This window comes from Pithys albifrons, chromosome 5 (assembly GCF_047495875.1).
Source record: "Pithys albifrons albifrons isolate INPA30051 chromosome 5, PitAlb_v1, whole genome shotgun sequence".
Lineage (NCBI taxonomy): Eukaryota > Metazoa > Chordata > Aves > Passeriformes > Thamnophilidae > Pithys > Pithys albifrons.
In genome coordinates this window covers 68,394,496-68,456,118 of record NC_092462.1, presented here as the reverse complement: position 1 = coordinate 68,456,118, position 61,623 = coordinate 68,394,496, and the positions used below count along the sequence as shown (strand labels likewise).

General features: G+C 42.6%; 2 protein-coding genes across 3 annotated transcripts; one reads left to right on the top strand and one right to left on the bottom strand.

The window, feature by feature from the left end:
- Positions 1–3,673: 3,673 nt before the first annotated feature.
- On the bottom strand, positions 3,674–11,443 carry TMEM129 (transmembrane protein 129, E3 ubiquitin ligase). The gene is made up of 4 exons (XM_071556972.1): positions 11,091–11,443; positions 9,228–9,702; positions 6,829–6,988; positions 3,674–4,306 (listed from the first exon to the last, which is right to left on the bottom strand). Exons 1-4 carry the CDS (start codon positions 11,293–11,295, stop codon positions 4,058–4,060), a joined length of 1,089 nt encoding a protein of 362 aa, XP_071413073.1. The 5' UTR covers positions 11,296–11,443; the 3' UTR covers positions 3,674–4,057.
- A 2,418-nt stretch (positions 11,444–13,861) lies between these two features.
- On the top strand, positions 13,862–33,507 carry TACC3 (transforming acidic coiled-coil containing protein 3). Of its 2 annotated transcripts, XM_071556969.1 has the most exons (16): positions 13,862–13,930; positions 17,646–17,826; positions 17,960–18,105; positions 20,386–21,465; positions 22,576–22,675; positions 23,132–23,327; positions 24,300–24,352; positions 25,216–25,349; positions 26,001–26,112; positions 26,799–26,921; positions 29,076–29,152; positions 29,246–29,289; positions 30,290–30,450; positions 31,681–31,787; positions 31,980–32,100; positions 33,332–33,507. In XM_071556969.1, exons 2-16 carry the CDS (start codon positions 17,647–17,649, stop codon positions 33,395–33,397), a joined length of 2,700 nt encoding a protein of 899 aa, XP_071413070.1. In that variant the 5' UTR covers positions 13,862–13,930; position 17,646; the 3' UTR covers positions 33,398–33,507. The 2 variants fall into 2 exon arrangements, with proteins under 2 accessions (XP_071413070.1, XP_071413071.1); XM_071556970.1 differs by lacking the exons at positions 13,862–13,930; positions 17,646–17,826; positions 17,960–18,105 and adding an exon at positions 19,371–19,436.
- The last annotated feature ends 28,116 nt before the right edge of the window (positions 33,508–61,623 follow it).

The window sequence follows — 61,623 nt, the reverse complement described above, 5'->3', positions numbered from 1 at the left end:
CAATAGTTATGAAAGGTATTTGGAGGGTTCTTTTCTTGAGACTCTTACACAGATTTCATACACACCTTTGTTCATTTTTGCAACATCCTGCATTCAGGTTGTAGTAGCAAAATTCATCCAATAAAGCCTTACCATGTACACCCTCAGGAGAATTTAATCTCTCTCTGTATTCATGTGTTCTCAGACAAAACACTGTATACAAATAAGTCAGACTGATTTCCACCCATATAAAGTTTTATCTGGTACACATTATTTTAAAATTAAAACCAGAAGTCTCCTGTAAAATCAATCGTATTTTTATTCAGATCTTCAGAGAGTTCTAAGATTAACTGCATGTATTCATTAAGCCTTTACCTTAAAGGCTATCCAAGTAATACTGTCCATTTTAAAACAGGTGAGCTGTCTAGGAAAAAAACCAACAAAACAAAAACCACACATAAGAAACCCTGCAGTATGTCTTTGGAAGAAAACGTCCTGTAATGTATGTAAGAGCTTGAATATTTAGATCTCGACTCCTTAAATGGCTCAAAGTCAACAAACATTTCTTAAGAAATGGCACTCAGAACTTTAGTCTTGAGGTTTATTCTGACTGGAATGGTAGTTAGCTGCAGTCTAACAGGTTGGAAGGGGGTCTAACACTTGAAAAGTCTAAGAGTTGGAAAAGCATGTTAAAGATCATCTAGTTCCAAACCCTTGCCAACGACAGGGACACCTTCCACTAGACCAGTTGCTCAGAGCCTCATCCAGTCTGGCCCTGAACACTTCCAGGGGTGGGGCATCCACAGTTTCCCTGGGCAGCTTAGTCCAGTTTCTGTACACCAAAAATAGCCATATGGAAGAGATCATGCAATAACCTGGTATTTTGGTTTCAAGTTATGCCAAGCCTCATGGCAAAAAAACCTTCATTCATAAATGGATTCAAATTACATCCTGCTTGAAAAAACCTGTCTTTTTTAGGTTAGCATGTTATGTTAATCTAAAAGAATCAACAGATACCACATTTTCCAAATATTTTCTGGAATGCTAAAATTACAGAAATAACACACTGCAGAAATAAGTAATATGGACACAGCCCATGTTTTGAGAAACACCTACTGAGCTGCAGCACACAGGGACATTTGGGCCATACATGTATACAGAGATATGATGTATTTATACTGACACTGTGCACCCACAGATACCTTGTCTTTAGTTTAGTGATATCACATTTATATAACATACTTTGGATTACTCACATTGCCCACCCACAAGTCAGTGATGTGGAAAAGCTTACACACTGCTGAAAAGGCAACACTAAGTCACTAATAATGATTTAGACACAATAATAAAACTCTTCAGTAAATATTTTAGCCCATCATATTACTTGTTATTTTGTTTGCTTGTTTGTTTTACAATGATGTAAAAAGACCAATTCTAAACCCTACACCCATCTTTAAGAAACTTATCAAGATTGTGTGGGAGGCAGTGTTGTTTTCTTTACTGCAAATGGAGAGAATTTTCTCTAGAAACAGGCCTATATGTGCATATGGTTCTTTGGATGATGACCTGAAGCTATGACAAAAACAAATGCCTATTTTTGTACCCTATTATTTCCTTGTGGTTTTTTTCACATCTCGTATGACTGTGCAGGGAAAGGCCACAGTTTCTCCTTCTGCTGCCTCTAAGAAGGATATGGCATATTGATTTTTAACAAGTTGTTGTTTCTCTAACACAGCCTTTAAACTTACAAACTCTGTAGGCATGCCACACTACTCTCAGAATTTAAACTTGCGAAATAATGGTTATTGTAAGGAATTTAAGCCAGGCACTATTATTAACATAAATCATAATTTTATTTTGGTAATTATTACTAAGTTTCCTAAGAGGCACTTCTGTGAATAAAGCATTAAAAGATGCAAGGGTAACATAGATTTATGACTGTCACTTCATTGTACTGTTATATTGGCAAAAGAGGTAAGATGAATAAAACCAAAGTTCCACTGAAATGAAAACTCCAGTCAATTCAGAAAAGATATCTTTAAGGAACAGCTTCTCTCCACAAGCAAATATGAGTCTAAAGTTCTTATTACATGAGATACTATTGTCAACTGACCTGTCTTTCTTCTATGAAACCATCTGCAACTACATGTATCTAAGTTTCTCAAGGCCTTTACAATTTTAACTTCACACATCTTTACAGTAAGTATTTTCATTCCAAACAGGCAAAGAGCTGTAGGTATTGAATGACTGTCAGTGGCAAGATCTCAGGTCCAAAATCCTACTCTCTTTTCTGCAACTATTTCAAGGACCGCATCCCTTGTATCTATGCCACATTATGTAAACTTTCCAGAACTAAATATTGCAAAATGCTTATTTGTAAAAGCTGCTGTTTAGTAATAGGTGTATTGTCATGTGACACCATTCGGCCCTGTAAGAATCTTCCAAAGGTTAAAAAGTCCTGCAGAGACCATTTTAAACTTGCAAATAACTTTCCCAGAGAACTATTGGAAAATATTTTATAAATTCAATCACTGATCAGCTCCTTGATTTTTTATTAATTTCCAAACTTGTCAACAAACCTCTCTGAAACTCCAGAACTCAAATAAATCGTATTCAGATGAAGAGGGACATGCCACTTTAGGTCTCTTTGGGAAAGAGAAATAAATCCATACTACCTGTCTCAGTGTCAAGTTTTCACTCTATACAATCCAAAATAACAGGTAATGAGAAACAGAAAAAACAGCATTATTAGTAAGTAGATGATTGCATAGCAGATGTTGTATCTATAGCAACTGAGATATGCTGAAGCAATTAATGTCCTTAAACCCAACCTGTCTGGACTTTCATAATGCATATTATTTAAAAAAATCCAAAGGTAAAACCAACATCAACAGTTTAACACAAATGTTAAGTGACGATGTCTGATCTGTTTTCAATTCCTTATCCCTCTCTACATTATGGCTTGCAGCCACATTCGTAACTATTTCCTGGCTGACTTAAAGTGTAGTTCGGTGCAATTCACTACCTGTAGCTCAGCTGATACTCATGAAATGTTTCATTGTTGTGCTTCCAGTATTTGTACCATTTTTAACATCCTGCCACCTATTCCTGCTGAGAGCAGTTGCCTCTAAGGGTAATCAAGAGGTTTTCGTGGAATCACTGGCATGTCATCTCTGCTACTGATTTACTGGTAAGAACCTTCTGATTATGCCTGTGGGAGATATTAGGGCTTTTATTCTCCTGGACAAAGCATTAAAGTATTCCTTTCTCTCTTTAATCTACATGTGATTTTAATTTACAAGTTAAAGCTCAGATGTTTGTTGCACTCCCTTCAAATGTATTAAAAAAAAAACAAAAACCCCTAAGTTATGTAGCTCGTTGAAACCCACAGATTTAAGGATGGCATAGCATTAGCAGTGTAGGTAAATGGGTTATGTTTCAGAATCCTTCTGTTGTTTGAAAGACATCTATCAAAAACTAAGCTAGAGACAAATTAATGGAATAGAAGTTCCCTCTTGGAGCTGTAAATCTTCAGGAATTAAATTCCTCAGCCTACTGAAACCCTTTGTGAGTGAAGGGGACCAGCAGAAGGAACACAACTGGTACACTTGTTCTGTGAACAACTGGAAAGATTAGTAAGAACTTTACAAATAGATTAAAGAGTAACAAAAGTAACAATGAAGTCTAACCAAAGTAATTTTCTCAGTTAGCCCTTTATTGAAGAATCAAAACCCAAGTTAAATTTAAAAATGTAAAGAATTTAACCTATGTTAAAACCTGAAAAGAGAATATACTGCAAATATAGAAGGATAATCTTCCAAGACATAAGAAAGGAAAATACGGGTTCAAAAAAATTAAAATCCAGAAACTCACATCAGGTGAGTAAAAACCAAAGATACAGGTAAAATTGGAAAGGAACTGAAAAGATTTACATCTGTTTTCAATACTGTAAAAGAAACCTTTGGAATCTGCAGCCTTGTAGAACACAAAGTCTCAGAAACAACTCTAGGAGGCTTTTAACCAAACCTACTGTGAAATACATTCAAATTAAAAAAGTTAAAACGTACCCAAGTACTATTCATCGTATTAGGCAAACATCTAAAATGCAAAATTTAGCTCGGCAAGTCGGACAAGGCACTTGGCTCGAGAGCCAGGTCTCTGGGTGCTGCTGGTCTTGTCGGCTGGCAAACCACTTGCCCATGCAGGTGAGGCACCACATGGGGCGACAGTAGCACTGCTGGCACTCCCCTTCATTTGGCTCCTGGCAGTTCTTGATGAGCTTGATGTTAGCAATAGTCTGCATACACCCTATGCACGGCTCCAGCTCCTGAAAGGAGGAGAAAAGCATCCAAATTGTGAACTGAACTGCACAGAATGCTCTCTGTGATTCTCTTGAAAGGCTTTAAGAAAACTATATGTGGCAGAATAATCAAGGCAGAACTGCCCGACCAGAAGATATTAAACACTTTCTAATGGATGAGTGCAAAGTTTCTCTTTAAACAGAAAGCAGAACTGCTGCACAAGACTAATGATTAACCAAAAATGACTGAAAATAAACATTCTTTCTCTCTTTGAAGAGCTCCACCTGTTTCCCTATACAGCAAGGTAAGCCAGCACCCAGCTTCATCAGTTAGACAAGATATTTTTCAAAAAATATACCAATATAAAGTTAGGAAAACAAAAAAGCAAACAGTTCTTACCACTTATTACAGCAAATTGCTGTTCCTATCTTCCATCTTTACAAGTAAGATACATTAAAGTGGAAACCAGGGCTGTACTGACCACAAGAACACTCTTGAAGGACTAGACTTAAGCTGTCTTGGATAATACTGTAATAATTAATATTTCCCCACAGTTAATTATGCCACATGAACTTGTGGTTGCATATAGGGACATCATCTTGCTATGAAGTGTTTTGCAATTAATAAACAATAATTAGCATTTCCCATGTGTCTTCCAGCTGTCAAAGAACTTGACAAAGTTCAAATGACAGCACATTCAACAGGCACAGGGACCTGTTCATCCTGCTACTGGTGTAACAAAAAGCAGCTCTGCTCTGTGGTCTCTACTTCCCAACTCCAGTGTCTCTTTCCCTGTCAGCTCAAGTGCTCAGCCACACTGGCAGCTTGGCTGTGGAGCAGATCCAGATGAACAGAAGCCAACTTGCTTTGCCTCTTTCCACTCCAATAGCTTCCCACGATAGGTTTACCACAAAGTCTTGTGTGAACATGGGGATCAGGAGGGTGCAGGAAACAGGAGAACTGCTTCTTCCAGAAGGTGCATCAGCTTTAACTTGTGAAATTAGGGCTTATCTTAGTTTTTAGGCAGGAGAAAGGTCTAGCATAGAAAGATTAACTGTTGTCATTTGTTATGACATCACTCAATGTCAAACCAAAGATCAGCTGATACTTAACTGTGTCAGCAATTAATTTTAATTAAAATTAAAAACAATTGAAATTTTATCTTCTCTTTGTTTTGAACATTGTGTTTCACTACACACTAGCACTGCAATCAGAACATACAACAACATGATGTGTAGACATATCTGATCCAGTTTTATTTTAGCTAGTTCATAGAAACACACAGTGAATACACCACGACACTACCAAAGATACCAACTACTCCATTAGCTGAAATATCAGACACAGACTCCCTGCAGGGTCACTAGAACTGGTTTTGTTATTTCCCTCTGGTATACTGGACAGTGGTACAGTCACACTTCAGATTGCTCCACAAGTGCAATAATGACCAGGTCTCTGACAGTATTACTTGAAGGTAAGACTCCATGGTGTTATTCATAAGTAAAGCAAGCCCCAATTAAGACTTATTAGTTTATTTCAGCAGAAGATCCAGCAAAGCCTGGCTGTCTAGAAAAGCAAGATGTAACGAAGCAAACTGCCTAAAGAATAGCAACAACAGCTGAGACTCTGGCTCCTCACAAACTTTCTGGAAGTGCAGCGTCATCATTTCCAAATATTTTCAAGTAATATATTTGTGGAAATCATTACAGGGGACTCTATTTCACTGTATTATAATTTCTCATGTCTCAAAAATGCTCACGATACAATTCTCCTCATTGAAGAACAGAAGCAGCAGCCAGAGGTACATTCATGACATGTTTACTGAGACAGCAGGTGAGCCCTTGTGAAGGATGCACCAACCCTGACCGAGCAAACAGAATTTTGGCTCTGGCATCACTGACAAAGAGGCCTGACTGGAGTCAGCCCAGCTGTGCAGACCTTAAGGAACTGTGCTAGGCTGTATCTTTTCAGGAAGTTAAGGAATCTAGGCCATGTCTTATCAGGAGGTAACGAGATGAAAGTGTAAGTCCTAGGGCTGCACGCCCACACCAAAGGGCAGTTTGACCACCCCTCACTCTAAGTATGTGACTGCTGCTCCCTGAGCCCACTAAGCTCTCCTGTAGGCCAGCAGGCTGCCTCAGGTAGGTAAGACACCTCTCAAGGTTACCTCTCCAGGCTGAGATCCCTTACCCTCTACCTATTATCCACAGTAAAGTAAGCAACTGCTTATAGCAGGTCTAAAGCATATTGTATACCTTAATTATTAGAAGTGTGTTTGATGGCTGTTTAATTAGCATTTATTATTAATTACTGTTTAATTACCATGTGATCACTGCTTAATAATCCTCAGTTAATAATCACTTATCATAATTCATCATTTAAGCCATATTTTTAAGAAAACCTGTTTATTAACTGCACAACAATGAATTCTGTTAATAATTAATCTGAAACAGCCCTAAGTAAACATTTATCAATTTACACAGTAATCACGGGATCACCTGTATGGGAAGTATAATTATTACAGCCGCATCAGGATAGAAAGTCTCACCTGAGTGCTTGGAACCTGATATGTCTGGTTAATTTCCACCAGAGACGTAAAGGTTTCTAAAAATAAATCACTAAGGCTTTGATGGATCACAACATTAGCTGCATTGCTGATAGGAGCACGGAGCTTTTCTCGGAGCTCCCCATACTCTGTGGAGTTCAACCTGAAGAAGAAAAGATGGAACAAAGCATTACTGTGATTATCTGCTCAAGTACCTTGATAGTACACTGCAGAGATTGTACATCAGAGAAGTGAATCCACAGAAAAGCTATTTAGGCTGGTTCATGAGCCAAAATAAATAATCAGTGAGCATTTTGTTTTCTTTTGCTCTTTAGTTATTGGTTTTTTACACAGCTTAGCCAACAGTACATTCTGTCCTCCTTCATATCCGTGGTCAGACTGCCAGCAGGATATGCCAGGGATCACCTAAAACATCACACACAAAATAAAGGAAGGCTTTTGAAGTGATCAGTATGAACAAAAGCAATACAAGTACGTAAATCATGCATTAACTGTAAAGTACTGCATGCACAACTTCTGTCTGTCTTTTTAATGCCTGTTTACTTAGATCATAACTAAAATCCTGTTTATAAACTCCTGAGGACAGAAATTAGTTATATCATGCAGCATGTCTCACAAGGTGATATAGTTAGTACATATAAGTAGCAGAAGAATGTCAATTTATGAGGTTCTGTGATTTTATGATATGATTTTAGACAAATTTTGCAAAGGTTACAAACCACTGCTGATTCAAGGCTGTAACAAGATGCATTTCACACCAGCTGTTTCTGCTAAAGTAAACTGAAGTGATGCCCACAGACCTCAAGTTGCACAGGTCCTGCAATGACACATCCCTGTTGTTACCCCTTTTTACTGGAACAGTTCAGAACTGTAGTGTCAGAACTCCCCAGCTTGGTGCTTCCACTCATTAAACAGGTTTCACGGAACATTGCCCTCGTTCTTTCTACCACTCACTGAGTTTCCAGAGCCAAGCACAATGCAACGCTGGCTTAGCTTTAGCTCCCAGAGGTCTCCATTGTTTAACAACTAAAGGATAATAAACAGATTATTTATCTGTTTGTTAGCAGATGCTACCCATGCAAATAACAGAGACCTTTCCATCCAGAGGAAAAATTCACACTGAACACGCAGAGAAACATATCCCACCTGCACAAAAGCATTCTTCTTCCAGAAATATCCCAATGTATCTGATTCTGGATATATACAATGATCCTGTATGATTCTGCTACATTCTAGCAGAGATTTACTATTTCTGACATTTTATCAGAAGAGCTTTTAAACACCGTTCTTGATGCTATGCTGTTTAGCCACAAAATAAAGTTGGGGGTTTGGCTTTCCTAAATGGAATTGTCAAAGTCATGATTTTCTCAGCTGGGGATGTCGTTTTATCACTCTGGAACTGAACTACTTGCAGAAGAAAGTCATAGGTTGTTTAATACTCATTTGGTCACCACTTCCATAGGTCTATAAAAGTCTCTTAGGATTGTCATACCTCCCTTAACTAACCTTTTGTTCTGAGCTCTGTTCACCTGAATCGCCAACACAATGACCTCGTGCTTGCCCCACTGTGCACCTGCCAAGTCTGCTTTTAATTACCCTGTAAATGAATGCTGCTGACATACAAATTTACAGCAACAAGACTCAAATGCCTTTTCAAAAATAAAGTTTTAGGAGCACTAACATGGCTTTGTGTACTCCTTTCAATGACACAACAAAAGAGACTTTAGCACCCTTCTGCTCAGTGTTACGTGTTTCTGCAGAACTTGTGCTTTTGCCCAGCTACCCAGACAGACTGCTGAAAAAACCTAGCATGGGCCCTTGCAAAACAAGCCCTAACAGTTCATGTTTGCTATGATTTACGGCTACAAGAACATATAAATCATAAATAGACCAAAATTACTTCCTTGCTTTAAAGGCAGAGGCTCACAGTAGCTCAGTGAGAACTCTTCTGAGCAGTGACAGAATTATGAGCTTTAAGCAGAAGGAAAAAAACAAAGTCATGGGTGAACAACAGCCAGTTTTAGGCAAATAACTATTTCTCATCACCCAAAACTGTGAAGACCAAGGATTCTCCCTTTCATTCCTGTTCTCTATTTTTGACCTCAATTTCTCCAGTTACATCCTCTAAGAATGGATCAAACAGGGCAGTTTATCTGTTTAACCACTGTGCATCCAATGCTGCTGGTGTGTGAATCTTTCTAAACAACCCTTCTTTGCTGTGCTGTGTGGCAGAACTGCACAAAGAGCACCTCTGAACATCAGACAGGGAGCAAAAATGAAGGGACAAGACATGGAAGTCTTCAGGTAGGACACAAAAGCACCCCATCGGCACCATGAAATGGCATATAGGTGACATAACAGGGCTAACACAGTTGTTTTACCGGATATCAAATGCCTTCACGTAGGGATTGATACTGGCAACCCGGATGGTGAGGAACTGCACAGGCACGTTTGAGTCTGGAGTGAGTTCATGCTGTCTGGAGTCTGTCACTGTCAAATGAATGTCCTGCTGCTGGGCCACGTGTAAACAGTAGGTGGTCACTTTAATCACCCATGTGTCTGTAACAATCACCCTCGCTCCTGGGGCTCCAGTGGCAAATTTGTCGATTCTCCTGAATTCTGTATTGATGGAGGAAGCTACTGCCCTCCAGCCTGACTGTGGGAGAGCATGGACAGCGAGAGTTCGGGCTAATGGGTGATTATTCCAACCTTTCCGTGACCAGTAATAAGCCAGGGCACTGGTGACTGCTGGAAGGAGAACTGCAAAGAAGAAGAAAGTTTTCCATTCTTTTGAAGCCAGGTAGAAAAAGCAAAGGTGTTTTTCAGGTGCAGCAAAGCACATACCAAGGTAATAACCTGCAAGGAAAAAAACACTTTTAGAAACCAATCAACATATAAACACACACATAGCACAAAATAGGCTGAGTTGGGTCCAGTATCTAACCAGTGCTCACCTTCAAGAGAGCTACTGTACTTCTGGATGAGTTCAAATTCAAGTCTCTGGTCTTAAGCAATGTGAGGTGCCTACATCTCTCTGATTTTTAGCACAATTACATAGCCAAATGAAGCTGATCTGAATTTGCAGGTTAATAATTACTTGTAGGATGCCCCTTTAACTAGAATCATATAGCTAAAGGAAGGTGATTGAATTTGTTGAATAAAACTACCTGAAAGATGCCACTTTTACCAGACTGATCTACATAGATGATCTGAGTTTGTTGAATAAAATTACCTGCAAGACGCCACTTTTGCCAGAATTATACCTAAATGAAGGCGATTTGAATTTGTTGGTTGAATAAAATTACCTGCGAGATGCCACTTTTGCCAGAATGATGTACCTGAATGAAGGCGATCTGAATTTGTTAATAAAATTACCTGAGAGATGCCACTTTTATCAGAATTATATACACAAAAGAGGGCTATTTCAATTTGTTGGTTCAATTACATGCGAGTCATCACTTTTACCAGAATTCCTAAAGGAAGGTGATCTGAATGTGTTGGTTGAGTTACCTGTGAGTTGCCACTTTTACCAGAATCATATACCTGAATGAAGGTGATCTGAATTTGCTGAATAAAATTACCTGCGAGATGCCACTTTTATCAGAATCATATACTTAAAGGAAGATGATCTGAGTTTATCGGTTGAGTTACCTGTGAGATGCCACTTTTACCAGAATCACATACCTAAAGGAACATGAAAGGATGTTGTGGCCAGGTGGGGATTGGTCTCTTCTCTCAGGCAACCAACAGTAAGACAAGAGGGCTCGGGCTTAAGCTCTGCCAGGGGAGGTTTAGGTTGGGTATCAGGAAGAAGTTCTTTACAGAGAGAGTGATCAGACATTGGAATGGCCTGCCCAGGGAGGTGAGGTGGTGGATTCTCCGACCCTGGAGGTTTTTAAGGTGAGATTGGATGTGGCACTTGATCTAGCAAAGTGGGGTTGGATTAAGGGTTGGACTTGATGATCTCAGAGGTCTCTTCCAACCCAACTGATTCTATGATCCTATGGCTGGCATTTGTTGAATAAAAATTACTTGCAAGATGACACTTTTGCCAGCATTATATACCTAAAGGAAGATGCTTTGAATTCGTTGCCCGAACAGAACAACCTGCAAGGCGCCACTTAAATTTTAGCAGAACTACGTGGCTGAAGGAAGCAGAGTGTGAACTCTGTGGTTCAATAATAAACAATTCCTCGGTGTTCGGGTTTGCTGCCGAGCCCGGGGGTGGCACAGGGAGGACTCACCGAGGGGCAGGAGGGAGTGAGCGAGGATGGTGCCGGTGCTGCGCCGCAGGTGGTACTGCACGAACGCCGCGTCCTCGCTGCCCAGCCAGGCCGAGAGCAGGCTCTGCACCGTCAGCCCCGCCGAGCGCACCTCGTCGGGCGGGAACACGAAGCACACGGCGAACACCACGTAGGCCAGCGTGAAGGTCACCGCGGGGCTCTCCATGGGTGGGGGGCTTGGGGCCGGGAGCGGGATGATCCCGCCGCGCCCCCGGGTGCTCCAGGGGGGAGCGGTAATTCCCACCGCTCCAGCAGCACTTCCCGCCGCAACCCCGGATGCGCGGGGTGAGCGCTGCCGGGGCGGGGACCGGCAGTGCGAGGGAGGCGGTCCCTCCGCTCCTCCATCCGCCCCGTCCACTCCCTCCATCCGCTCCTTGTCCCCGCTTCATGCACTGCGTCCGCTCATCCATCCGCTCTTTCCACTTCCCTCCATCCGCTCCTTGCCCCCGCTTCATGCACTGCGTCCGCTCATCCATCCGCTCTTTCCACTTCCCTCCATCCGCTCCTTGCCCCCGCTTCATCCACTGCGTCAGCTCATCCATCCGCTCTTTCCACTTCCCTCCATCCGCTCCTTGCCCGCCCTCCATCCACCCCCTCCGCTCATCCATCAGCTCCTTCCCCTTCCTCCATCCACTCCCTTCGCTCATCCATCCGCTCCTTCCCTCCATCCACTCCCTCCGCTCATCCATCCGCTTCTTCCCCTCCCTCCACTCCCTCTCCTCATACATCCACTCCCTCCGTTCATCCATCTGCTGCTTCCCATCCCTCCATCCACTCCTTCCCCTCCCTCCATCCACTCCTTCCCCTCCTTCCATCCACTCCCTCCCTTCATCCATCCACTCCTTCCCCTCCCTCCATCCACTCCCTCCGTTCATCCATCTCCTTCTTCTCCTCCCTCCATCCACTTCCTCCCCTCCATCCCTCCGCGCCTGCCTGGTTGCCATCCCCGAGCCGCGGCCCCGCTCCAGGCGGGATGCAGACATCGGGAGGGATGCGGATGTTCCTCTCACCCCGCGCCCTGGGACACGCAGCCCCTCCCCGTGGCCTCGGGCTTTGAACGAGGTCATGCTCCACGGGCCTGGCAAAAGGAACCGATTCCAGTTCTGTACAAACCAGAAAGAGTTCTCTGTTCGACGAGAGCAGCATCCAAAGCGGGGGAATGGCTGGTTTTTCTTGAGGGTCCAAAAAAACTTATCTTTGTTTTTCCTTGTCTTCTTTATTGTAATATTTTCTAATATTTTTCTAATATTTTCTAATATGCTATAATTTTTCTAGTATTTTCTAATAATATCTATTTTTTCTAATATTTTCTTAAAATATCTAATTTTTCTAATATTTTGTAATTTTTGTAATATTTTTCTTGTGTTTTCTAATATTTCAAGACAGGGATGTAACATCCTAAAATGCCTTAAAGGGAGGCACATTTTAAGATATCTGTGTACATCCCCCCGACACAGTAAAAGGATCCCCTTACTGGGATAGGTGGTTACTGTTGAAGCACAAATAATAACTAATTGGGACAAGATTCGCGGTTTCTCACGGAATGTAACAACCCCCTGCACGCACCCTGGAATAATAATAATAATAAATTTCCATATTTGTCTTTTTTTAGAGAAAGGGAAGATTGTGGAACTGGAAAGGCAGGTCAGGGAAGGCAGCACGGGATGTTATACACTACTACTGATGGGGAACCAAACCCGTAGGAAATGCCACCCCCGGAATGTGACACTTTACGTTCACAGATGGTTGATGTGTTACTGTTGGGATGGAGCTCGGGAATTCATAGTGGTTTAATGACTCTTGAAGGTGGTTACATCAGTAAAATCACTCTTGGATTCTGTGCATCTTTATTCATTCTGAAAGACATCCTTGTTAGCAAGTGTATTGTTCGAACAACCATCCCCTCGTTGCCGTCTGATGACTCAACTGCAAGGACTGCTTTAATTCACCGAATGACCACGAAGCTCGATAATAAAAAGCAGGCTAAGAAGCAACAAGTTTTCCTCCTGTGATCCCAGGCGAGAGGTGATTACAGGCAAACAACTGGGGGCCTAGAACCGCAGAACGGCTTGGGCTGGGAGAGACCTGAAACATCATCCAGTTCCAGCCTCCTCTGCCATGGGCCGGACACTGTGCGCTAGACTGGGTGTGGCGGTGCATCTCCCTGGTTTCATTAATCCTGTTCCCGGGGCTGATTTCCCGCTCGGGTTTATCCGCCGAGGCTGATCCTCCTCTCGGGTTTATCCCCCGGGCTGATCCTCCCCTCGGGTTTATCCCCCGAGGTCGATCCCCCGCTCCGGTTTATCCCCCGGGCTGATCCCCCGCTCGGGTTTATCCCCCGGGTTGATGCCCCGCTCGGGTTTATCCGCCGGGGCTGATCCTCCCCTCGGGTTTTTCCCCCGAGGTCGATCCCCCGCTCGGGTTTATCCCCCGGCCTGATCCTCCCCTCGGGTTTATCCCCCGGGTCGATGCCCCGCTCGGGTTTATCCCCCGGGCTGATCCCCCGCTCGGGTTTATCCCCCGGGTCGATGCCCCGCTCGGGTTTATCCCCCGCGCTGCAGTGCCCGCCTTTCCCCACGCGAGGGCGCGCTCCGCAGGGTGCGCAACGGCCACGCGCCGCGCGCTCCCCGCCCCGCCCCCTTGTCCGCCGGGTGCTTGTTCTGATTGGCGGGCGCGCTCCGAACGCCGCTCCCTCATTGGCCGGCCGCGGCTTCCGTTCTGTTTGAAATCGCGCGGCCGCGGCGGGGCGGGCGCTGCCGAGCGGGGAGCGGCGGCCGGAGCGGCCCGGGGACCGCCGGCAGGTACGGGGGGCTCGGGGACCCCTTTGTGAGCTGGGACTGCCGTGAGGGTGGGATTGGGGACCCTTCAGTGAGCTGGGACTGCCGTGAGGGTGGGATTGGGGACCCTTCAGTGAGCTGGGACTGCCGTGAGGGTGGGATTGGGGACCCTTCAGTGAGCTGGGACTGCCGTGAGGGTGGGATTGGGGACCCTTCAGTGAGCTGGGACTGCTGTGAGGGTGGAAGTGGGGACCCCTCTGTGAGCTGGAACTGCTGTGAGAGTGGGATCGGAGATCCCTCTGTGAGCTGGGACTGCTGTGGAAGTGGGATTAGGGCCCTGTTTATGGGCTTGAGGGCGGGAGGGGTGGCTTGGGTACCTTTCTGTGAGTTTAGGGTGGGGTTGCGGGGGGAACAGACTGAGGATTCTTCTTCAAGCTTGTGGGGTTGGGGAGGGAGGCTTTGGGGGGTGCGGGGCTGGGGGCCCCCTCTGAACTTGGGGGGGTGCGTGGGCTGGTGGAGGGCGGGGCTGAGGGGAGCTCGGGATCTCTTTGAGCTGGGGTGGGACTGGGGGGGAGCGACTTGAGGACCCCTCTGTAAGTTTGGTGTACTGTGGGGTTTGTAGGGATGCTCAGGGACGCCTTTGTGAGCTCTCTGAATTTGATGTGCGGTGGGACCAGGGGCACCTCCAGTGGAGGGGTCTTGGGGGCTTCTTTGTGAGCTTTCATACTAAGATATTTGGGGGAATTTCTGTCAGTTTAGGGATGAAACTGACAACTTGCAGGTAACGGGAGGAGGGTGTCGAGTGTGGGGCTCAGGTGCCCCCTCCGTGAATTCAGTGAAGAGATGAAGATCTTGGGAGCATCTCTCTCAGTTTTGAGGATGGTACGAGGCTGATCCGGGCCTGGGGTGACTCAGGAGTAAAGGGGGGCTAGGGGAGGGTTATGGCGTTTTTTTGTTTGAGTTTCTTCTTCACTTAAAGCACGGCTCGGTGCAGTGTGGGCAGGGATGGTGCTGCCCCGAAAGTCGGAACAGCCTTCCCCAGCCAAGCGGCTCCTCCCCTGCAGTCAGGGGAAGGTCATCGTGAGAGAGTCCGTTCACCGGAAGAGTGATATTTGTTCTGAATTGAGATGTTTGCACTAAAAACATGTATATGTAGCAGTCAGCTCTGTGTCAGTTTGTACGGAAATATTCACAGCACGTACTAAGTTACTTTGCCCCCACGAGTGAGTGCTCTGCATTTCTGCTGCTGGAGGAGTTCAGAAGGATAGTGAGGTAGAAAAATTCAATCCTTGCCCTGCATGTTCAGTGGCTTTTTCAGGCATTTGAGACCATGTTGCTGTTTTGAATATTCTGCCCAGTATTTGTTAAACAACAGGTTATTGCCAGGAAGCCCTCATTTTATAAATGATAGGTACATGAGGTTTAATTGTCTGGTGACACTGAATTTTATGCTCGTTCTCAAATACAGAATGACTGCTTGTACATGGATAAATATTCTTCTAAAACTAGGAGTAGTTTCATTTTGGTTAACTTTAGTAGACACATGGAATTGTTTGTGTTGAAAGGGACCTTGAAGATCACTCAGTCCCTGCCAGGAGCAGGGACACCTTCCACCAGATCACGTTGCTCAAAGCCCTATCCAACCTGGCCTTGAACTTTGTTTTGCTTTAGTGGAAATCTTGCTGCCTCTCACAATGCTTGCTTTGGAAACTGTCTGTGTGTATTTGAATAAAACCTCCCTTCCCCTTTCACTTTATCACAGCTACTAGTTAATGAACTTGTGAAGTATAATTCACATCAAATCTTTATTGTAAGGTTTTAAAATAAATGGTGAATTACTTTTAATGATTTAATCCTGGAAAGAAATTTGATTTTTAGACTTAATATCTAAAACTCTCTGTACATGGGGTGTATGTATGTGGTGTCAATTTACTGGGTATTTTAATGATCTGAAATTGGTTTAGCAAAGGTGTACAAGTAGCTCAGTGAGAAAACTGCAGAATTCTCCAAGTAAACCTCCCCTGCTTATGCAGCTTGTTTTAGAAGGTGTTGACAACTTTATCATGTCCTAGGCTTGTTTCTTAAGTAATTGCAGTAAAAAACTTGAGTGTAAAGATACACTTGATCTGTTGTCTTGCTTTTTAGTTTGGAATGAAGGAAAGCAATGAAGTCATTTCAAGTTCTACAAGTGGTTAATGTAAAAATACTTTATTCATAACATAACTTGAGCTGAAGCATTAATATGATGAATAAAGAAGGAATGAAGGAATAGCTTATACAGGCATGCTTTGCATGCCATTGCTTCTGTAGCCATTGTTTGCATTCCATTGCTGATTAAAAGTTCTGTTGTCAGGCTTGCAGACAAAGTAGCTGGGTATGGAGCAAACTTCCCCAAAAGGATTAAGGAGTGGGGAAATGTGTGTGTAGGCTGAAGTACAGAAATTTGAATATATCAGGGCAATGAGATTGAAAATGTCAGAGTATTCTGGTTACCTCTTCATGACAGTGAAAACAATCATTTGTAGTCTTCCTCAGCTGATTTTCTGGATTCATCTTGAATGCATGATGGAAAAAGAAGCTAAGGTTTGGTCAAATCAAGCATGTGAGGTCACTTGGAATGGTTATCCATTGCAGAAAGCCAACATTGTCCTCCACTTGGTGCTACTGATTATCTTGCATAACTGCTACAAGATAACACATCAGTTCTTATGAAATAAATTGCTTTTATAGCTGTCTTTCAGATAACTAACTGCACTTCTCAGATGTCATCCTTCATGGACAATGATTATGCTTAGATCTTCCTTACCGTGCTTTCTCTCTTTATTTTAAAAAAAACCTAGCTGTAGTATCACTGAGCATTAGTGTTAAACCTTTAAGAACAGCAGAGGCTCCAATGGGAATGAAAGGTAGACAGAGTTCAAGTACCTATAACTTGCCTGGCATATTTGAAATTTATTCTTTCTGTATTTTTAATTTTTCATCATTAATCTTAGTTGCAGCACAAACCATAGTTTCAAGTCATTCACACTAGTAAGATTTAGATCAGCTTATACGACTTGCTAAAGCTTGTGAGTGTCTAATGTAAGAACAATATTTAAGAAATACCTTTTCAATGACAGTTTTTTTTCTAGATTTGCAAACCACTAATGTCTATGCTGCAAAAGTGCTATGTGTTTTACAAAAGCAGTATGTGCTCAGACAGTGCAGGAAAAAGCTAAATAATTTAATTCAGGACTCTGATTCTAAACACCCCCCAACTAACCAAATTTGTTTTTGCTGTGGCATAATGTAGTCATGAGACTATGTGAGTAAAATAGGGAAGTGGTTGTCATCTGCCCCTTGCAGCAGTGGTAGTTTTGCTTAGCTGGATACCCTGGTACAAGAGACGTGGCTGTGTCATTGCTGGCTCGAATGGTTGGGAATGAGGAAAAGCTGCAGATGACAGAGCTCCCTTTAAAGGATGGGCAGCTTAGTTAGTAAGAGTATAATGTGAACTGTGGAAGGCATAATACCAACAAATAACTTCTCAGACTACTACCAAAAGCAGAGGGGCTGTGCAGTGCTGCACTGAGATACTTTGAGTCTTCTGAGATACTTTTCCATACTACCAGAATTCCTTTGAAGCTGTTGGTCTTTGCTGGCTGCTGCCAGGCTGCCAACTTCTTGATTATCTGAAAGTGCATCTGGCTGGCCACACCCACTCATTCATGCCGTGGTGCTGTGTTTGTTGATGTTCTAGAATGAGTCTGCAGATTTTAAGTGCAGAAAATGGAGAAAACGGAGGAAACATCAAGGATGATCTAACAGCAGACGACTGCGGCTTTTTCTTGGCGCCGCCAGAACCTACAGGGAGACCTTCCATTCTGCGCCCGTCCCAGAAAGAAAACTTGCCACCAAAAACTGTAGCAAAAGCGATGAAGGTAAACTTTTGCCTTTGTATTACTTATGTTCCCTCTGTGGTCTCTGCTACTGAAAGCATTTGCTGTTTGGAGCTTGAAAAACATTGTGCTCATGATTTTCCTTCTACCTCTTCCCCCCCGCCCTTTCTTAAAGGTAACCTTTCAAACTCCTCAAAGAGATCCTCAGACTCGAAAAATCCTAAGTCCTACTATGACAGGCAAACTTGAGACTGCTTTTACACTTGATGATTGTCGTGAAGACTTGCTGGATGATCTTTTAAGTGCACCCTCCGATGCTGAGTGAGTAATGAATTCACTGCTGGTTGTACTAGCCATGTGGGACGTGCTTAAGCTGACTTTTCACTATTATAAACCTGCATAGTTAAAATGTAATTTTGTATTTTATAACAAGATGTAAACTACATAAAGGGACCAAAATTAATGCTGACTGATGCATGAGCTTTTTCAAAGATAAACTTTGCTTAGAAGTATTGACAGTGATTTCAGTTGTACTATTGAATACTGAACTCGAACTCCTCTGTAACTGATTTCATAGAGATGATTATGATATGGATAAACAGCTTAAGAGAAAAGATAGATTGAGTAGAGAATACAAAACTTGCTTATAGTAAGGTTTTCATATGAGAATATAACTATTCTGAAGCTAATCCTTAAACCTAAGCCTTGAAATACCTACTGTTGTGTCCTGGGGAGAAAAATATAAAAAATAAAAATCTGAAGGGTTAGCTTGAATTGAGAGCTGGAGTCAGTGAGTATTAATATTAAAGAAACTTTAGCAACACAAAGTGAATATAACATCAATCACAAGTATAAACAAGTTTATTTGCCTTTATAGTCTAGCAGCCTGGGTCTCAAAGTGGCTCAAGGAGACTGTCTAGAGAAAAGCATAAAATCTACAGTGTTTCAATTTATGGGTGTCTTTTAAGAAGCCTCAGTGTATCTTTTGTTACTGACTTTTTTTCTGCCTCTATTTAAACATGTGTAAACATCTGACAGCTGTAATTTCCAGGAGCAACGAGTCTTAGGTCTTAGTTTTTCCTTCTGCAAGGAAATACACCCTTTTGTTTTTAACTACCCAATACTTTCATTTGACCCCTATTTTTGTTATTTGTAAGAGGAGAAAGGTGGGAACACTTAAATGTTCTTTAAATGTGTAACTTTGCTTCAACTGCCTATTTCCATGTGTGGTCTAGTTTAGAATAGTACTTCTAAGCTTACCACCACAATTAAATTACTTAATATCATTTATGTCCCAAACTCATTGCTTGCACAAATAAACAAAGATTTAGTACTTAAAAAGTTCAAGTGAGTAAAAAGGGTCAGCACTAAAATGGCTTTAGTTAGAGCATAATTGTGCCAACACGTTGCTTGTACTGTAGGTGCCCTTTCTAATTTTAAAATGCAAGTATTTGTTTGTAGCAAATAATCTGAAGGGCTCAGTGTTGCTTAAGGGTGTCACTCTTAACAGTCACAAGTGATTGACGTTCCAGCAAGGTGTCTCGCTCTTGACTGGCATTTATTAGGTTAAACACTGAAGGAGAGTGGGAGGGACCTGAGTAGTTGGAGCAGCTTGGGGCTGAGCTATTGCACGGAAGAGGCGCTCCAGCCGGGTGAGAAGGACTTCTTCAACTCTTATCTCCCGCCTTTGCTTTCGAGTTTATCAAAGTGGAGTTTTTAGTGAGTGGCTTTTAATCGTGTTCTGTTCTACAGCATATAAGGATGGCACATAGAAATAATAACTTTATGGAGAGACAAAACAATGGGAGGAAATCCTGTTTCAGGAAGTAATGACTTAACTCTCTGTAGTCTGAGAATAAGCTTCAGAAGTTGTGTAGAGTTTAGGGAAATAAAGTGGAGAGCAATAATTTGTAGAATTCTTAGCAATAGTGAGTACACAAATCTTTAACCTGTTTCTTTTCTTAGAGAATCTTATTCTCTTACTGAGGAAGTGTATTCTTGTATATCACTCTGCTCTTCAGAAGTGTTGTACAGAGCTTAGAGTGCCTGAAGTCCAGGTTCTGTTTTGGTATGTAGGCCCTCATAGATCGAATGCTGGTGCACATTTTCATGGGGGAAAATACTTGACAGAATGACCAGACAAAGTAATGACTGGAATGGGAGAACCTGAATCATGACTTGGTTTGGTCCCAGACTTGAGTCTGTCATGACTCAGAGGTTAATCTGCATGGAGATATACTAGGAGCTGTGTTTGAGCTGCTTACTGTCAATAACTCCTCCTAAGCAATGGGTGTTTCACTGCCTGGTGAAATGGAAATGTCCATGTGTTGTGGTCAGTAGGGTGGTCTCCAGGGATGGCTGGCATAAGGTAACAACGCTGTGTAAAACAGGTACCTTAAGGATGCTGAGTAACTTCTAGGATTGATCTCCCTATAGTTCCTTGTACCTGAGCTCATAAATTCTGACTGTTCAAGTGGCAACTGAATTTTTGCTATTACAATATTCTTTTGCTGTTGCTGACTTATTGCAAAGGTCCTTGTGCAAAGATGGTTTCAAGTGGTGCCTGAAAAATAACTGGTATGTGATCTCTTCTACATGCAGCACATGCCAACAAAAGACTGAAGCCGAAGCAGACAATACACAAATGCCAGAGAAGGTCAGTGTGGCTCCTTACCCAGATGATGAGATGCCAGTGAAGAGTCGAGGTTCTTACAATATTGATTTTGATAACTTAGATGACATCAATCCTTTTCAAAGTTCAGCTCAGTTGCCTTATTCTCCTGGAAATCTTCAGAAGTCTCCTGTAAAAGTATCTAGCAGCCCTGAGAAAACTTCTGAAAAAAGCAATGATTCTCTTCTGACAAAAGATACAGCTCCTTTTGCTTCAACCACAGCAAGTACAGAGTGTTTAAGTGAAGAGCAAACTCTCCTCTCTGCAAAAGAATCCACATTGAGTGAGCTGGAGCCTGTCAAAACCACCCTGTCCCCTAAGCAAGCACTTAGTGACTCTGAGAGGGATGTGAAATCTTCCACAGATGTGAGCCAAACTGATGATTTGTTGGGATTAGCAGAGGCACCTACACCTCCTGTACAGTTACCTGGCAATTTAGGTCCCAGTAATTCTGATGTAACTGGTTCTTCTAAAGCTGGGGAATCAAAGCTTCAGGATGTTTCAGTAGCAGAGAAAGCCTCTGGAGAAGAGTCAAAGCCTGATGAAGATCTGGCTGTCTCCAAAGGGAAACCTGCAGAAAAGCCTGATGCCCCCAAGACTGGACCAGTGAAACTTGAATTTGACTTTGATAATGCCCCTGCTAAAAAAGCACCTCCTAAAAAACTAGGTAAAAGAACTGGAATTAAGCCACCCTCCAAAAAAATTCCTATTACCAAAACAAAACCAGAGAATACAGAAGTGCAAAATAAAAGTAATGTGGAAGATGAAATCCCTGTTCCTAAAGCATCTTATAAGTTTGATTGGGACAAACTGGATGATCCAAACTTCAATCCATTTGGAGGAGGCTCTAAAATTTCCACCTCACCCAAGCGTTCTAAACCCAGCTCTCAGAAAGTTCACCTGGAAGAGGAGCAGGATAGCACCACATCAAGAAGGGACCCTCTTCCAGTGGAGCAGGATAATGATCCGAGTACTTGTGAAACTCCTGAAAAATTGGAACCCAAAAATCTGTAAGTAAATTTGTAGCTGAATGCAGGAGCACCTTGAACTCGTGTGAGAAAAGTTAGACACTATCTCAGACTGGTTGATTCCTACTTGTTTGACTTCCTCCCTCCCACGTTGGCTCAGTCTGTTGTTGTAATCTTTAACCCAATTATGTTGCAACAGCAAAGATCTCATTGGAGAAACTATCCCAAGGTGACTGCTCTAAGCAAAAGATATTCTTAAATCTGGAAGAATGGGAGGGAGCAGGCTTAGGTGGAAAGAGCATTGGTCACGTGTCTCTTTCCCCAGTCGTTCAAGATGAGAGGAAAATGTGGAGAACCAGGGCACTGCTACTGTCTTTAAGTGACATGAGTAAGTAGGCAGCAGTGTTGCACAGGGACCAGGCAATTCTGTTCTCTGCTGAAGTCTAAGGACCTGTTTCTTCCCTGTGCGTTCTTGGTATCTAAATGCTATCTCCAATAAAAGGGCTTGTCCCTGAACCTGCATGTTTTTGGCACCATAAACTTTTTATTTATGTGCTTTGTTGCCTTTCCTAGAAAGTGTAGCTATTGAAGTGTTGGTGTTACTAGAGACAGTCAGGTGCTTGGCAGAGCTACACTGACACAAGTTGTTCATTTGACAGAATTGTTTGCTCTCTTGATCCCTGTGTAATGTGATCAGTTACTGTTTACCAAGGTGAAAAGTTTACCTACTGCTGACAGCACAAGCTGAAATATTGGGCTTCCCTAATGATGTTCTGTGCTTTACAACAATAATCACAACATTGCTTTGGAAAGATGTAGCAGGCTGCTTGTAATTCTCTTCTGAATCTTTAATTGAAAAATAGTAAGGAGCCTAACAGATGGAAATATGAGAGCAATGCTAAGTGCATAGAAATAAGTGATATTGCTTTGACTTTCTGCTTCCTAGATAACTCCTGATGGAGGGAGAGCTTTCTGTCACTTGTCACCAGGCAAGACAGTGAATTTACATCCCCACCGTCTGTAAAGCTTCCTGTGCTGTGGCAGTAGAAACTCTCAAAGGAGCTAACTTTGTTCAGTGCTTTAGAGTATCTGGTAATACAAAATTCAGAACTATGAGACTTAAATTTTTACTTACTTTTTTTCTTTCTTTAGGGAAATAGTTAAGCAGAGTGAGGTAGATGATGTGCCAAGAGCTCAAGAAGAGAAGCCAGGAGATAAAGCAGAAGCTGAACTTCCAGGAGAGAAAGACATGGTAAGGTATAAGAAAGATAGCCAGCTCTTACCAGGTTGTTCCATGAAACACTCCTTTGACTTAATGACTTAATCTTGTGAAAGCTATTTTTTATATTTTGTCTAAGAATTAGTGGGTTTATGCATCTTCAGCAGCTCTAGAGGGAATATCAACTGAGCAGACTTGTCTTTTGAAGGTAACATCAGAGACAGCCAAATTGGTACCTTGGTATTTAATATCTTTTTTGATCAGCAGTCACATATAAGGACAAACTTAGGGGTGTGGACTCTAAAAACGTGACTCCTGTATAATATGAGCTGTACTCAGTGTTGGCAGTTTAATTTCTATGCCTGTGAACTCTTGCTTCATTATGTTGGCTACCCAGCTAGTTTATGACAAACCAATTTGGTCATTACAATTTTTATTGCATTTAAGGAATTATTTTAACAGTAGAAAGGATTGTGTTTTTCTCATCAGGAGAAGCAAATGAGCCCATCTAAAACATCTTCAGCTGATGTTGTCCCCTCTCAAGATAATTTGGTTTCCACTGACAGTGGAAAAAAGTCAATGTCCGTAGGAGAAGTTAAACCCAGCTCCCAGAGAAATGAAATACCAACAGGTGAGGAGACAGCTAATGCTGAACCTGAAGAGTTCTTCAGACCATCATCAGAAGGTAAGGGCCTGTCTTTGAAACAGACTGAGAATACGGTATTACAGTATATGTAGATATTTTTCTACTTGAGTTTTGGCTTGGACTCTGGTTTTGTCTCATTCTGCTCTTCTGAAAGGACTGCAAAACCTACAATCACTAGACTAGCAGTGCTGGGAAATGTACCTCAGTGTATTTCTAAGGTCAAAAAGCTGAGTGTTAGCATTCAGCTGTCTGGGAGGATAAAATTTAGACTAGTAGAGAAACAATCCATTTAGGGTTTCAGTGGCAGTTTTCTGTGCTGAAAAAATGCTCCTTTAAATTAAATTCTAGTATTCCTTGTAAATTAAGAGCAGTGTAACTGTCTGAGTCTTGCTGATTACTGCAGACCTTAGCGCTACCTGAGTACTGGTTTCATATTGCAGTGTGGATGGTCTTTCTGCACTTGCATGTTTGTCTTGAAAGCTTTTTCCATAGCTGGGACCACTTGGAGGTGTTTTTCCTTGTAGAAGCATTGTGTGAAAGTATGAGCAAATTATTTGCCTGCAGTGCAGTCTGTCATTTTCCTTCAGACTGGGGTGGATTCACTAGTTGGGAAACGGCTGGGACTTCACTGTTCAAGTCTGAACTGTGTGCTAGTTTTAATGATGAGCTTGACAGTCATACTCTTTCATGGTGCAAAATAGAGTATCTGATTGTGTGTGTCACTTTAACCACAGAACAACAGAAGTTCTTCATCTGTATGTTAAATTCTGCATATTCTTACAGGTATTTGGGGGCAAATGGAAGCTTTACGTTTGCTTAGCTTAAAAATCTTCACCTGATTTTTTTTTTTCAGATCTAGATAGGCAATATTTTAAACAAGTGAAGAAATGGAACTCATGAGAATGAAAGCAGAGATTTGTTTGCTTTATACACATATCTGTGTGTTGCTGTCTGTGGTAAGACCATATGACAATATTGCATCTTCATTGTATTGTTTCTATTTTTTTCCAGTTCTAGGAATGGGCATAGAAATAGACTATCTGGAACAGTTTGGGACTTCATCAGTAAGTATGACAATGAAATGTTTGGTTTGCCTCCCTGGCAGGGTGGAGAGGAAAGTAAAGAGGAAACTGTTAAGCTTTTAATTGTTTTTGGGAAATAATTTCACCTTCAATTGTCTGCAGAAATACAGGTTCTGTTCCAAAGGAATTGTGGTAACAAGGGTGGGCAGGGGGTGATGCTGGAAAGAAATGTACTTATAAGCAAATCAACTAAAAATCACATCTCTTGCTTTCAATTTGCAAAGGTGCTTTTTCTTTAATAGCAGTGAAACCAAGGTGGATGGTGTTTCATTTCTGGTGGTTGCAAGAACATGATATTTTGAAAGTGCAGGATCATTGTTTCAAAATTATTTTTAAGATTTTTTGCTTTATGGCCAGTTTCAGTAAATTTGTCTCTATATTGGGCATGTTATGTTTTAATCAGCTCAGCTTCATCTTTCTTTGTCCTGCTTCAGTCCAGAGTAAGAGTAGCTCTGAATGTACAGTGCATACATTGAATCAAAATAGTTTTTTGGTCATGCTGTGTTTGTCATTATTGTATGAGCAGAGACAGAGAATGGCATACACTGCTTATTCAGCTTACATTACTGTCCTTCCCTTTCACTGTCTTCTGCTGGTCTTGAATAGTTCATAAGGGTTTGCCCTTTTGATTCTGTCTGTGAGCAGATTGAGTTCACTTGATATTACATAAGGACTTAAGCATGTGGGCACAGAGTTCTCTTATGTAATTTTTCTCTTGAGAACAATGCTCTGGCCACTGAAGAACAGACTCACTCACTCTCCAGAGGATTGTTTGTGTGTGGGTGGGATGTATGTGTTATGCTCTGAAGCAACTTATCTGCCAGTTTATGCCTCTTTCCCTTCAGTTCAAAGAGTCAGCCTTGAGAAAACAGTCCTTGTATTTGAAGTTTGACCCTTTATTGAGAGACAGTCCAAGGAAACCATACCAGAAATTGCTTGAAATAAATGAGAATATCATCCCAGCTCCACCTCAGCATGGGTAGGTATTAACTTAGTCTAGGCTGTAGTACATAAAAGTCACAGTTGTTTAAGTTGGAAAAGACCTTCCAGATTATCAAGTCCAACAGCAAAACCAGCATTGGAAGTCTACCACTAAACCATGTCCCCAAGTGCCACATCTGTCTTTTAAATGCCTCCAGGGGTGGTGACTCCACCACTTCCCTGGGCAGCCTGTTCCAAGTGCTTGACCACCCTTGAAGTGAAGAAATGTCCCCTAATGGCAAGTTTAAACCTCCCATGGTGCGACTTGAGGCTGTTTCATCTAGTCTTCTTTGGGAGAAGAGACCAACACCCACCTTGTACAACTTCCTTTTGTGTAGTTGTAGAGTGATAAGGCCTTCCTTGTGCCTTCTTTTCCCAGACTGAACATTCCCAGCTCCTTCAGCTTCTCATCAGAGTTGTGCTCCAGGTGCTTCTCCAGCTCTGTGCCCTTCTCTGGACTTGCTCCAGCACCTCAGTGTCTTGTAGTGAGGGGCCCAAAGCAGAACGCAGTGTGTGAGGTGTGGCCTCACCAGTGCTGAGTACACGGGGACAATCACTGCCTTGTCCTGCTGGACACACTTGCTGATGCAGGAGCTTTACAAAGAAAGGCAGCACTTGAATTTAATGGTGTCTATTTGTTCATTTTTAGTCCTGTTGCTGATGTAAGTAAATTGCTTGAGGAACCTGAAAAGCCTCTAGTGAGTCTTCAAACAGAAGAAAAACCAAAAGGACTAGATCTTCTGGGGACATTTACAACTTCTGTAAGGGTGCCTGCAATGCTATTAGGTTTCACATTGATATTTTGGGAAAGTTATAGCCTAAGTCCTAGACTTGAGACTTAGGCAGATATTTAAGGATCACATAATGTGATAAATGTTTAAACTCTTGTTTGAACCAGATTGGATACTCACTTATATCAAAGTTGAACTTTCTGATGGACTTAATTTTTTTTTAAAGTATTAGAAATATTTTTTGTGGAAACTGGTGCCATTGCACATGGTGGTGTAGGTGAATTTGAGCTGTTTTTAAGAATGCTTTAGTGAGGCGATCTTTTTATTTTAAATGCAGGTGAAGCTGGACAAGACAAGCCTGTATTTTAGTTGCACTGCTGAGATGAAAAGCACTTTGATTAAACTCGATGCTTTACAGTCTATGGTTCATAGCTCAAACAGTCTTTTATGAACAGATCTGTACACAGCAGAGTTTTACTTGTGGGGAACAGTGTGGTGTTATCTGCTTTGTTTCTGATAGCTGTAATTGGTGGATAGCAGCACTAGTTACACCATGCAGATTTCTTTTAGAACTAGGTAGTTACTTGTAAAGTTATGGAGGTATTTTGTGTGTTTAACTAACAGATGTTGACTTAGCATTGAATCTGTGCATGGATCTAATCAATGGTATGACAATGGGAATCTGTTGAAACTTTCCTTTTTTTTCCTCCTCACAGGACACAGGGCCCCTGATTCCAAACTCCCTGAGTGGTGATGTTCCTCCAGTTCCTTCTACAGACACTGCTGTGGATGCTATTATAGATGTGCTAAAATACAGCCAAAAAGACATGGATGCAGTGGTATGGTGGCCCTTCTAAAACAGAACTTGGCATAGCCTTGGAAGAGTTCCTTTTGTTTGTATTATCTGGGATAAATCTCTAGTTCTCATTGTACTTGACATAGGCATCTCAATGCAAAAAGCTGTACACCTTATGTGAACTGTAGGAATGGAACTCTGCAGAGCTAATACCTAAGGAAATAGGGTAAACTTCATTACTAGTCACAGTCTGCCTTAGAACTGGTCAGGGTTAAAAAGCACATGATATCAGATGGGATGGTCAGGCTTAACATCAGGGATCTGAATAATCTTTATTGCACTAGGCAGGAAATACATGCTGCTCATGCCAATGAAAGATAATGATTTTTTAATTTAATGTACCTAAACCAAGATATAACTGTAGTGCCAATTCAGTGCTGTGATCAAGTCTCTTTTTTGTGGGATGAGAAGGCACAACAGTATGCACAGCTAATAAAATGAAGGTGAGATCTGGAGCTCACTCTGGAGGAGAAGAACATTAATGGAGGAAGAACGAAGTAGTTGGTAGAATCTCAAGCATATTCTGTAACTACAGAAATTGCCTTCAAACTGCCATTTTTTTGCTGATGCAAGAAGATTTATGAACCTGTTCACTTAAAATTGAGTACTCGATTCATTATGACCTCTGGGTTATTTAACTCTACAAACACTAAGTAATATAAGAGGAATATCTAAGCATAAGTGCTCTTAAAGCTAATTCCTGAGTGCTCTACTGCAGGCAGTGACACTAAGGACACAAACGAAGATGGCCTGTGATTATTTGCTGCTTAAGTTATTCTTTCCCTTTAGACTATAGAGATAGTGTCTTTTCTAGGAATAACCCTCTTATTTAGGAGGTGACCTTTACCCAGCAAATTGTCTGTTACAGGAAAACTAGTGCAGCTTTGACAGGGAACAGGTCTTAGTGCATTGATATGAAATTAAGAACTTATATGTAATAGCAGGGAGTAAAGCTTGTAATATCTTAAAATTGCTGCTGAAATTTCTTGTTTGAAATAACTGTTTTAAACATGCAAGAATAGTTGTAGGTGTGACTGAATGGCTCCAGCTGTCTTACTGAAACAAATAAAAAGGCTTGGAATTACTGTATTAACCTGAAAGGAAGACACACTAAACTTCAAGACTTTTGTTTTGGGTTGGGGTTTTTTTTGAAACAACTTTCGTTGTGTTTCCATCTTCGCACATTTTTTGTTTTTGTAACATTTGCTTCTAGCATAACTATCACTACTTTATATTGTATATATTCCATTTTCACTTTGCCATGCTTCCTTGTCATCTGAAATACTGCACTACATTTAAAGTGAGTTTGCTCCAAAAGGCATACTGAAAATTCAGTGTACCACTGTATACTGTGCAGTTCTGGGGCAAAATTAATAATAGTCTTGTGTTTTCACCTTGTCTTGTTTAAAATATCAGGCTTTTATGTATTTTGGGCCTCTGTCGTTGAAGGCTTCCCACACTGCAGTCAGCTCTTTGTTACAGTTCTTAAACATGTTTGGGTTTCTATGATGGCGTTTGCACAAGGCATTTAGCAAAGAATGCCTGTGCTCTTTAATACTGTTACCGTGAGCTCTGCTTTAATTCAACTGGTGTGAAATAGATATGATGATTCTTAAATCAATTGGGATATCTTTTAATCCTCCCCCTACCATGTTTCCAAATTTAGTGTTGAACATAAATGACTTCAAATAGTAATTTGATCTTGCATAGGCCTCTTGTATTTGTTCTCTCATGTTAAGATTAGCAGACTTGTGTAGTGCTTTCTTTTGTCTACCTTGTGAGTAGGACAGAAACATGTCTCTTATTTGAGAGAATGTTCCTTGGCCAGTTATATCCTCAGAAGTTTTATTGATCTGCAAATGCAGTAAGAGTAGCCAAGATGTTGATATTGCCATTTGAAGACACATTGGGTATGAAGACATGGTAGTTATCAGCACGTATGCAAAATCTTTCTGTCTAAATCTTACTTATGTCAAGTTTGTAATGAAATAACTTTGATTCTGTTAAGCAACAGAACTTATTTTTCTTCCTATTGACTTATAAGTATACCTAAACTTCCCTTCAGACTGCTTTTAGTATCAAATATTTTATCTCTTTTTTGTGCAAGAAATAAAGGTTTACTTTTTCACCCTTCAAGGTTCAAGAGAAAGAGTTGGAGACTCAGGAATGGAAAACCAAGTATAATAAGCTTTATATGGAATACCAAGAAATGGGGTATGAACCTCTCCTGACTTTTATATCTACTTATTTACTTCAGATAGGGTTTTTCTAACTTATGTTCAATGATGGTTTTTTAATGATTTTTAGGAAAATAGTTGCTGAGTTTGAACAGACAATAACACAAGTTATGGGTAAGTTCCATATTTACACTTTGAATGCCTTGCGGGACTGGGCCTGCTTAGCCTGGGGTTACTAAGTGGGGTTGATCCTCTTTCACTTCTGATGACCTTAATATTTCATCTGCTTCCAGGGTGAGTGTAAGATTTCAGACAAGGTGGTTAGACCAATGATTTTATGCATATTTATACAGACATGATATCACTCACTAGGTAACTATCACTTTCTGAATCGGGCATGAACACAACTAACTTTTTCTTATTCTCAGGTGGAGTGTGAGTTGTTTATTAAAACTGGCAGATTTGGTTGTCAGCACTTCATGTATTGACTGTTTATTACCTGAGATTATTATGGGTCAAGATATCATTAGGAGTCCTTGCTGCACAGATCTGGCCTTTGCTTCAGTCAAGTTTGTGGCTTCAAAACTAGGAAAGACAGTGAAACTCTTATTGTATAGGTACACTTCCTTAATTCAAAACTGAATATACTACTTTGCTTAAATTTAGTTATTTAAGGAGACCGAAATTGTGCCAGTTTTTTTGTGCTTTAAGCCCATGGGAAACATAGCTCAGGTCTGCTAACACAAACTTGTCCTGAAAGTCTGCTGTGCTAGTTTGACCTGTTACCCCAGTCTTCTTCAGATCTTCCAGCTGTTGTGTATGTTTAATGAGAACAAATATTTTTGAATTCTTTGCTTCTATCACACAGTTTGAGGCTCCTGTTATGGTAAACTAGGGTGGAGTATTTTGACTACATTACAGAAGAAACAGTGCTTTAGGCCAGCACCTTGTCATCAGTGTTTTATGGCCTCAAGTGCAGTGTGAGGTAGTCTGTAGCAAACAGACAAGGGCTGCTTTCTTAAAAGCACAGAAATGGGGTCTTTCCAGATGAGAGGCTACATTAAGCCTTTTTGCATAAGAGGAAGAATTGAAGGCAGGGGGCCTACTGTTGATTCTGTGGAACTAGTTTTATGCTAATGCACTAACTCTCCTGGGTTAACTCCACTTTCTCTAGAGGATTCTCAGAAGCAGAAGGAAATCTCAAAGAAAGAAATGCAGAAGCTGGCAAAGGAGAAGCAGCAAGCTTTATCAGATCTGGACTCTATGGAGAAGTCTTTCTCTGAACTCTTCAAACGACTTGAAAAACAGAAAGAGGCACTAGAGGGTTACCACAGAGTAAGATGATAAAAAATTAGCTTGTATTTAATGACTGACTTAAAATATAATAATGGTATCTGTTGGAAGCCAAAGTTTCCTCAAACAAATGTGAGGTGTTTCTTGCTGCACACATAATTTTTGTTAATCACAGAGACACTGTCATGTAGCAACTGCTGCACAAGAGCAGCATAATTTTTGTTAATCACAGAGACACTGTCATGTAGCAACTGCTGCACAAGAGCAGCTTGTTTCCCCTACTTCGTGTTGAATGGATGAAAGATGATTTGCTATTACATGTCAGAATGATAATAGTTTATTGGATGCTCTTTACTGAGTTGTGGTTTTTGTTAAAGTCAGGCCTTCATTCTGCAGCCTCTTCAGAGGCTGGAGGAAGGAAGCTAATGAGGATCATCAGCTATGGTTTCCTACTGTGTGAAATGCATAAGAATTGACTCAGATGGTGCTTAAAAAAGTGCCTTCAGATTTTTTTATTCAGTTATCTTTTAATGTCCCTGTTCACTCAAGCTTTAAACTAGCCTGTTAAAAGTTTCATTGTAGTCTAGGTTTGAGAAATGGGCATGATGTCTGTGTTACAACTTCAGTTTCTTCTTTACTAATATGTCAGGCTTCCTTCCATCTTGTGAACCTTCCATTTCTGCCCTAAGTTGGGAAAGCCCTTCGCTTAGTACAGGAGCACTTGGAAACTCAACTGCTAAATTGAAGAGCTGCAATTAGTAGAGAGCCTTATCACTTATTTCAAACAGTTCATACTTCCTATAATAGCTAATAAAATATATTCATAATGTGCCTAGCAATGCAACTTTCTTGCTGTTAATGTTGAATTAATTTACATCGAGGTACCAATCCTGACTGTTTTCATGGGCTCTCTGAAGGAGTTGGATTTTTAGCTATTCTTGGGACACTTGCAACTTAAGACAAAGCTGATTTAGAAAAAATCGAAGCAAAGCAAAAAAAAATCAGTGACCGTAGTTTTAGTGACCTTTGCCTTTATTAGAGTTTGCTACTAAATAGTTTATTGGGAGGAAATAGGGTGAATAAATCTGCTTGCAGAGTTTTGGAAGTTGAAGGGAGGCACTTTAGTCTTTATAGGTCTGTGGGCTTTCATAGCTGTTCCTGTTATTCTGATGAGCTAACACTGCCACTTGTGTGGTCAAATAGCCCATTTGTTCAGGCTCTTCATCCACTAGCACATAAAAAGCTAACTAAGCTTCTTGGGTTTTGGGACAGAATGAAGAACTCCTGAAAAAATGTGCTGAGGACTACTTGGCTAGAATTAAAACAGAAGAGCAGCGATACCAGGCACTAAAGGCACATGCAGAAGAAAAGCTGCAGAAGTAAGTACTGTGTCAAGCAGCCAAGTATTGGGAGTGAAATACAGTTTTCACAGTTGCTGCAGACTGTGTTTCAATAATGCCCGAACTTAGCTTAAATATGTTTAATGTTGAGATTAATCCAAAGTACAAGCATCTCTGTGATTTGCTGTGCTGTCTGAAGGGGATGTAAACACCATCTTGCAACCATTTCAGAGCAAATGAAGAAATTGCCCACGTTCGAAGCAAAGCGGATTCAGAGGCTGCAGCTCTACAAGCAACTCTGCGCAAAGAACAAATGAGGAACCAGTCTCTGGAGAGGAGCCTTGAACAAAAGGTTAGTCAGAATGCCAGGGTTGAGTTTCTTTAAGGTATTGCCTTAGACTAGGTTAAGACCTCCCTTGTACCAGTGCTAGAAGTAGCCATGCTAACTGTGGTGGTTTTGATGGCTGCTGTCCTAGCAGGGTTTGGGAAACTGGCACTGAAACCCAAGAGACCACTGTATTATATCAGGACTTGTCTGTATGTTTAGATTTTTTTGAAGCACAAGGTTTGTTCCCATTGGATTGTGATCAGTTGGGGATACTGAGTCAGGAGGTTACTTGAAGTACTGAAAGAGGTGGTGATCTAACAAACATGACAGAGCAGAATTTGGGAATAAATATTGAATAATGCTTTGGTTCAGCTTGCTCATGAACATGGTTTGTAAGGTGTTAGCACTTGACTATGTGACTGAAGTCTTCAGTACTCTTCAGGTTGTTAATCCTTGTACTTGATATTGTTTCATCTTGCATAGTTTGTCTTAGAATGTTTTGTAAGGGCACATATTTTTCCTTTATTGGACTCCTTCAATGGAAGAAGCTTTTTGAGGGTTAAAAGTCACTGCTGGAAATGCATGGTATTGGTTTTACTGCATCATGCTTATCTCTGCCAGCACTGACGATTCAAAAATGGATAATGACACACTCCTAGTATGGAAAAAATTTTTGTTAGTCTTCAGGCTTATGGCTAAGGTTTGCATAGCTGAGGAAACAGTAGGTCTGTTAGTGGAGAGATGAGACAAGTCATTTAACACAACTGGTTTTGGTCTTGTGATAAATGCAGTAACACTTTGTTAAGAATTCTTATTAAGATGGTTTGACCATGGAAGAATTTCTAGAAACTGGAAATAGTCACGTGTCAGTAAAAGTATCAAAGCATCATTTTAGAGTGTGTCTTGTGAAGATTAAAATCCAAACTGTCGCTGTCTTGCATTTTGGTGTACCCAATGAAGACTTTGAATCTGAACAGTCTCATTTCCCTGGATTGGTTGGTCTCCATGTATTATGGGAAAGTCTGGAAGAAGTGAAAACAGTATAGTGGATTCTGGCTCTTGTCCTGAGGCTCTTAAAGATGCTGTGTGCCCTTTAATGTAGTAGACTGTCCTTTACATTAAATTTGCATTAGCCCCGATCATGTAAATGGACTTTTCCATTTGCTGGCAAATGTCTCTTTGTAACTCAGCTCACTACAAGGTGGTAGCACAGTTTGGGCATACCTGAAACTCACTTTTTTTCTTTCTTCCACAGACTAAAGAAAATGAGGAACTAACGAAAATCTGTGATGACTTGATCTCAAAGATAGAAAAAAATTGATAGCTGTCTTGTAAATATGTTTAGTTTCTCTGACTTGCTGTCCTGTGTGTTTACTCACTTTTTTATGTATGTGGGGAAAAAAATAAAATTTGTTTCACACTTGTCTTGCATATTATTGGCTGTATCTTTTGTAGGAAACATCTGTAAACTTAACTTCAGTTCCCTTTTCCAGTAATCAACAAGGTCTTGCATAACATTTTTACATATTACTCAAAAGAAAATGTTTTAGTCATCATTAGTTGGTTCCCTGTGTAAGAATTCCAAGGTTCTGTATTCCTGATCTGGCTTTGCTGTGGGGGCTCCCCATGTCTGTTTTTCACTTTCTGCTCTCTCACTTAAGTTAAAGCACTCAAGAGTTACAAGATTGTAATAATACTGGACCTGTCACAAATGCTGTGAATTATTTAGTGATGTAAAAAAAATTTGGAACTTCAGTTTGGTTCTGTTAAGATGAGCTGGAGTGATTCTGTTTTTGTAGACAAGCTAAGCAAAGGGCTGAATAGCTGGACTGATTGCCTGCTACTCTCTGTGGGGTTTTTCCATGTCATTAGTCTGTCTGATGATATTGACTTTAAGTCCCCTGTCAAGAGCTCCCTGGCCCTGTTTGTAATGGAAAGCCATGAGAGCTGAAGGCTGCAGGTCACGGGTTATGAAGTCAGCTCTAGGTAATAGCAGATGACGTGTTACCTCACAGGCATTAACAAGATTGTCTCATTGGAAGCTACAGCTTTTTATTTCTAATATTACTTGGGAGGTTATTCCCTCACTTGCCTGGTTTGTAGATGTATCTTCCTCAGGCTGTTGCTGAGAGTGCTCTTAGCTGCACTTGGAGCCCTCCCTTTAAATTAGGGTAGGCTGCCAGGGCAGATGGAAAAATGAGCAGCAGTGCTTGGGAGCCCAGGGTCAACTCCTTGGTGAGGCAACTACTGCTCAGTGTTATGTGTATTGTGAACTGTAGGTAGCAGAACCACTCCTAGAGGAGAGCTAATAATTAACATGCTGTGAGGTAAGGGTGTGGGGAATTTTCTCTCTTAAGTTCTGAACTAACCTGAGGGAGTCAGGGTGACATCACTGGCAACAACACTGAATGCCTGGCTCTTGCAGAAGTTGTGCTGCATTCTGCTTTCTTTGACTCACAGCTTAAGAAAGTGTCAGGTGGTAGTGGAGAAAAAAAATAGCCAGAGAACAGGGGCTGTGAAACGGAAGTTTTCTTTCCCTGCCTTTATGTCCAATAGCAGGAATTGCTCCAGACTCTGTCTTGGGATGTTCCTTTGTAAATAGACAACTCTACCAATGAGAAGTCTTGTACTTGGTCTAATTTGTGAATTATCTTAATAATGGAAACTGATTTCTATTACATTCATAATAGAATGGTTTGGTTTATAAGGGCCTTCAAATATCCTCTTATTCCAACCTCTGCCATGGACAGGGACACCTTCCAATAGACCAGATTGCTCAAAGCCCTGTCCAGCCTGAACGCTTCCAAGGAAGGGGCATCCACAGCTTCTCTGGGCAACTCAGGGAGCACCGAAGTCACAGGCTCACATCAGGCTACAATTAGCAGAGGTTTAGCTTAGAGCCACAGACATTAGACCTGTGCTGTCCTTCCCGGTGTTGGATCATCTCTGATGTGATGAACCAGGCTGCCGGGTCTGGGGGACATTACGGATAAGTCTGCAATGCTGAATCTTTCCACAAGATGTAGCTGCTGCTCTTTGAAACATGGGCTTCACTCGGCAGAGCAGAGCTGGCAGCCCTCCCTCTCTTCTCTGTTTGTGCTTAATGCAAGTAAGATAATTGTTTTCATGGATTTCAGTTGGAAAGGATAAGGAGCTGCACAGCAATGAATGATAAGGGATTTCCTGTAAATAGTGGCAATGATATCTGTAGTTTCTGTGCTACAAATGCCAAAGGATTATACCACTGTGTGTACCTTTAGAAAACTGCTGTATCAGGGGACACTGAAATCTTCCTTAACCTTCCTGAGGAGGATGAGTGAGCAGTTTTGTATCTGTGAGTCCCTAAGGCTTAACGTCAAGGCATTGCCAAACTTTGAGCTTGGATAACTAACTTTGCTTGCCAAAGGTTGTGAGACTGAAGGGCTTCTGCATTTTAAACTGCTCAGAAGAGATGGTTCATTTTTCTCTGCAGGTGCAATATGTACCTCTGACTTAACACTCATACCACCTAGAAGATTTTAGTATTTTGTAATTCCTACCTGAAAAGTATTGTTTAAATTTTACCTTCCTTATTGTAAAGAACTGTTCTTGTTGCTTTCTTATACTGGACAGTCCTCTCCAGAAGAATTCACCTTTACAGCATACAATAGAGGTGTCCAAGTGCACACTTAGTGAACTTGTTTGGAAAATACATGTGTGTTTCAGGGGGATTAGTTAGTGTTTGCTTACTGAGAAAAGAATCAAGCTGTGTGGTTTTTTTTATTTTGCCTTATTGCCATTTACTTACTGAACCTCATTTGCTGTGAATTGGCCTGTCTGCAAGCAGGTAATAGGAGGGAAAAGTATATGGCTTGGTGCCTGTGTTTGCTTAGTTTTATTTATTATTCATATGAGAAATTACTTCGTGTTGTACAAAGGATGACAGTTCTTGCTCTAGACAGCCTGTTCTTGGATCAAGTGTGTTTTATTTCACAGCTGATTAAGGTGGATCAAACATACTGAATCTGCTTGCGTGATCTAACAGGACTGATGTGTTTATAAAATGTTTCCACAAATCTGTGCCTTTTAACACATTTTCATGGTATTTCTGGTGTTCTCCAGGAACTCTTGAGGCATCTGCCCTTGGACAGTACTACCATGCAGGCAAACTGTGCCATACACCTGCACTGATGTAGGTCAATCTTTTTTGTGATGTGACTTTTTCTTCTCTTAGGCCTCCAAAGCAAACATAACTCTGTAGGCTTGCCTACATGATCCAAAGTCACCTTCTTTGCAGCCATTTCTACTTGTTTCCAGTTTTCAGCAGAACATTCATCATGGTCCAAGCACAGACTTCAGTCTCTGTCATAGTTAAAGATCTTGGTTCAAAAACTGTGGCTTAAACCTTGCTGGCATCAGGTAACAGCTCCAGATTGATTCCACAGTCAGTGAATTGTACTCTGACCAGCTTTCCTGTCTTTTCACACAGCTCTGACAGCACAGAGGAGGTAAAGAAATGTCACAGTCTGACATGAAGGATTTTCAACAGAGCCACCTCAGTGTGGAAATGAAACCAGGCAAGGGCTTAATCAAACTCTGTGACTTCAGCTGGACTCCTAAACATACAGCTTCACTTCTAAGGCTGCAAGTTATACTTCCAAAGCAGGCATTTTCCCCCTTTCTGTTGTAAAACTTAAAATTGCACAGAAGAAACCAGAGAAATAATTAACCTTCTCCTACTTTTTCTATTTGAAGGATGGATTTATTACCTGAACAAAAAAATGTTTTAGTGCAGAAAAGGGAAATTAATAATATTTTCCCATCAGAAAACAAACTCAGAAAGCATTTAATTTTAGCATGCTGTCATTGGCTGTATGAGGAGCACTCTGTCTTTTCAGAAGTCATTAGATCATGACATGACTAATCTTTTTATGGTTTTGAAAGATCTATGTAGTTTGACTTTGACAAATGGACCAGTCACAGCATCTACTTTCTTACAGATTTCTTTTCCTGTCCACCTCACCTAATGCAGACAAACTAAATCCCCTATAGGAGTGAAGGGGAAGGAAGTTCCTTGTGAGTTTTTTCCTGTTTTTGATTATGTTGCCAGTAAAATTAATGGCAGTTTACATCAGCTGTTTGCTTTTCAGCTCTTTCTGCCAGGTTTTGCCACGGATATCTTGCTGTTTGCAGACAGAACCTGCATCAGACCCTGTTTTTTTTCTCCCCTGTTGGGGGAGTTTCCCAGGGCTGAAGTTCTGCTGTCCATAAGAGATTTGTGGTGTAACTTTATCCATCTCTGTGGAGTCTCTCCTGGCTCTCAGTGTGTGAGAGGACAGTCCCTTGGCCAGTGTCATCTGTCAGAGCATTACAGGAGTGGATGGAGCTTGGGACCACCTTGCCTGACTGTTTTTGTGATAGGTCTCAGTGGCCCAGAAGCAGCTGTGGCCATTTAATGGATCTGACACACGTTGTGTGCTCACTGGTGTCATATGGCTTGTTTGGCTGGAGGAAAGAGCCACTGGGGACACAAATGTGGTGAATATTCCCCCCTCCATCTCTTTAAATCCACTTAGACTAGCAGTGCAAGACTAGGTGGGGAAATCTTCAAACCCTTCCAGTAACTACTGTATTGCTTTAGTCCCAAACTTGGTGTCCTTTGTACAGTGCTGGAGTTGCCTTCAGACTCCTCTGGAGGAAATGGTGCAGGATGGCACTGAACTTGCTCATGAGTCATTTAAACTTTTTTTCTCTGTTTTTCAAGCTTGCTGAGCAATATTGGGTCCTAGGGCCCAGTTAACTGCTTTACTTTCTACCTTTTAATTTCTAGTACCTTAAAAATTAGATTGCTTTATATTGTCTGATTTGATTCTCAAAGAAATAGTTTTCCTGCAATACTGTGTATTTTTTTTTAATTTTAATTTTTTTGCAAATCAAGAGCCCATATCTGTCCCTCCCATCGCAAGTGAATGTTGTACATGTCAAATTCAATGAACCCACTTATTTTTGTACAAATCCTTCAAGTCAGTCTTCCATTATTTCCTTTGAGGAATGCAGCCAAAAAGAGAACAAAGCCAACCAAAAGGTGATGCTGTCCTTGGGGATCAAGCAGCACATATTACTCAGTGTGAATGGGCTGTGCTTCCTGGAGTGTTGGAGGGTGCCAGTCAAGCTCAGGTGGTGAGGAAATCCAAATGTTTCCCATGAATTTCATGTCTGGGATTTGTTCCCAGTTTGATGGGCAGGCACCATTAAGGAAAAAAAAAACAAAAACCCAAGCAACATGCCTGCCCAAAAAAACCCCCTCCACACCTCCTCAAACAAAACCCCACATGCAACAAAAAAAAACAAACAAAAAAATACCAGCAATGGGTGGTAGACCCAGGAACTGAACATTTTTGGGCAAGTTAGTGATGAAGTATTTCATCACACAGAAAGTTCCACCGGTTGTCTGTCTTTTGGCATTTAAAACACCATCCTCTGCCTTTCTTTCCATCAGCAAAGCCAACTGGCCTGTGTTTGGGAGCCAACTGACAAGTGTTACCCTGGCTTGCACCAAGGAGCTGCGTGAGAGTGTGTGCCTGACAGCTGATAATTTTATTTATGATTGTGGCACCACAAGTCACTGTTCCATTTGAAAGCATCGTTGATATTACAGTGGATAACTATGTTTGGGTTGGAAGAGAGGTAAATGTAGGTCTAGAAACAGATCCAGCCTAGCTCCTAAACTGCTCAGCAAAGCTAAGGAATCAGGGATGTGATGACTTTTTTGTTTTCCCAATCACAGACTCATCTGCTGCTATGCTGATTTTTTTGCTTGTGTTCACCATGACCCCCACAGCCCAGAGGCAGAAAATCATTGGATATAATCCATGATGCCAATCAATAATGTTGTTTATTGGATGTTGCAATAAAGATGAGGTTTAGTTCATGCAGGGTCTAATGACCTAGGTGATGGGTGCTGAACTGGAGTGCTGGGATTTGAGTGCTGAGCAGTAATGTGCTTTTGGAGAAACCTCTTTAGTGTTCTGCACCTCTGTTTCCACATTGGTGCCTAAATATTGACAATGTCTGCTGCTTTTACACCACACTTGGAGGTCTTCAGTTCCAAAAGCTGAGTGTGTTGCTAATATTTTCCATCTGATGGGCAGCCTGGAGTGTGCGCTTCAAATTTTAGCTGCCCAGATCTCATGATAGGAAAGCTGTTGTTCCAATAGATGAACTAATTAACAATGAAGCATCACATCTGGTGGAAGAATCTCTGCTGTAGTTTCTATGGGGATTTCTGTAAATAAATAAAATCCTTTCCAAAACAGTGTTTTGTTCAGCAGTGGTTTCCAAACAATAGAACTTATATCTGGGTCCCAAATCTGAAGTCTCCATTCCAGATCTAGTTTCAGTAGGATATCAGGGCTGGTGCATTTGCTGGGGATTTAACTGTTTCATGTATGTGATGTACAAGAACTCCCTTTTCAAAATAGAAACCTGATTTAAATTGATTAGTTTTATGCATTGCCTGGGACAAGCAGTGTTGGAACTCTCTGTTCATAGTGCAGTGGTACCTCTAACCCATGTAGTGGACACAGTAAACATCACGCATTTATAATGAGAAAAAGGTGATGTTTCTAAATAAAAATGGAAACAGTTTTCTGTAAAAGGAGGGCTTTAAGGAAGGCTGTAAGTGGTGGCTGCTGTTAGGACCCTGAGTTAGGCAAAAGCACTTTGTGGGCATCCCCGAGGACCAGCCATTGCAGAGCCCACAGCAGCTGGTGTGTGACTGCACACTGTTGAGCTGGCTCTGACAAATCCAACACTTCAACTTGTGGTATTTCAGTGCTTGGAGTGACTCAACACAAGCAGTGAGTGTCATTAACCTCCTTCTGGAGCCCGAGGTCCTTGCAGTGACAATTATGCAAAGTGGAGCCTGGAGTCTGTTTGTCTGGCAGGGATCTGTGATTCATTCCTTCAAGCACTGCTCTCATGTTTTACAGTAAAGCCCATCTGAGGAGCCCTGGGAAAGCACTTGGATAATGACAGAGTGCAGAGGCCAAAGGAGGATGCTGGTGGTGACACCAGCTGGTAATATGGAACAAGGTGACTGAGAAATGTGTGTTACTGATAAACAGTTGGACCAGGTGTGAATGTACCATGAAATATCCTTGGTATGGACTGAGACTATTATGTCTATTCAGACCACACACACACACAAAAAAATAAATTAGGAAGTATCTGTGTATACTTGAGAGTAAACATTGGTTGTGCTTGGCCGGCTCCTGCGACAGGAAGAGTCCCATCTGGAAAGACATGAGTCTCCCAGTGCCCTTTGGATTCAGGAGTACCTAATCTTAATTTCCAGAATTAGATCTAATCTGCTCATCTATGCTACCTTGATCAGGAAAAGAACTGCAGCTGGAAATGTTGGCAGCATATTTGTCCTTTTCTGTTCACCTACGTATGTATGGAGATATATGTGTGTCTGTATGTAAGTGCATCTCTAAGTTTCACTCCACACTATCTGATCCAAGCTTCCCAGGATATCAGCAGCAGATGATGTGTGGATCTATTAGTTGGGAAGCACAGCTAAGGGTGTTTTTAATATGTGTCTTCATTCTAACCCCAGCTCTGACTGGGCAAGCTGGTGCTTATTGTGGCAAATGCTGTGCAGAGCTGGTACTGCTGGTCCTTGGTGTCTTTGTTGGGGGCTGTCTGAGTCTGGCTGCAGAGAACTATTTCACCCTTGCACAAGACGCTAAGTCACTCAAAAAGAGATTTTCAAAGCCCTATGTGAGAAACAGTTGTGCAACTTTTAGTGCTTTGCAATTGGTCAGTCTACCTGTCTCCTGAGTATAGATGGCCCTACAAGTGATATCCCACAATCTTTGTGTGCTGAAAGCCACCAGCCTGGTGCTATGTGCTGGGGAGAAGAGAAGAATGGTTTACAGGCAGGCAATGATAAGTTAATTATTATTTTGTGATATCCCATTACAAAATAGCAGTGGTCCTGTCAGGCAGCCTGGTCTCAGCTACCCATTTCTGCACTGCCAGGGACATGGAGTGCCCCTTGCAGCCCCCCTGAGGCTTCCCAGCTTGGAGGAATCCTGCTGTAGTGTCATGGTTTAACCCTAGCTGGCATCTCAGCCCCACACAGCTGCTCCCTCACCCCCTCCTTGGTGGGATGGGGGAGAGAATCAGGAGAGTAAAGGTGAGAAAACTCATGGGTTGAGTTAAAAGACAGTTTAATGGGTAAAGCAAAAACCTCACACGCAAGCAAAGCAGAACAGGAGTTAATTCAACTTCCTATGGGCAGGCAAATGTTCAGCCATCCCCAGGACTGCAAGACTCCATCACACACAGTGGTGACTTGAGAAGACAAACACCACCGCACCAAACATCTCTCCTTCTTTCTCTTTCCCTCAGCTTTACATGCTGAGCACGGCACTGTATGATATGGAATAGCCCTTGGGTCAGTTGGGGTCAGCTGTCCTGGCTGTGTCCCCTCCCAACTACTTCTGCACACCCAGCCTTCTCACTGGTGGGATTGGGTGAGGAGCAGAAAAGGCCTTGGCTCTATGTAACCTCTTCTCAGCCCTAACAAAAAACATCCCTGGGTTACCAACACTGTTTCCAGAGAAAAACACAGCCTGATAGCAGATATCATAAAAAAAGCTAATCCTATCCCAACCAAAACCAAAATACACAGCTAAACAGGAGTCCTGATCCACCAACAGGAAAGCACTTTAAATGGATGCCAGGTGTTTTCCATGGATGGACAGGGAGGAAAGCAGGGTGATTGTTGTAGACAAGGAACCAGGCTGACTGCACTGCCTGTCCAGGTGTGACACTGCTGTGCACTCAATTATATGTGTCCTTTGCTCACAGTAATATTCAGTTTCTCAGCATTGTAAAGAATATTATTTATAGGAACTTTATCTTCCTGGCAACCAACAAAGTAATTACTTCAGACTGCAATTTTCAATTGCATTTTGCTGTGATTTGTGGCCGTGAAATCCAGAGGATGTTAAAGAAATGGATAAAAGGGATTTACAATTACATTCTTGCAAGAACAACAAACTGCAGCTTGTGTTTTAGTTTGATTAACAATCAGTAAAATAGAAAGGAAAGGGCTGTATCCCAGAGATTGCAGGAGGAATTAACTGGATGGGCCAATCTGAGTTCCAGGGCTGTGGGTCTCTGCGTTATTTGTCTCTTGGTCCAAACAAGTGTGCCAAGAGGGATCTGAGCTGTGACTTCATGGTGGACAATGGTGGTAGACCCCAGAGCTCAGGGAATGCCACTGGCAGCATGCTGGCTATTGGACACAGGGCAGAATGAGCCTGCATGAGTTCAGCCTGTGGTTTGCAAAAGGGGGCTCCATGAGAGGTAAGTACATGCTGTAAGTGGGTTTGAATTCTCCAGTTACTAGTTCACACTTGCTTTGGTGTGCTGGTGGAGGTCTGCAAATAAAAGGTGAAACCAAAATTGCTTCTTCTCCCTTGGGACAATCAAAACAAGACAGACCAAACTACAAGGCAGCATTTCCACACCACTGGCAGCCAGGTGTGGGAAGGAGTTAGGGTTTTGCCTTGACTGTAAAACTGTGTGCTCTCAACTTGCTTTATTCTCACTGCAAATCTTAGAGGACTGGTTTAGCACCAATACAAACCAACATCTTAATAATAATGATAACTAGAACCAAGGCTTGTTTCACATGACTCATGCATGGGAAGCTGGAAATATCCTGGTGATATAAGGTCAGATCTTCAAATGGGTTTAAATATATTATTCTCATGAATTTTGGTGGGAATGAGGCATCTACTCAGGACAAAGACTTGAATCCTGTTCCTCCATTACATCCTGTGCTGAGAATGCAGAATTGAGATGACCCACTACCACTAAGCTACACTCTGCTGCAATTCCTGTTTGCTTTAATATAACTTATGATTCTAAAGGTATCTTTAAGAATACATGGCTGGAGCAAGCTGGTGTCACTCCAGTGAAATCAAATGTTTTCTCTGGCTGAGAACTAACCTGTGTCCCAACCTTTCCCCCAGCAGAAAATGCACTTCTCTAGTGTGTCACAGAAAACTGCCTTTCCTTTCTATTTTATCTCCCTCATCACAGCTCTGCAGATGGATCAGTTGACTACTTCCAACTCTCAGCTTGCTTTTTAGATCAGTGGAGGGATGACCTCTCATTTCCAAAGAGAACTAGGGAGGTGTTAGAGCAAATCCTCCTGGCTTAGGCTTGCTGATGGGTCACTGCAGGAGCAGAGAACAAACTGCAGGAAGGAACTGATAAGTTTTAAGGACTGCAACTTTAAAAGGCTGGCAGGTTGGGGCCATGTTAGATGTCTGCAGAAAACACCCAGGACTCTTCATTCCAAATGGTCTTGCCTGGCTGAGGGTCTGACACATAAGCTGTGAGCTCAATGGGGTGAAGTCTCAATTATTTCTGTCCATCCTACTCCAAGTCTCACCCATTCTGACAAAAGGAAAAAAGAGCCAACACCTCCTTGCACAGAAATATGTGGAATCAAGCCCACCTTGCTAGAATAAGACAACAGCATCTTTAAGAGGCACAGAACATGTGTCCTGGGGCATGCCCCTTGCAGAGACACTGCAGGTGCTGCAGTACCTTTGCCTCCAGAAGTGGTGGAAGCTGAATTGCACCAGTAAGGGTCTGGGCACTGTGGTTTCCAGCCCATGTCCCCATGTCCCTGTGTCTGCCCAAAGCACAGGGTGTATCCAGGTGGGAATTCAGATGTTTCTCAAGACCAGGAAATTCTTGAAAATTATCTGAATTTTACTTTGACTTGGAATTTTCAAGCTTCTTAAATGAGTTCTAAGATGCTCTCTCAGACACAAACTTGCTGAGTGAGAGGGAGAAGTAAAAGAGGGATTTTATTTACTCCCTAATCTTCTTATTGAAGTCACCGGTAAGGAAACTAGACGCTTCATTTTTTGAGCCCTCTTTTGCTGTCAGACTTTTCTGCTGGGAGTGAGAGTAGGTTTTTTCTTATGATTTATTGTGGCTCGGGACTGTGCACACCAGCAAGTGACTGCCTCTGCATAATAAATGGGAGGTGACCTGAAAAAAAAATATGGATAAGCTGAAGTTTCTTGGGACTTCAAAAAACTTATGCTCCAAAACTGTTTGTCTGTATATTGACTGTTATTTCCATTTGCCAAGGAACTGCACGTACGCTTCTGCTTTTCAAAAGCACATTGTGTGTGTTGTTGACAGGAGGCACTTTGGCTCCAAAATACTACTAAAAAGCCTTGTCTAATGGAGAGATTTTTCTCTCTTTTCCCCTTCTCTCCTCTCTCTGTCCCTCTCCCCTCTTCTCCCTCTCTCCTGTCCACTCTGCACCTCTCTCCCTCATTTAGAGGGCATGGAGTGAGAGGCTGTGCTGTGCAAAGGGGTGAATTTCAGGCTGTGGATTCAGCAGTGACTTTGTGTTCCCGGCTTTTTAACTGCTGGAGGAGCCAGTGCCATGGCAGTGACCTTAACAAAGTGATCACTACCTGTGAAAGCACATGAGAAGGTGGCAGCCCTCATGCAGAGATGCCAAAGGTGGAGAGACCAGCAGAGGTGCCTGAAGACAGGTGTTGTTGACAGGGGGCTTAATATTTAATTAATATAAAATTATAAATTAATACAATTAATTAAATCATTTAAATACAAAGTTGTAAAGTTGTTTTGAGTTGTGGTTAGAAGTTGCAAATGTTGCTGAGAAAGGCAAGGAGCTAAAGTTGTTATTTTGGCTCAGGAAGTGTATTATGAAAGGAAAAGGTAGATGGCATTTTTCCCCCTTGATTTTGTGCATCTGGTTGTAACATTCTGTTTCAGGAATGTCTATTAATAATAAATAATTCACTTGGGTGACTTTAGTAGGTGGAAACCAGAACTGATTTCAAAGGACTCTGAGGGAGGCACTTCATAAAGGAAACAAATAATTATACATTGTTTTTTATTTTGTTATGTTTTTACCTTATTTGTGTCCAAGAAACTTTAAATAGGCTTTCTTTGTTTGTCCACACTGGAGCAATATAACCAGGGAATTTGGCAGAGTCCCAGATCCTGGCAGCAGCTGCCAATAAAAGCTCACTGAGCAACTACAAAAATAAAATCACACCGTATCATTTTTAACTTTGATTAAGTTGTGCTGAATTGCTCCAAGGGAGGTAATGGCAAGCTCCAAGGGGTTAGGACCAGCATGGGATGTGAAGGATGTTTATCTTGCAAGTGTTTGCTTTGTGCTGTATATGTTGTTCCTACTGCTGGGGAAACACTTTGTCAAAAGCCCATTATTAAAAGAGTTTGGGGGAATGAACATTGAGACAATGGGAACAAATAAAAACCTTTACACTGTAATGTGCATAGCAAGCCACTGTCAAATATAGAAGCTGAATATGCTTTAAAATGCTCCAAGCCATCCAGTGATGGGGCTGCCTTAGATTTGCCAGCAAGTGGCTGAGCAATGTTGGGGACCACCGTCCTCAGGCTGACACGTTGCAGCTGATGTGCCATGGGGAGCAAACAGAAGGGCAGGGTCACAGTTGGTTTAGGATGACCACAGCAGCTACTGCTGCTCTGCAGTGTGATGCTGCTCAGCGTGGGATGCTGGGGAAATCAGCACCTGCTGCTTAGGCATTGTGTGCATTGAAGTGTGGGTGTCTAAGATGTCTCCTGGAGCAGCTCTGAGAAGGGGAAGGGTCAGCCAGGTGACCAATGGGGATCACAGACTCACAGACTGTTTTGAGTTGGAAGGGACACACAAGGATCATTGAGTCCAACTCTTAAGTCAATGGCCCACATAGGGAATTGAACCCATGACCTTGGCATTATTACAACGAAGTTTTAACCTACTGAGCTGGAACTGCCACAGCTCCTGAGGTGATTGTGTGTGGGGACCTGAGGAGCAGAGCCTGGGACAACTTCTGAGCTCTCTTCCTCTTTTTCTCTACACCGCTCACTGGGTTTTGCTACCAGACTTCAGATCTGTCACGTTGATGTGTGGAGTTGGTCCTGTTTTTCTGTCAGGCCAACAGCAACTCACCTAGTAAGGCAGTCCAGAGGACCAGACTCTATTGGGGTTGTGTTTTTGTGTAATTTATGGCATCTACTAAGTCACTAAAAAGCACAGGGCCAGATCTCTATATGTCATAGATGATGGGATTTCTCTGAAGGTGCTGAAGTGTCTCTGATGCTGTAAACCCATGCTGTGAATGCAGCTGGCAGATCTGCCCAAGGAGATTTGTTACCTATTTGGGTCCCCAGAGAACAAGATGAAGCAGCCAAAGGCAGAACAAGATGATGCACCCAGTGTCTACACATGTGGAGTGAGAGCCTCCAGCAAGGCAACCAGCAGACACACACCTTCAGGGTAGCCTGTGATTCCTCTTCACCTGAACCTGGCAAGGAGAGAGAGGAACTGGGGTGAGTAGTTTACAGCTCAGCAGACTCCCATTGCTCCTGTGCTTCAAAAGCAGCTTCTTTAGGGTTGTTTAGACAAGACGTGGCATGAGAATCTGGCCAGCCTGATGTCTCTCTGGGCAGCCTGGCTGGAGATCTGCCAGCCAAAGGGTGAAGGAGACATCTGACAAGAAAAATTTACCACGAGGCTTTGAATGTGAACTCCTCTTATGTGAGAGCACCAAAGAGAGACATTTACTCTCATTGGTTTTCTTTATGAAAGCCCACAGGTTTTCTTTGGCTGCTGCTTTAGTAGGTTTGAAAACACAAGAAACCATTTCTTAGGGAGCAGCCAGTGTTGGGCAATGAGCCCTCCAACTCCCAGTGTGTTTCCATTGACTTTCACATATTTTTGTCATATTTCTTTTGGCGTGTGTTATAATTTAGGCACTTGCTTTTACATCTCTTTGCTACAGACTTAGATGGTACTAAAATCCCACAGTGCTTTGCTGTGTAGGCTTAGGCTTGCCTAAAGATTTTCAAGATCCTAAGCTCTGTTGACTCTTTGTATGCAGCAGAGTGTTTTGGTTAAAAGCTTTGCTTTTTCAGTAATTAAATGGGAGTCTAGTTGTACTCCTTGTATTGCCTCTTGCAGAAATGCCATTAGTCATGAGAAAAGCTTCACCAGCAAAGGGTTGTGTGACTGGTATTTTTGTATATGGGTACTTTGAAATGACCTCCATTTGTGTCAGGGGATGTTTGGATTAGATATTAGGAAAAATTTCTTTACTGGAAGGGCAGTCAAGCCTTGAAACAGGCTGCCCAGGGGAGTGCTGGAGTCACCATCCCTGGACGTGTTCAAAGAAAGTATGGATGTGACTCTTGGGGATGTGGTTTAGTGGTGAACACAGTGGTGCTGGGCTAACAAGCTTAGACTTGATGGTCTTAGAATTATTTTCCAATCTTAATGATACTGTGACTCTGTCCCATGATTCTCTTTTCAAGAGTGGTGGATAGGGTGTATATGTATCCAAAAGTCTCATTCCTGTGCTCCCTCCAGTGTATCTGTGGTAAAATGATAGCAGTGTGGGAATCTCTGAGGGAAAGCCTGAGGTTCACCACAGAGATCATCATCACAGGGGACAGACATACAAGCAGGTAGAAATTACACTGACTTTCATTTAAAGAGGTATAATGTCCTGTGTGTTAGGTTGAGTTGGCAAAATGCCAACTGCCAACACAGAGAGAGAATCCACCCACCCACCAAGGGAAAAAGACGGAGAAAAAAGAAACCAAAGAGTAGAAAAAAGAAAAAAACCTACAAACCAAATCCTGAAATAGTAAGCTTCTTATATTTATACAAAAGGGAGACAATAAAAACCAGAATATAACACATACATATATACAAATGTGGAAAAAACAACAACCACCGAATTTCCCACCCAAACAACACAGACCTCCATCACCTCAGCCCACAAAAACACCCCAACAGACTCCCCCCAAAGGACACCTGGCAAGAGAGGAGAAAACCAATAACAAAAGAATAAATGTGTATTTTCCAAACTAAACAGCTGCAAAGTGGTGGCAAGGCCCAATGCTACCAGTGTGGTGATAACATGTTCACTCTGCATTGGCCATGAAGGGGACTGACTGAAGTCCCTCCTACACCTATTTTTATACTTTCTGTGAAGTCAGATGATATGAAATGTCTCTTTGGTTGCTGGGCTGTTCATTTTGATAAACATAAACAGCATCTGGTCAGGTCTCTGGCTTTGAGGAATCCAAAACTGCCAACACATGAAGACATAATACTGCAACCTATGGAAAAAGTGCACTCCTTGCTTGCATGCATTTCCCATCGCTGCAACTACAATGCAATCAGCATCTGCCATGCGTGCCTTGGTCCCTCTCTCAGCCTCTCCCCAAGGGCACTGCTGGGTACACTGGTGGGGTTTGTTTCAGCAGAGACTGTTCATTTGTTCAAACCTGTATCATGGTTCATGAAATGTCCAGATGAACCTATTAACTCCTAGAGTCTAAAGAAGTAATCAATTTGGTGTTCTTACTGTGCCTTTATTTTTTTTTTAAGTTTTTCTGCTCTACTGTGATGTCTTGAACCTTTTGCTGTTTGTCAGGAGCTGAGGATCTCACCTGTGTACTTGACTGCAGGGGTTCAGCTTGAGTAGCAGAGCCCCACACCAAGGGCATGTTCAATTAGAGAGATCTGGAATCAGTGCATGGCTGTGAATTGAACACAGATATGCAAGACTGAAGAGCTGGCATGTTTATCCACATTGCCACCCCCTTTTATAGCACTGGCTGACAAAGCTTGGAAGGATGTTTATGCTGAAGCCAGCTCTCATTGAGTGAATTGATCTTCTCTCCCCCTTCTCCCTAAACCTGGTATCAAAAACACTTCAGCAGAATAAATATAACAACTATATATAACCTACTATTTACTTTTGACCCAGGCATGTGCTACTTTACAACACATTTGGCCAGTTAAATCACTGTCCATTCACACAGGGAGTGCTGCCCATGCTTTGCTGGTGGGGTGCTCAGGGTAAATCCATGTTGGGAACAGGTCCTGAGCTGATGGGGCTGCGGGAAGGGGTGGGCTGAAGGCAAGGAAGGAGCCTGTTGTCCAGCCATGTCTGTGACAGGGTGAGCTCTTGAAGCTATGATTGCAGTTAAAGTCCTTCTGCCTAATTGTTTTTAGCAGCTGAAGTTTTCATTCAGTGAGATGTTCAGAGCTGGATGCTTTTCAGCCCAGGCTGATGCATGGAGAAACCTGCTAACCTCCAGCTGGAGTCACGTGATAGATATGTACATCTTCCCACAGCCATGGAGGGGCTGCTGGACCAGCTGCTTACTGCTGAAGAAGCCTCCTGGTGCTGAAAAACCTCTATGGGCTTGTGTCCTTAGCCAGAATTTGACATATTCTCCCTCCTTTGACATCACTCTTAGAGGGTCCTTTCACACTCACAGAGGGTGAGGAGGGGTTTACTCTTGATGGATGTAGCTTTATGGAAGTAGGGGTATGTGCTTGGCATGAGTGGATTGTCTTGCCTTTTGCCTGGTCACTGGCAAAAGCTTGGAGGAGCAGGAGGAACCTAGACGGTGCCTTGTTTCAGTTGGTTTCCTTGTGGTATCCTGGTGAGACTGTATCATTGCCTGTTCCCCTCCTTTCTTAAAGTTTTTGATTGTATTTGTCTGTTTCATTTGGTTTGGTTTGGTTTTCTCCCTCTTCCCTTTTCCTCTGGGTGGGGCCCAAATAGTGTGTACAAATTGTATATGTGGTTGTAGATGTTAGAAAATATTTCTGTTTTAATTCAGTTCAGTTTCTTTTGAGTTCTTGCTTTTCTTTTCAGTTTTTTTTCATTTGCTGTGAAGACTTTGGGAGGAGGGAGGAGGGCAGTCCAGGGTTGGTAAAAGAACTAGGCCAAACCTAGACAAAGGCATTTCCAGAGGAAGACTCAACCTGCTCAGGATCCTTTTTTAGGATGGGATGAATCATAACCCCAGAAGGGCAGAGAACTCTCCAGTTCCACTCAGATTTTTTTCAATCAGCCACAAGATTTCTGCCAAAAAACCCGAAAGCCAGACTCTGCATATACCTGTATAACCTGTATAAAACTGAACAGCAAGTTTTTGTACACATGCATAGCTAAAGTATCAGAAAATATGTACTTTGTACACTGACATCTGCAGAGATGCCTGCAGAGATGTGATTTAGCTGGTTTAAGTGCATCAGCCTGTTCATACCCCAGTGTGGTTACAGCTACTCCCTAAAGAAGATTAGCTCTCCACTTAACAGCTCTTTATATGATAACACACCATATATTAAATTCAGTATAGAAGGAAGTATTTGCATACCTAGACTTAGTCTCTCAGACTTTATGTTAGGAAAAATCCCAAATTAAGATGCTATTACAGCTCTGGGGTTTGCCAGAGCCCCAGAAAGAAATGAGAATAGGCTGTAATGGGGAAACAGGCCAGTTGTTTTACTTGCCAGCCAGATGTTTTGGGATGGATGAAGGTATGAAGAATCTGGCACAAACGAAGAAGCTGCCATGTGTAGGTGGAGAAAGGAGGATTTGAAGCAGCCTTTTGCCAGTGGCATTCTGGAGAAATTGAAGAGAGTAGCTTTGGATGCTGCTCTTGTGCCAGTAAAATCAGCATCTGGCCTTGGGATTAAGATCTCAGTCAGCCAAAGGCTGAAGATGACCTGAGTAAGGTGTTTTTGGGACCTACAGAATGTTTAATGGAAAGACAATAGGAAAATAGGAAACAGTATGAGTAATTAAAATTATTTCCAAGGGCTTCTCTGTCACTGGAAATATCCCAAGCTCAAGAAATACTCAGCCAATGCAGAATCTGATATAATGCATTGATAGATGAGACTTGGGTGGCTTCACTGGTCCCTAGTGGGGTACACCCTCACTCTGGAGAAGGGCAAATATAGCCATACATGAAATAAAGGGTAGGGAAAAGCTATTGGCCTGAGGATGGCCTGACAAAAGAAGGCAGACTGGACACTTCAACTGAACTAAATAACCAAAGCCTGGGAATGATTCATACAAAGTAGTGGAGTGAGTGAGAAGTGCTGGTGTGACTTGTGGAACTCACTGCTGCAGGACACTGTGAGAGCTGGAAGTTAATTCTGAAGCAGTGAAAGAGCAGACCTTGGAATAAGAGGGGGAAGATCCAGAATATGGTTTCTCACCTCTCCACTTGCCCTCAAGAGAGTCCTGTCAGACCTTCATAACTGTGTCTGTAAATCATTGCCTCCTGAGACAGGTTCCCATGAGTGAGAGGTCTTTGATACTGGTCTACTCATGCTGATTCCAGTGAAGGCAGAAGCAAGGCAAGACTGTGGGCCATGTATAACACTGTGGGCATGATGTAATGTTTCAGTTCTTTTATTCTCCCTTCATTAAGCTGCCTAAAAAGAAAAGGCAGAGCTAAAGGTGTTTAAACCCCCTTGTGAAGCCCTTCTGGGCTGGGAAAACTGGAATGGGAAAACTGGTAACACCCTAACTCCTCTGCACAGGGAGGACAGGCAACAAAGCAGACCATATATAAAAATACATAATATCTAAAATACATACACAAAAAATATATATGTATACTGATATATAGGGCTTACAGTAACAGACATTTCTTAGGTATGTGCTCACTCAGGAATGTGGTCACTGTACACAGGCATTGAAGTGCCAATTACTTATCACTGCAGTGCTGTTCAGCCAAGGATAAATGGGAACAAGAGTATATTTCTGCCTTGTATTCAAAAGGCACATTTTCAATTACAGGGCCTCTGCACTGTAAGTGAGGTAGTTTAGTTTATTCTGTGATATTGAGATGTGGATCTATCCTGCTAGAGGCCTTTATATTTTAATCAAAGTATCAAAATTATTGAAAGGATGGTTGATCTTTAAAATAATAGTTCCTCTCATTAGTTGTTCCAAGTGTAGTTCAAACTGGGCTGTAGAATTCATAATTAAAAGGAACGTGCATATTTTAATCCATCCCAGATTCAGCCATAATTAGCATCCATTAATATGCTGATTTATTCCTATACAGTCCCTTATTACTCAGAGAGTGAGGCAGTGAACAAGATCAAAGACACATGGTCCTGGCACTTCAGCATCTCCTGGGAAAACTCTGCTCCCTCCTGACAGGAAGGTTTACAGTTGTGGCTCTGAGACCTGGTTGTTTCTGCTCCTGAGTACCCGGTGTCCTACTGCCTATAGCTGCTTTCCATGAAGTGTTTAAAGCAATTCCTCTGGAGTGGCAAAGGGTTCCATCCAGACCACCTATTGGGAAAGCAGTTCCTAGGCCATATTACTTTGTTATGTCCCAGCATTATGCAGGGGGCCAAGGACACCCATGGGACTTTAGACAGGGTCTTTCTCCATCTAGGATACTAGTATGGATGTAGCCACAAGGTGCAATCTGTTCTCCAGGAGTTTTGTCTAATGAGTGCTGGTGGAATCTGTCTCAGCTGCTGCCAGTACAACAGGTACTGCTTTTTGTGGAGGAGAGGGAGGAAGAGGAGTTGAGGGAGAAATCTGTCCCCTTGGGTTCACAGGTCCATTGCTCCTCTAACAGCAAAGCAAGACACAGCTTTGTTGCAGAAACAGGCAGGCTAGATTAGGACATTTTGTTCCATTTGGTTTTTTTGTGCACTCAGCTCCTCGTCTCACATTTCTGTGCAGATGTACACAGTTGCTGTGACCTCCTCAGAGGTGGTGTGTAGCACCAGGGCCACGCAGGACCCTCCTTTCCTGTACAGACCTCACTTTGGCTATCCCATTTTGGAGGATTTGACATTTCCAGATCATTTTGAGGATGGCACACACTCATGTCTAAGGTATCCAGCTCCTTCAAAGGCCAGCGTGGGGAGTTTGAAGTGATGGGCCACAAGACAGAGTTTTCCCCTAGATCAGAAGAAAGAGGGAAGGAGTTTTTTTTCACTTTTGCTCTTCCTTGTGAGCACAGGGCCTGTTCTAATTGCCAGCTTTATCCCAGAGCTTTCTCTTACAAATTCCTTCCTGTTCCAGAGAGGTTTCTCCCACTCTCTTCCACTGCCACATTAGAGTGATTTCCCATGGTTTTCTGCTTCATGTTATAAGCTGGCCCTGTAAGTGGCCCTTGGAAGCACTGCACAGCACTACTGCATGTCAAGGTGCATGGAGGGACTGGCCATGTGCCCTTCATCTGAACTGGGTGGACGTTTTTAGACTGCTGGAGGCAGTGACCCTCTTTGTTTGTCTTTGGAAAAGTAGCAATGACTGTGCTGTTGGATGGGAAACTGTGAGCAGTGGCCACAAGTTGCAGTCCTGGCTCTGTCACCAGCTGCTTTTATAACTCTGCCCAAGTTGTTTCCTCTTTTTTACATCATGGAAGGTGTATACAAGGATCATACACCCCTGAAGAGCTTTCTTCTCCAAATACACACAGTATTACCTGAGAACAAGAATACAGCTACAAATCACTCCCCCTTGCCTCCAAAGCCTACCGCCCTGCTTTTAGTACAACACACCAGCTGTACATGACTGTATATTAGCTTTTCTAGCCCCAGAGGTGCTGTTCAGTCTGATGCCTTCTCTTTTCCACCCTAACACCTGCACATTATTTTTGTCTCATTTTCCTCAGCTGTGAATGGAAGGAGGAGTCGTTTTCCCGCAGGCAGGAGGGAACTGCACTTGGAGGAGGAGGCTGTAGATGGTGCTGTTGGCCCAGGAAAGCAAACCTGGGATCGTTATTCACCTATAATAAAAAACTCCAGTAAAAGCAGTGTAAAATGAGCAAGTCAGAGGGACTGAGAAAACAGGGCGGCTCAGAGCTGTTGGGAGCACCTTGATGGGTAAACCTCGAGCTCCAGTGCCAAGTGCTGCTTCGGGTGATTGTGGAACACTGTGGGATTCACTGGGACAAGGCGTTCTCCTTCGGCTGTTCTCTGCACACCCATCCCTGCCCACGGTGAAGCAGGAAAGTGCTTTGCCCAGGCCAGTACTTCTTAGGCAGAGGCTGGAGGCTCTGGCAGGAGGGGTGGCATGCCACAAGAGATTAACCATAACTGAACTTCAGAGAAATATCTTCCTAATCCTCATTCACTGGTTCAAACCCTGAGGATTTTTATTTCTTCCAAACCTCTTATTTTTGTTTGTTTAATACTGGCTCTTATGACCAGCTAATTTTGTTAGCCATAAATGCAAGCAATTCTCTTTTGGATTCCTGCTAGATTTGTTGGGTATGGGAAGAAAATCAGAAGGGATTGAATTATGGCATAATGAATCACCACTTCACTGAGCTGTGGTCACTGCCATTTGTGAGCTTTTAGCCCTTTGCATGGCAAAATTCAGCAGCAGTTTTAACCAAGTTTTAGACTTCATTTACAGAACAGTAGAATCTCCCTGACACAAGACTGTTTCAACATCATTCAGTGTACTAAGGAGCAAGCCATGATCTGTTTATTCCCAGAATCTTGGTAATGCCCTGTAGTAGTGAGTTTCACAGGTCAGTTGGACGGTATTTAAAGTATTTCCTAATGCTGGTAACATGTCTGTGGCTGGCCAGGTGCCTCCAGCTTTCCTGTAACCTTCTAATCCATGCAAAGAAGAGCCAAGACGACCGCATAGAAGCTTGGATTTGACTACTGTGACCTGCCAGGAGGTTTTCAGACCCAAAATACATGCCTAGCATGGCATACCTTCACCCCTTTCTGTGTGGAGATGCTTATGGGGCAGCTTTCTGAGCCATCCATCTGTTCTGTGCAGAGTGATGGTATTTGTACCACTACAGCAACAGTTTGGGATGGTTCAGATTGGGCATTTTTTGTCACATGGCTCAAGGAATGCTAGGTAATGCTGAAACTTCAGAGCTGAGTCTTTACTTAAGGGCTGGCAGCACTCCACAAATCCTGAATAAACACCTTCATCAGATCCTTCAAGTAAATCAAGAAAGCCAGCCTGCCTCAACTCCATTTCAGGCATGTAAAGACTTTTTCTTTTTTGCCTTCCCTCTTTGAGAGGAAGTTTATATCAGAATACTGCTGAAATTCAAGATCCCTCATCTGCCTCCCCCCACAAAAAACAGAGGCACAAAAGAGGCATTAAAGACACTGAACATGCAAATAATCGAATGTTTTCATATGTGGAAGAAAGGTTGCTTTTAGTAATTCATTCTAGAACACAGCATTAGAGGTTTTGGAATGAGAGCCTCCCAACAGCATCAATAAAGGGAAAAGATCCAAAAAGTAAGCTAAACAGTGCTACTGCCTGAATATAGCCTTTCATTCAGCTGTCCCCACACTGTTTCAGGCTAATTTTGGAGGGTTTTTTTGATAAATGATGGAATTTGTATTTTTTGGCTTCCGTTCAAGAGTTTATATTTTTGTTCTATAATTTCCTTAAACATTTAATTTCCTACGTTAGTTGACGGTCTCTTACATCTGCCGGAAAATTAGTTCTGGTGCTTCTGTGCCTGAACTGGGAATTTAATTTTTTATTTTCCTTATTGAAGATGCAGAGAGAGTGAACCACCCGTGAGCAGATGTTGTTGTACACTGACTTGCACTTTTGCAGATGATATAGGAAGATGCAACAAACAAAGAGATATTCGAGTCAAAGGGCTCCACTTCTAAAGCTGCTGGAGAATTTTCTGTTCTGCTTAGCTATAATACTATGGCCATCTCCAACAGATCTGAACTCAGAAGTGAAATGCATCAGAAACAGTTTTCTTATGAATGCCACCTGTGGAAGTTGCTGCTGCTGTGAGGTACTGGTGCCACGTTGAACCATCAGGCACCATTTCTGTGAGAAATGCTCCCCACGCCTCCTCCATCTGTGTTGTTGTTCCTTCCCAGCGCTGCCTCTTGAAAATAAGGTGTTCCTTTTTCCAGGCTGACCTTTCCTATGATGGTGGACCCAATACATCTGAAAAGTGGCAATCCCAAAAAACATTGCGAGTAAATATTTTTTTCTAGTGTCTTGCAGGTCTCCAGGGAAAGAATTCATTTAGCATGGAGCATCAAAGAAGGCACTCAGCATCATTAGAGGAGAGGCTGTGGTAAGGAAAAGTAAGGAAACAACTATGCAGAAGACAAATTAGTTAGGGAGAGAGTGAAAAAGGTGAGAGGTAAAATTATGCTAGAAAAGCGTAAATAGGGAGCAGATCACAAGAGTGATTTGACCTGATTTGTTAGCCTGGTACCCTTCTCTGCATGGCTGGGTACCAAAGGGACCACCTAAAGCAGTCAGCAGACAGGGTAGCTTAGGCTTCAGTTGTCCCTGTCTGTAGGTGTGTTTGGACAATTTTTATTTGAGTTTGTGACAGCACTTTGCATCTGGAAATTCTGATTCCTACATTCCTGAGGAATCATGTCCTTGGAGAAGAATTGTTTGAGTCCAATGTCTTTGTTCACTCCCTGTGTCTGAAGCAAAACAAGTTTGAGTCCAAACCCTTGAACCTGGTGCTACAAATACCCTTTTTGTGCTACTGCAGGGGTGGGAAGTAGCCAGTTTCTATTGCACCAGCAAAATACTGACACCAGAAAATTACTCCCTGCATGGAGTGGCTCACCATCAGTTCCTACTGGGCAGCTGCAGGATGGATTTGAAGATGTAAAATAGCAGGATCTGTCCTAACTTATCTAAGTTGTGTATTATTTGAAGGTCAGTCAAAGGTTGAGAATTTGCGATTTCCCTGATGCTTGGCTGGAAAAAAAAAGGCACATGCTTCAGCCTTTTTCAGCACAAAGGACTGAGTGTTCCTGGCACTGCGACCAGGAAAAAGAGTTGAAGTCCTGGCCTGACACAGGATTGGGCATCTGAATGGCAGATAACACAGCAGTGGCACCAGTTGAACCTAGTCCACCAATAAGTCAGGTGCTTTCTGGCCAGATTACAGTATTTCTAGGATTTAGAACTGGTCAGGTGAGACTGCTCTCATAAACACTCCTGGTTATTGTTGCAGCCTGAGCTTGCCATCATGGTGTCCCGGGAAAGCTGATCTGGTTCAAACTAGCATAGCATTATGGGAGATAAAGGCCTCCTCTCAGTTTATATCAGCTGATATTTGCTCCAACAGACATCTTTCCCAGTCTTTTAATAAGTAAAATCTTTCACTGATTGGACCTGAGAATGTGTCGTAACTTGGTGGAATTGATCTCATGGAATACATAATAAATTCTTTTTGTTCATTGAGCCCACAACAAGCACAGTATGTTTATGGCCATGAAGACTGTGTATCAAAAACCTCCCTATACCCTGAAAATGCTGGGAAGAGCAAGATTTGTCTCAAAGTAAGTAAGATTAATGCAAGAGATGCATGGAGGACTGTGGGCTTCAATAAGGAGCTGCATTTGTTGGCTACACCTATTGCTGGGTGAAGATCTGCTTTAGCTACAAAATCCCTTTCTGTAAGAGCTCTGTCCAAGGCATCATTTCCAGCCCTTGATGACATACATCCTCCCAACCTGTGACAGAGTGACTTATGGGTTCCAGTGGAAATCAAGGCTTCGGTTACATCAGGAGGTGAATCCACCGTAAATGAATGGCTGTGATCCTAACTCAGCAGGATGTGATTGCTCAGCCTGACAGAAAACCCACAGGAATGCTACACTTACTGATTTCTACCTTGGGACAGCCCCCCACCCCACCAGGAGTTCTGAAAGGGGCTGGGACCAGCCTTGGGGCTGAGGTGGCAGAGAAGCCCACTTTTGTCCCTGGCTGCCCATAAGACTTTGGTCCATGAAGAGATCTGTAAGGGATCTGAGAGAATGCAATGGGCATACCAGCCTGCCCAAAATGTGGCTCAGGCCTGGAGGGATCTCTCATCAACAGTTCTAGGATTAAGATCATGTCCCTCTGTCCTTACTCCATCAAAACATTCACTGAGGTTCACAAATTTTTTGGCCTGAGGAAGGGCTTCATAGTCCATTCCTGCTGATGCCTGGATTTCATCTCCTTCCTTTTTGCACAATGTGCTTGTTGACTCCTCCATTCTCTCCTTGTTCATCAGGCTGGAATATTAGAAGAGCTGTGTGTGGTCCTGGCCAGTTTCTGATCCATTCTTGCTCCAGGAGAAACTGAGGTTTCAAGGAAAAGTGTATGTGTGGAGTGGGGCTTATTTTTCTTGATACCAAAAATGTCTGGAAAAATGAAGTTAGACAAGGAAATGCCTACAAAAGCCACATATCACCTGAATTCCCAGAAAGGCAATGGTTGGAGAGCACAAAACAATATGTGAGAAAGTATTGGGAGTGGAAAATGTACAATAGCAGTTCTTGTGCCAAACATGTTTGAAAAACTCACAATCAGTTCTGACATCCTTTTCTTGCCAGGTGATGTGAAACCTGATGCTGAGACTGGCCAACACAAAAAAGGTACAAGGGACCTCATGCTGCTGCCAATTTTTGTTATAGCTGTGTTGAGAGTGAGATTTTTCACTTTTCCTCCAAAGAGGACTTGTTTCCTGGTGGCCCTACTTGCTGCTCTGCTCCCTGACCTTTATCTCCTTGGAAAACTCTGTGGGGCAGGGCTGGGACAAATGACCACAAAAAGGGGACAGATTCAGTGAGAGAGCTTTGATCTTTTGAAGATGGTGATGGAAGAAATAGATGGACTGATCCAGCCCCCAGAACAGATCCAGACCAAGGACATGCTGGTGTGGACAGGCATTCCCAGTGCTGGCCACCACAGCCCCACTCTCCTGCCGATCTGCATCATGGAGAGGACAGCAGGGATGCAGTTTGGCTCTGCAGTTTGAGGTGGGGATGTCTCTGGAGCACTGACAGACCAATGCACTGTTACAACTGGCTGAAAATTGTCCATCTTTTATGCTAAAAAACAAACAAAGCCCACAACACTAAAATGAAACAGTTGGGCTCAGCTGTGTTCAACATTTATGTGTGCTCAGCTCACACGGGATGGAGATCTGATGGCCCCTTCTCTTACACAGACCAAGCCGTTGGCTGAGCTATGAATTCCATGGCAGATTCCTGCCTCCTGCCTTGCAGCCTTTCTGTGTGGTGCTGTGGGATCTGGTGATGTGTTTTGGGCGGAAAGTTCTGGATGTTCTGAGGCTGGTCTGTAAAGGAGCCTGGTACCACGAGGTGCTCGCACGGTGACCACTCAGCAGCTCAGCCAGGTGCAAGTTCAAGTCTGAACCACGTCAAAGTGACGTACAAAATACTGCTTCCCAGAACACTTCATTCTATGAAAATGCTTTGATATTCCAATATTTCTTCCCCAGTCATAATGGAAACAAATATTAAAACATTGAAAATTCCTGTGGGATGAAATTCCTGTGAAGTTCATTTTTGCACTTAGTGAAAGTAAATACAAAATTGCCTTGTGGGTGGTTTTTTGTTTTTGCTCCCCTAATGAAAGTTTCCTGATTTTTCCACAGTGTCAGAGATGGTTTAGAGAGCTTACTCCTTTCAAGAGGAATTGCACACAAATAGGCCTTGAGATTTCCTCATGGTGTGGAGGGACATGTGTATGGAAATCCAGATTGTTAGTGAGCATAGACCAAGGGTGGGGAACAAAACCTTCTCCTTGTGTGGTTATGGGCACCTCTTTGCAGAGTGCTGATTGTTGCTCTGGTTTGCTCACTGCTTTGAATCAATGTGATACTGTCAGGAAGAAACAAAGATATGCATTTTTAATTCATTTTCTTCCTGGCGTATATAAAATGTGCTGCTTTGTTGGAAACCTTTTGGGTTTATTTTTAATAGGAGCGTGGGACGTCAGGAAACATTCAGATTTCAAACCTTGCACAGTGGCAGAATTCACATCCACTGAGGTCTGTGGGGAAAGGCTGCCTTGGCCAGCAAGGTGCTCGCCAGCCCTGGCGCTCATCTGTGGGCTCTTCCTCCTCCTCCCTGATCCCCAGCTCCAGTGACGTGGATGGTAACTTTATTGCTCCCGTGTTTGGCAGGAGTTTAACACCAGACCAGGGCTTTACAAGCAACTGGCATTTTGGGCAGGATTAGTCCATCTGCCTCCTGAGATTCCTAGTTTGAGGTCCAAACTTTTATTTTAGTTCTGTCTCAGTGTCCACAAATATTAATAAGTTGTGATGTAACTTTTTTCCCCAGAACATGCCTTTCCCATCCAACAAGGACCCTTTACCTCTCTGAAACTCAGCAGCAATATCGTTACTCCTTTTATTCCATACAGCAAATAGCCAAGCATCTAACGTGGGCATGCCATGGCCATGTCACAACTGGCAATGTGTGACTGTCTGGCAGCTGGATCCTGTCTGTTTCTGCCCAGCCCTCTTCTATGTACATAAGATGCTCTGAGATGCTGATCTTTACTGAACAGCCACATGAATGTGGGGCTTTCTGGCATGGCATTTTCATCTGTTGATATCCTGCTCAAACTGCTGCATCTTTGCTGTGTTTGGAGTTTGCAGTTGGCCCTATGAAGTCTGGGGGTGTCTGTGGTATCAGGGTTGATCGGTGCCACATGGTTTTCCTGCTTTTGCCACTCTTCCAGCATTAGAGTTATCCAGCACTACTGTTTCCCAGCTCGGAGCTAAAGGAGCAATTTAGGATGGTTGGCACTCAATGTAAGTCGACTCCTATGTGGAGCACAAACTATTCCCTAGCATTGTCAGTGCATTAGAACCCTGCTTATTACATTTGTCCTTGGAAGGGAAAATATTACACATAAGAACAAAGTCCCAGGTTCATAATAGCTGCAAGGTATAAGCACAATGTGGGGAGCATGGGGAGACACAGAGGGACATGTACTTAAGGCTTTTGTGTGTTTGGTGGGGCACAAATCCAGAGGTGTGACATTCCCAAGTGACTTTGGGTCCATTCTCACATAGAGATTCTCTTGAAAATTGCTTTCCTTCCTGTGTATCTAATTGAGGATTAGAGTGTCAATACTGTGGCAATCTGAGCAAGTGATTTTGGGCATGGGACCTCTAAAGGAACTGGAGTGGCTCCAGAAGGCACAGCTGCTTCGGACTGATAGGGGACAACAGTTCCTCAGGTGGCTCTTGCTGCCGACAAACTGATCATTGCAAAGGCAAGTTATTTAGGGGAAAAGCTGGAAAAGTGATGTGTCCATGTCAGGGAGATAAGCCAGAGGGGCAATACCAGCTGTCAGCCAGGGCCTTTGCCAGTACTTCAGAGGTGGGTGGCTCGTGATGATACCTGCCACTCAGATCTCCAGATCTTTACAGCATCCTCCCTCCCCAGAAAACAGCAGTCTCCTTTCCTGAAGTGGTTGGAGCAGTGTCCCCTCAGGACCACAGTGTCAGCAGGTGACAAAGCTGTCCTGTTGCAGACAAGCCATTTGTCTTGTTTCTGCAGAAGAGCAAGAATTGCAGTTTTCATGAATTCCATTGTGTGCTGGTTTGGGAAGTGCGCATCACACAGGACCAGTGCAAGTTTGACAACAACTGACATGAAGCCTCAGCTCTTTTATTAGCCAGAACAGCAAATTCAGTATAAATGCCCCCTCCCCATTGCCACTTCAGTTTTCTAGAACAATCCTTCCCATTTACACCAGGGATGAGCTTATACCTACCTGTTTCAATCCCTTCTGTTCTCAGGAGCAGTTAACTGTAGGAAATGTCAGGCAGTAAAAAATATTGGGTCATATGGGATTATTTCACTGCATGGCAAAA

Bases quoted from the DNA above. Each gene is read 5' to 3' on its own strand.
- TACC3 (XM_071556969.1), top strand. From the start codon at position 17,647: ATGAGTCTGCAGATTTTAAGTGCAGAAAATGGAGAAAACGGAGGAAAC. The intron at 23,328-24,299 runs GTAAGGGCCTGT...ATTTTTTTCCAG, and splicing joins CTTCAGACCATCATCAGAAG to TTCTAGGAATGGGCATAGAA. The intron at 30,451-31,680 runs GTAAGATGATAA...GTTTTGGGACAG, and splicing joins CACTAGAGGGTTACCACAGA to AATGAAGAACTCCTGAAAAA.
- TMEM129 (XM_071556972.1), bottom strand. From the start codon at position 11,295: ATGGAGAGCCCCGCGGTGACCTTCACGCTGGCCTACGTGGTGTTCGCC. The intron at 9,703-11,090 runs GTGAGTCCTCCC...TTTTCCTTGCAG, and splicing joins TCACTCCCTCCTGCCCCTCG to GTTATTACCTTGGTATGTGC. The intron at 6,989-9,227 runs GTAAAACAACTG...TTTCTTCTTCAG, and splicing joins GTGAAGGCATTTGATATCCG to GTTGAACTCCACAGAGTATG.